Source organism: Salvia splendens, chromosome 15 (genome assembly GCF_004379255.2).
Source record: "Salvia splendens isolate huo1 chromosome 15, SspV2, whole genome shotgun sequence".
Classification (NCBI taxonomy): domain Eukaryota; kingdom Viridiplantae; phylum Streptophyta; class Magnoliopsida; order Lamiales; family Lamiaceae; genus Salvia; species Salvia splendens.
In genome coordinates, this window is record NC_056046.1 from 18909588 (window position 1) to 18980974 (window position 71387).

Below are 71387 nucleotides of genomic sequence, written 5' to 3' on the forward strand. Positions count from 1 at the left end.
AACATTAAATCATTATCGGTTACCGCATTAATCTAGCACACACGAAAATGTACGAGATTGGATACTTACATAACATAATATGATAATCAATCACAAGTAGAAGAATTCCAGTGCATGCAGAAATTCATTTCCATTCATCTACAACAAATGCACAAAACTTGAATCACATGACATCCTCTAAATTATGTGCCAATGACAAACAATCTCCTAAACTTTCTAAATTCATTAATCCATTATGTGTTCTAACAACAATCTCCTAAACCCTCGTCACGATTCTTCAAGAAATACAATTCAGAGAGCATAAATCCAACACGTTTCCCTCGTCATGATTAATCAATCAGCAAAGAAAACAGCTAAAGAGACGAATCGAAATCAGGATCGGAAAATGGGGAGAAATCGGGGGTATACCAGTAGGGAGGGAGCGGGAGAGGCCGATGCAGAGAGGATTCCTAGAATCGGATTTCAATTGCGAAGAATAATAGAGGCATCCTTTGCAAGATCTTCCCTTGTTCCCGGCATTGGCAGCGGATTCAGCTTGATTCGTTTTCTTCGGTGTGAAATCGTCCAGTTTTGGTATTCTCGGTTTGGAATTGGTAGGAGCGTCAACTGAGTCGCCGGAGTCGGGCGATTCTGGCATTTTAGGGGGCGGTAACGCCTTCTTTTCTTCGCCACTGTTAGCTCTATCTTCCGCCATAACCTCGATCTCCCTTACGCTGAACTTTTCTTTTATCAAAAACTATGTCTCTCTCCAATTTAGGTTTATTAATTTATTTCATTTGGGGATTTTGTTTCAATTCTTCTATATATATAGATGACACAAAACCCATATTACTTCATTTATAAATGTATTAAATCAAAATGAAAAAGAAGAAAAAATGACTAATTAAAAACAAAAAAAATGTGGTAGATAACTTTCCTCAAATAGAAATTGACTAATTTCAGTGAGCGAATAAAAATAGAAAAATGATACTGATAGGGATCCAATAATCTGTTTGTATAATTATTTATATATTTTATAATTTATTGTTTAGTTGTTATGATTTGATTAAGTTTCCGTAGTTAGGATTTGATTTGTTTTCTAATTTGTTAACTGTTAAGCTCATTGATTTAAGCAGGATCCAATTGGCCATTTTTAAAACTCAGGCCCTAGTCAGGCCAGGCACAAGTACTATATTTTAATTACTTTTACTATAATTTTAATCTATTTTATTCTTAATTTTTGTTCTCTCTTCGTCCCTCTGTAGTAGAAACGTTTCATTCAGCACGAGATTTAAGAAATTGTGTTAAAAGTGTGTTAAGTGAAGAGAGAATAAAGTAGTAAAGGAAAAAGGTAGAGAGATGAAAAAAGAATAAAGTAAAATAGAATTAAGTACTTAAGAAAGAAGAAATAGGTTGTTTTTTCAAAAGAAAAAAGAAAAGACTAAACTATTGTGAAAACAATCCAAAAAAGAATACTACTACGACTTAGCTACATAGGGATGCATGGAGTATTAATTTTTATTTTTTAAAATTTCAATTGTAGTTGAATGTTCTAAAAAGTAATTCCAATAACATAAATTTGAATATGCATATTAATATAAGGTTAATTATCAATAAAATCATGAAGTTGGATCAAATTCTGATTTATCTCACACTTTTTCAATTTTTTATGACAAATAAAATTTTGAAAAACCTCAATTGTCCCATTTGAACAACTTTGTGCTATTATTTTTAGTTTTTAAGCTCAATTTTAAGTTATTTCAACACATTAATATACATTTACATCATTATTCATTAACACCAAAATTTTTCACATATACAACAACTTAGCATAAAATTTTACTTTATAAAAGTTAATAAAGGACAATTAAGAAATTTTTGAAACTTCACGATTTATCATTCAAATTTTAAAAGGTTTAAGATAAAACAGAATTTGACCCGACTTCTTGATTTTATAGTCAATTATCTAGTTATATATAATAAATAAAAATTTAGTATCTCATGTCATTTTAAAATGATTCAATAGGTTATAGGAGTATGCAGGTAATGTACAACGGAAACATAAAATCTTATATGAGTAATAATTTACTCAATTCATTTCTTGTGTAAGAACTACTTGCAACTAACATAATTTGTTTGAGTTACAAATGATCTATTCCCCCACACTGAACTGCTCGACTGGGATAAAGGAATGAGCCGCGGGCACTGCAACATGGACTATGACTCTACGATTTTCCTGTTGAAAACGGGAAAGTATGTGTCAAGCTCAAGTTGTTCGAGGATATGGTGGGTTCTCCATAGGTACGACGAGTGCCCCTCAATGAGCTCAGTCACGTCCACCTGTTTGCATGACGGTTGGAAGTGAAAAATCGGAACATGTTATTCTTTGCAAAGATGGAGTATATGTCAGATCGAATGACGGGTTAAGATTCTGACAGGGTTCTAAACCAATCAGACGGTCATATCAAAGTTTTTGGGAATGAAGAGCGATGGTGTGGAGAGTTACGTACATTTTCAATGCCGGGGACATCAACCGGTTGAATTCCAGCTAATCCTTGGGTGAGAAGACTGTCAAACGCACAATGGGCAACATTAGATGAAAACCTAACCGGGAGAGGCGAAAGATGTAAGATAGAGCATAGGATTCTCGTTGAAGGAAAATGTTACTGAGTAACTAAAGGAATAAGAAGTTGCATACTTTGCACGAAAGGCAATCCCAAGCATCCAATCATTCGTAGAATAGACGTTCACGTATCTCCCAGACACCACCTGTAATGTATGGTACTTCACTTCAGAGCTCAAGGCACTAACAGAGATTGACATTAGTAGTAGGCTTTATTGTACCTTTCGCGTGGCTTCCCAGTTCATGTCCTTGATTCCGATGGGAGCTCCAAGAAGAACAACTCTCTCCACAAGTCCAGCTGACGAGGATTGGAAAAAGAGGATTAGTTTCAGCAGTTGTTGAGTAGATTAGAAGAAACCATTAGAAACGATGAAACGAGAGGTAGGAATAAAATAGAATAATTTAATAATGATAATAAGAAGTTGAATTAACAATGATGACAATTCTTATTAAATTTGGACCTATTCGGAGAAAAAGGAGTTCAACGCTCTCATTTTGATTATTCTTCAATATTTCGATCTTGATCGAAGCTATAAAACCAGAAAAATAATGCACATAAACCTACCGTGATAAGATTATACTTACCACTATTTTCACTTTCAGCCAGAGTTTGGAGGCACCTGAAAATCACCCTTGCTCCAAGGGAGAAACCAACAAGTGTCACAGGCCTGAGAAATTTTTGCACATAACTGAATTAGAATCGAAAAAAAGGAGAGAAACTGTAGGTCTGCCAAATTTCAACATTTTGGGATGGTTTATAATAACTCTTATTGCTATCGCTTCTACACGTTAGTATACCTCTGACCATGCAGCCCCTTCAGTAACACTTCAGCTAGCAACTTTCCTGCCTTGTCAGACCTGCAGATTATTGCAGCCCTTAGAATTTAGATTTGTCCAAAATAGGATCGTAATGGTAGACATTAGAATCGAGACGTTTTCCTTGACAAGCCTAAACAACATAATAGTTAGATAAAATCACTGTTACATGTTTTCACCACATGCCATCATTGTTACAACATTGATTTTCCAGAATTCAAATAAATGTCCAGCTTTCACCTATATGATAAACTATTCAGGCTGTAGAAATAGCATTAAACAGCCAAGTACGAGGGAAAACCTGTTCAGGGCAATCGTCCATTTGCTGTCAATAATATCAGTGAGATAAAGCAATGTAGCTGGCCAAGCCAGTGCTACCAAAAGAGAGCTTAGAACAGTCATCATTGCGCCGTGTTTCATCATTTCCATGGCTAATGCTGCAATATAGTGATTGTTTCTACGTCAATGACAAATACCCTAGGTATACTTAATACTAATATTTAGCTGCGAGTAAAATCCTTAACCTGAAGTAAGCCAGTCCTGAATAGCTGTGCTTACAGCAATTAGATGCTTGGACTCCCACTGCAGTACATAACTAAGGAAGAAAATAATTACTCATTATTTGTAGCAAATCAAGAAGAACAGCAAAATCAATGATGTGATTGTAGCAAAATCAAGAAGAACAGCAGAGACGTGATTGTAGCAAAATCCCAAAAGTACAAATTAGTACAATAAAGTGTCGACTACATGTGTTATTTTGAAAAATAAAAGAAAAGCGTAAATTTATACTTCTTATTATAGAAAGTGAACCAATGAGTTTAATGTATTTGTATTTTATAGAACTGATTGCTCACAAGTGACAAATATAAGGAGAATAGGGTGGTCTACCACTATACCTTTCAGAGTTGTCACATTGTCCATCCCAAGGTCTCTTGAAGTCATCTTCCTCAAAAACAAATCCAGATATTAAGATCTGAACTGCTAGTCGCTGACAAGAAAAGAGAATGAGGAAGTGCACAGTAAAGGCAACAAACAGTGTATCTTTTAAAATCTCATAAAAAAAATGAGGTGCATTTGCTACAAGAACAGTAGCCTCTATCACTTCATATCGTAGATAATGTATGATAATCCCGTTTCTTAACTTTTAATCGATGTCAAGCTAAAAATACTAACCCCTTGGTTATGGTTTCCTCCTATAGCTTTGAACTCAAATTCATCAACATCTCCGATCCTTCTGGCCATTTTGCTTCCTGTAAGTCCAGCTCCTGCAGCTATTTCAATTCAACATCAACATATGAGATGGGTAAACTAAACAAAAAATACGCAAGCATTTGCTAATGATATGAGATTAGAGGAAGCTTGTTTTCAGAACAAGCAGGTATGAATAGAGAAACATCTAAGTAACAACTGTCAACATTATCTAGTTTGCCAATATATACAGTTGCAATAGATTCACGCAATAAATATCATATGTTGCGTGTTCTACTTACCACCAAAGGAAGCTGCCACTGCAACAGAACCTGCAACAGTTCCAGCAGCACTAGCAAAAGCAGCAGCACCTGCTCCAACAAAGGGAATTATAGTCCCTAATGTAGGTGCCAAGGCACTGAATCCAGCCGCAATAGCTGGAGCAGCTAAACCTGTTCATGTATTGTCACAAGTGAATCCCAATCCAATTTGACATCTTTTGGAGAAATTCAATGACTTAAACAACATACAGAAAATCACAAGTGACAAGACAACTGACAATGAAATAACATTATCTTACCTCCAGTAACTGCCAACAATGTTCCTCCGGCTAACGCAGCACCTCCGATAATTCCTCCACGTTTCCACTTGGCCCATTTGCTTTTTGGATGAGAAACATCTTCTGTTTCCTTTTCTTTTAGAAGAGCCATTGCAGAGCAAGCAACGATAGTTTCAATTGACTCCTGCATAAAACAGTTCTTTTAACAAGTAAAGGAAATGAAAAGAAAAAGAAAAGAAGCCGGCATCATAAAAGTAGAAAAGCCTTCTGATTTAGAAAACCGATGATATGCATGCACTATGATTGGGATCAATACAATGAACTCTATTTTCATATATCAAGATCATATATGCTAGTATGTAAGATTTTAGCAGGTCGCAGAATGTACCACTGTTATCCACTTTAGATCAAACCAGGCAGATAGCAACCTCAGAGTCACGCGATGTCTAGCATCATAACCTTTTCTTTGTCTGGTAGTGGCCTTTTCGTCTTCAGGTGCATTGGCTAGACAAGCAGTAAGAAGCTCGTACAGAACTCTTACTTTCGTTGCATAACTAAGCATTGTTATCTCTTCCAATGGTTTCCGATCAGATTCAGTGACAGATTGTACATGGGCTTCCTCAGCTGTAGTGGCATCCTTTTCCTCCAGACGAGTAGTAAAGAGATCATTATCTTCAGATTCTGGCTCTGCCGTCTTCTCTGAGGTTTTAAACTTCTCCCGACAAGCATGCTCATATTCGCGTTGCTTCTCCTGCTTAGCCGCATAATCTCCATGACTACTTTCTAGACTCAAGGTCATAGCTTTTATAGCATTTGCTAAAGCCAGTTCCTTCCCAGACGATTCTCGAGATACATTGCTACTTTCCTCGGCTAGCAACCTTATAAACTGATGGAAAAAGTGATCACTTTCTCATTATCTTCATTAGGGCTACAAATTACAATAACACACATAACATTCACCAATTCACATAGCAAACCTTAAGCTTGAATTAAAATTAAAATAAATGAATAAAAAGGAGAAGAGAACTAACAGCTCCAACATGATGACTAGCAGTTGCATACGTCACAGTCTCCTGCAGCCCATCCCACGCTCTGATATCAATTTCCAAATACCTAAAATAAAAAAATCCCCAAAATTCATCTCCAGTTTTCTCACAATTCAATAGCGAGAGATAATAGAGCAGTACTTGAAGATAGGGCGAAGAAGACCGGAGGAATCGTGCGCCCAGAGCTGGGGATAATCTGCGACGGATTCGCAGCTACTGCTAGAGCTGATGCGTTCCTCCGACAAACAGGCAGAACCGTTGTCGCCGTCGTCGTCTGGATGAGAGGGGAATCCCAATGGACGGCTCTGATGGATCTGCGCCTGGTGCAGGGATAGAGCAAAAAGCGCTGCGGCGGCGTATTTCTGCGTCGCTGTCAGCGGTGACAGTGATGACGACATCAATTTTCTTCAGCTCTTAATTCTGAGCAGGAAAGGTGTAATTGCGTTTGAATTGTAAAGGAGAAGTGGATTGATTGGGGCAATTCCTCGAATATCATGCGATCACACACTACTACCTTTATATTTTCTCTCCTTTCCATTTCGGCAGTTGAAAAAAACGACGCGGTGAGAGACGACGTCGTAAAACGATTGACTACGACCCCTTTGCAAATGTCGGTTACTCTGCCTCTACGCTTTCGACTAAAAGATAAACGATTATTTTAGTCTTTTAGATGATAAGAAAATGATTTGTTATACGAAAATGATTTGTTATACTCTCTCCGTCCATAAAATATTGTCCAAATTTAACTTGGCGAGATTTAAAAAATGTGAAGAAAGTGCATTGAAAAAATTAGTATAACGAGAATCTCACATTTATATATTAGTTTTATAATAGAATATAAGTGTAAAAAATTAGTGAAAAGTAGGGTTCATTTACCAAAAATAGAAAAAAAGCAAAGTAGACAACTATTCAAGGACGGACCAAAATGACAAAACTGAACAATATTTCACGGACGTGGGGAGTAATAGCTTATTGCGATTCATATCTTAAGGGCATTTACAATAAGGGCCTTAAATCCGGTGCCTATATGGCAGTCGACCCTGTTAGGATTGGTATACTGAAAAATATATTTCGAGCATGTTGCACGGATAGAATTGTCTGTATACAATAAATTCTACAATCCATTTTTAACACAAGGCGAGAAGAAGTAATTTTATCGCATTGGTGTTTGCTTATGCATTAATAAGGTGTTTCTCAAACATTTAAAAGTATAATAAGCAAATAAGTCTAATTCTTTTATATAGTAGACTGATAGTGAACAATGTTCACTATAAGGTGACGCAGTCAACTCTTTGTAATAGAGAAAATTGAATTTCACTACCTAAATAGACTTTGACTACCTATTGTGAAAGGTTACAGTGTCAGTCTGCATGTTTCCTTACCTTAGGAAATAAATGACACTGATGTGGTATAACACTGAAGAATCTAACAGTTGAGATAAGTCTTTCTTGTTATTTACTGAAAGACGAGGTCTAGGTGATTGTTATTTCTTAATCATTGTTGACATAACATTGAGCATACGATATTGATTATGTACTACTTTGATTTATCAAATGGTGCGGATTTTTCAAAATCTAAGAATCCTGGTATCTTGGGTAGTGATGATCAATGTCTAGAGGTGCTATTATTGCAATGAATCGTTTGCTGGGCGAGTCCAGTTTAATAATATCCTCAAGAGGTGTTCGAAAAATATTTTATTATTCAGAAATCCACCTGGTTGGAATTTATTCCTTAATAATAAATAAAGATTTTGAACTAGGCAACAAATCTTGACAATCATAATCATATTGTAAATTTATGTTTGCATAGTAGTACTACTATAATTTATCCCTTTCATCATTTTGATTAGTAGAATAATATTTTTACTCCCTTCAATATTAAATATGTATGTAGTCTTTAGGCATACATTAAGTTGTGCTAAGATTTACAAATAGAAAAAGTCATTGATTCTTATATGGTTATTGAGATGTTCAAATAACATTCATTTAAGACATATGTTGTTTTAATTTCAAATTGGTTTAAATTTTTTGTATAAATTGTTACTCCCTTTGTCCCAAGATACACGAAACATTTCTTTTGGGCACAGAATTTTAGGATTGGTATTTAAAGAGTTAAAGTAGAGAGAGTAAAGTATGAGAGATGAAAAAGTTCAGAAGTAAAGAGAGAAAAAGTAGGTGAAAGTAAGAGATATACTCCCTCCGTCCCACTTTAGCTGTCCCGGTTGAGTCGGGCACATGTTTTAAAGGGTATTTAAGTGTGTAATAAATAAATGATGTAGTGGAGGTTGGGTCCCACTTTTAAACAACTTTTTTACTTTTTTACTTTTAAGTGTGTAATAAATAAATGATGTAGTGGAGTTTGGTCCCACTTTTAAATGATATAATAAATAAATTGATGTAGTGGACATCAATTTTTATGCACCGAGTTCAACCCGGACTCCTAAAGCGGGACACCCAAAATTGATCAACCGGGACTGCTAAAGCAGGACGGAGGGAGTATTATTTTTGGCTAAAAAGGAAAATGACTCACTTATAGTAGGACATCCCAAAAAGGAATATGACCCACTTATCTTGGGATGGAGGGAGTATATATATATATATATATATATATATATATATATATATATATATATATATATATAGAGAGAGAGAGAGAGAGAGAGAGAGAGAGAGGTGTGATCAAATACAAAATCTCTATAATACAAACTATACAAACTGATGTCAACGGAGTGTACAAATTCGGTCAACATGGGTTGATATCAACAGGGGTTGATGTCAACGGAGTGTACAAATTTTGTCAACGGGGGGGGGGGGGGGGGGGGGCTGATGTCAACAGAGTGTACAAATTCTGTCAACGGGGTTGATGTCAATAGGGTATACAAATTCTGTCAACGGGGGTGTACAAATTCTGATTGTTTGATGTCAATAGAGTGTACAGATTTGTAGAAAATGTTGACATTAGAAAAATCTCTTATATTAACCGTTGATTAATTGTATTAAGTGAGTAGGATTAAAGTTTATATAGTTTGTATTATAGAGGGTTTGTAATTTATCACACCCCATATAGATATATACTACTCCCTCCGTCCCGTGTTACTTGCACTTATTTCATTTCTGGGCGTCCCAAGTTATTTGCACTCTTTCCATTTTTAGTAAAAATTATCACCTACAGTCGTAATATTTGACTTTGTCTATCACTCATTCCTTAATCTCCGTGTCGAAAAGGAAACGTTCAAGTAACGCGGGACGGAGGGAGTATTTCTTAATTTGATTTTTGTGAAATGATATTATTTCTCTTTTTAACTAATTAATTGGCAATGTACATTTAGTAGTACAAGAAAAATTATTTGGGTTGCGAGTGGCCTTTAGAATAACTATATTAATATGCATATATAATCACTTTATCATATACTCAAACAATATATGTGTCTTAGTTAAAATTTATTAATGTTGTTTTATCATCATTAGTATAATATAATAAAAACAACATATTTTTATAATATTAAAGAATTTAACTTAGGTGGTACCTAGTAATATTTGTTAAAACATATTGAATTTCTAAAACTTTTCGAGTGTGTTTGTTTTGTTCGAAAAATATATACAAGTTGTTCCAATAACATATGTGTATGTGTTGCTTTAGTTCTTGAACTTATTTAATTTCACATTTGTAATGATCTTATATAAGGATATTATATACATTTTTTATATTTAAAGTGCACAAGATAATAGTATTATTTTCATTATTTCTCATTTATGTTGATTTATTTAGAATGGGTAACCAGTACGTGAATATTATTTGGCATGTGCATAGCACGAGGGATAACACTAGTTAAAGCTCAATATCACACGTGCCACACACTCAATTTCATTTATATAACAAATTCTTCAATTAAAACGAAAGAGAACACTTTTGTTAAAAGAGATCAAATAGTTTCTGGAATGGAATTCATTGTATTAGGTTATCTTTTGGAGAATGAATTACACGCCTCTTTATAGGCTAGAAGACCACCCAATATGGTAAGCTCTAATTATGCTACCCTAATATTCTATACAAGCTATTTCAATCAATTACTAATTACAATATAAATCCTTTATTGCAGGAGATCAATTTTGATTTGTGAAGATCTTCCAACACTCCCCCTCAAGTTAAGTAACGGGATTGCCGATGCTTAACTTGTCCAATATTCCTCGAAAAGATTGAGATTTCACCGCCTTTATCAAGATGTCTGTAAGTTGATCTTCAGACTTGACATAGGGTAACTCCACAATTTTTGCCTCAATTGTGTCATTTATGAAATGTCGATCCACATCCACGTGCTTGGTTCGATCATGTTGAACTGGGTTCTCAGAGATGCTGATAGACGCTTTATTATCACACAAGAGCCTACATGGCTGAGATGATTTGAGATCTAGTTCTGTCATGAGTTTCTTAAGCCATAACACTTCTATCAGTCCACTCTTTATCCCTCGAAATTCTGCTTCAGCACTTGAAAGTGCCACCACCTTTTGCTTCTTACTTCTCCATGATACAAGATTACCTCATACAAAGGTAAAATATCCTGCAGTGGATTTTCTGTCATTTGGGTTTCCTGCCCAGTCTGCATCAGTGTATTCATGTATCTCCAAGTGCTCATGTTTCTTGAATAAGACCCATGTCCTACTGTCCCCTTCAAGTACCGCACTACTCTCAGAACTGCTTCCCAGTGATCTTCTTGAGATGCGTGCATGAATTGACTCGCTACTCCCATGGCATAGGCTAGATCTGGCTAGTATGGGATAGATAAATAAATTTTCCCACTAATCGTTGGTATCTCCCTCGATCAGCACGTTTAGCTCCTTCTCGGATTTGTAGTGATTCTCAATCTCAGAATATTGTAAACAATAATAGTTTTTTGAGAATGACAAAATCACATAACCACAAAATCAAAATAAATTGTTTAAATTATCTCAACCTTGATTTAAATTAAGATCAACTTGAGAGATCAATTCAATTCAAGAGCACTCAGCAATAAGAGAAGCAGAGTGTCGAATTTTAGATATTACGTGGTAGATATATCTAAATATTATCTAAATTTAAATATTTAATATTTCTATAGAATTAAATATTAGAATATCTAATTATTCTTAGAAGAATAATTATCTATATATAAAATTCTCTAGAATATAGATATTATCTAACTAAATATCTAGATTTTTATAGAGAAAAATTTAAATGCATAGAATATAAGAAAAATAGAGTAAAGAATTCTAGACTAATGAATGTCTATAAATATTGGCCAGTTATATCATTTCACTACTATCAAAGATATATATCTTGTATACCAACAACATAAAAACCTTACTTTTTACACTATCTTAGCTTATCATCACTTCGGCCCGAAAATTTTATCTCATTATAATTATCTTGTTGTATCTCATCTGTAAAACCAAACGGGTCCTTAATGAGAAAAATGCTAAGAAATAAGGTTGTACACTTAAGCATAATCTTTCTCTAAACCTGCTTAGTTTTAGTAGCAACAACATTTAATGAGAAAAATGCTAAGAAATAAGCATGTATGGACCAGTTCTTGGGGTATTCAATTTACGCAATACCGCCTACCTCCATTTCTTGGGGGTACTGAACTTCAGCAACCGCCAATTCCAAATTGTCGTGGTCGACGTATATCCCAGGGACCCTGAACACGTCCAAGTCGGAATCTGATTCTGATTCCGACGATGACGATGTCGTTTGCGGAGAATCCGACGCCATCTCGTAATCAAGAAACTACTCTTCGACGGGATGGCGACGGTATTCATCTTGATCCCAAGATTGGTCGCTTTCTTCCGATGAAGACTGCACGGATTCACTGTCGTCATTCAGCCATAGCTCTCCGAGCCTAACTGTAAGCTCGGTGATATCGTCGCAGTAAATTCTTAGCCCTTCGAACTTCGCAGCTAATTCATCAACTTCGCTCCTATTCATGACCGCAAGCCTTTGGAAGGCATTTCCACCGACAACGAGATTTTCTTTCGCGAAACCCACATGAGGTGTGATGGTGAGCCTAGCAAAGTTCCGATCCAATTCTTCCATGGCCGCTGATTTCTTGATTGAATGAGAGGGTAGGCGGGTGGTGGGACGCGCAGAGTTGATTTGGATTGATCAAGCTATATGGAAGATAACCGATCGGGTGGATCAGTTAGTAATGTCGTTGCTACTTGATCAAGGCGTTCTCGCTCTCGCTCGCCACCAATATAATTTATAACTCCCAAATTCGCACTACTTTAACAGTAAAGCGGCAAGTACGGGGTCGATCCGACAGAGAAACCGGTGTATCGAGTGTGTGAGTAGTGAACAGTGTTCGACTGCTACCACGCTTTAAGTTGGGAGTTTTTACGCCACTAGATTTATGGTAGGCAGAATGTAAACTAACTACTTGATCAAGCTACTCATCTTGCTGATACAATTAATGGATCAAGTAAGCAACAGGCGGAAATAAGAACTTAATTACCTAGGCAAGCTACGAAAAACACAAACACTTTGTCATTCATCATGATTAAACACTGAATCAAAGACGAAAAACACAAACACTATGAGATGTTTAGTATTGTTCTTGAGAGTTGTGTCATTTTTGGGTATATGTTAACACCAAAAGTAATTTTACTTCAATCATTTACACCAAATTCAAACTCAAAAGAATAATATATATCCACCTACTTTTTATACCTTTTCATTTACACCTACATACTTATTCAAATTACACATTAAGCCTATGACATCATATAAAAATTTTAATTAAATTAAATAATAAAATAAATTTTCTTATTATATATATTAAATATACTTTATTAAAAAATACATTTGCTTGAAAATTAATATACACTTCACGTGCTATGATAAAATTAAAACATAAATAAAATTGTATTTAAATATCACAATTACAAAAAAATAAAAAAAACATACCACAATATGGATATAAAATTGGAAAAATTGTGTTTGTTCCCACAAATGATCAACTAGTGCAAATCCAGAGGAGCATTTTATTTCTTTTTGCGTTGTATAAAGACAAATACTTTTAAAATCAAGCATCTTCATTTGTTATTGCAAAATTTTCCGTGTTTCAGTTGACATATTTATATAATAATGGACCAATTTGCAATATCTCATAAATTTTTTGCAGCAACACCATATTTGGTGTAAATATGTAGAAAACACCAAAAATAGGTTTAAGTTTGATGTATGGTTGGAGATGATTTTTACACCAAAAATGGGTTTAGGTGTATGGTTAGAGTTGGTCTAAATAATTGAACATAAGTCCTAGCTCTTGTTACGCCAAAAATGGGTTTTGGTGTATGGGTTGGAGTTGGCATGTTCTTCAGATCTCAGACGAAATGAAGTCCCCCCGTTAAGTTGTGATAAATGTCAATATGTCATAGTTAACCTACGTCGGAATTTAAAATAAGAGTACTAGCATATTGTGAAATAATCATACCTAATTAAAAATTAGGTGTCGACTAGTTGAAAACAAGTTAAAATAGATGGTTTTACGTGGATAAATATAAGATAAAGTTAAGAAGTGATTTTAAACTTTTAATTAGTTCAGTGTATCGTAAAGTTTTGAGTATGTTACTAAACTTTTAATCAGGAAAAAAATGAATTAGTGATTTAAAATATGCAGGGCACAACATCTATCAATAATCAAGCAAGCTTTTGATTTTTGAATTTGCATGGATTAATATGTGTGTGTGTGTGAGAATCAGTTGACTAAAGTTTTGGGGATAAATAAATGATAATGACGATACCATGGCTTAAAAACGTCACATATTTATAGAAATAAAAAACATTTGTGAAATCAATTTTACAAAGTTTTCATATTTTAGGGTTTAGAAATGTGCCATCTGTTTTAAGCATTTCTTTCTTTTACTCAATAATTGAAGCAAACTTTTACCCCACAAATAATCGCATGGATGTGGCGGTTGTGTTGCGCCAACAACATTTTCCAATAATATAATATTGGCAATGCAATAGAATCGTAAATAATAGAGTACATATGTATCAAACTATTGGAATCAATGGCGGATCCAGGATCCGAAAATGGCGGGGGCGGAATTTAAATATTAAATATTAATAAATTTAATATTTAAATATTTCATATTATTTTTAATAATAAAATAAATAATAGTATATTAATATTTATGTAGCACTAGCTTCGTTAATAAAATATAAACATGTACTATAGCTTGCAAATATGTATTATTCATTTTAAAATATAAAATTATTGTAATTATTATATACATTCAAAACCATTGTAAATATTATATACAAAAGTGATATAAGTAGAGTAGTAGATATTTAGATTTCAAAAAGATTTAAAATGTTTATTTTGTTACATAGAGAATAAGATGCATGGATCACAAATTATAAATACATTAGGACAAAAAAAACTTTAACACAAGATTAAAAATGATTTTAACTAAGGAATAAATATAACAACATAATAATATATACAAATTAGAAAAAGTTTAGATTTCATAAAATATTTAAAAGTATTATTTTGATAATAAGAAGAAATATGAATTGGTAAAATAAAAAAGCAAAGAATGGAAAACATATGTTCTTGTTGAGGATCGAACGAGGATTGAACCGTAGACCTCTAGGTTAAAAAACCAACAACCAAACCATTGAACTACTACACTTTATATGACATTTAATGAAAGAAAATAGATTTTTACACTTCACGGAGGGGGCGGATATGCTATTTTTGACTCGATTCAAGGGAAAGTTTAGGCTCTCCTAACGGCCGGGAGGGGGCGACCGCCCCCTAGATCCGTCATTGATTGCAATAGATTCGTTAAATAGTTGGATACATATATCAAACTATTTAATTATATAATGAATCATTGATTTTGTATTTCATTACTATTGTTAATTTTTTTTTATCTTTTATTATTATTATTATTGTTGCTGCTGCTGCTCGTTGATTTAAGTATCCGGTCGAAGAAGACCTTCTATATTATAGACTGATCGGTATATTCATGACTATCTTTTAGTTGTTTCCTTATAAAAATAAATTACCATATTCACAAATCACAAGATATGAAAAATGTATTATGAACTATTGTAATATCGATTCTAATGTTAGTTCATATCTTGAATGACTAATAACACTGAGTGTGATAAAACTCTAAATTGGACCATGTACGTAGAGACTACTTCTATATTAGTTAAATCAAGTACGAGGTCTTAGTGATTACTATCTCCATCTGCGAATAGGAGTCCTGTTTTTCTATTTTAGTCCGTCCATTAATAGGAAGTTAAGAGTTCACTTTTACCATAAATGGTAATAGGGTCTCACCTTCCACTAACTCATTCCACTCACATTTCATTTAAAACTAATATATACAAGTGGGACCCCTATTCCACTAACTTTTTTTCATCCATTTTTTTTAACATTTCTTAAAACTCGTGCCGTCAAGAAATGAGACTCCAAATGTCGGACAGATGGAGTATTTATTTATATAAATCTATAGATGGAAAAATGAGCTAAGAGCATCTGTATCGGTGCTCTTGCCGACGGCAAGATCACGTCCGTGCTCGCTGCTGTGGTCTGCTGTGCTCTTGCCGACGGCACAGCCCTACTCGATAGCAAGAGCACCGCCGTGCCGAAGAGCAAGCCAACGTGGCGCCTCCTGATTGGCTCGTTTTTATTTCGTTAAAATTTTTTTAATTCATAAAAAAACAAAAATAATACGGAAAAAAGAAAATAAAAATTCAGATTCCTAAAAATATAGCCGTTTTTACTGTATTTTTCAAAAAAAATCTATTTTTAAAAAAAAATTTATTCCAAAATAATCTATAAATACCCACGTTCATCATCCATTCTTTACATCAAATTATCTCTCATTTATACTTCAAATATTTTTTTATTATGAATTTAATTATGTAATTTTTATTTTTTTAAATTTTAAGTAATTTGTAAAAGTATTTCGGATATTTTTAATGCATTTTAATATTGTGGAAATGTTTTTAGTAATTGAAGTATTTAAATTGAATAATAGAATGGTGAGACCCTTGGCCTTGAGCATTGTAACACCCCGAAATTTTTGCGACTTATTTATTTTTAATTAATGTGGATGTTGAATAAAAATTTCTTTTGTGGAAATTGAGTCTCTATGTGTTTGAGTTAATTATGTGAAATTAGTTGTTGTGAGTTATGTGAGTTAATGTGATTAAGTTTCCAATGTATAAATTAAGTGGGATCATGCATAATCATTCTAGACATTTTATTTAAAATTTTCGGCCCTCATATTTATTGGAAATAATACTTTCTTTCTTGGATTTAATTAATTGCTTTGGGATATTTATCCAAATTAAATCCAATTCAAATCTTTCCTTATGGAACTTTCCATAAATTTCGAACCCTAGCCTTTTTCCTTGTGAAATTTTCGAAACCCTTCTAATTATTAGGAGATGGATTTGTTTTGTGGATTTAATTAATTCTTTGTGTTAATCTTTCTTAATTAAATCCAACCATATCTTACCATATCTTGCCAAATCTCTCCATATGCTATTTTTATTAGGATTTGATTCTTTCTATAAATTAAAAGAACCCTAACCCCAGTCCTCATATTTTCGCCTCCCTCTTTTCCTCCCTCTCCTTCCAAACATTTTTTCCCTCTCTTTATCCTCTCCAAAAATCCTCCATTCATCCTTGTTCTTGCATCCGTTGGAGTTGATTTTCAAGAGTTTCCGACGAATCGCATCAATTCTTGTTTCTACCGATTCGTTTTTATCAAGAAAGGTATATTTGATTCACTTTCCCTCAATCTTTCTATTTAATCCTTGTTCCTGAATCCTACATGCACATAGATCGCAAAATTAATCGGTGGAAATTTGTGTTTGCATGAGAACTTTGATGAATATGCGATTTTGGATGAGTGTATGTGAAGTTTGATTTGAATCCTTGGTGAATGATGTGAGTTTATGTGCAAACATGATTATGAGAATCTTTTTAAGCATGATTGTGTGTTATAAACATGAAAAATTTGTATTTGGATGAATGAAGAAGAAACCCTAAATTCGAATTTGTGAGCCTGAAATATGTGACATTCAAACAGCGGGTTCTGATGTGTAATTGGCCTATCAAACGATCGAATTTTGACATGCAATTTTTACTGAGTAAACTTCAAGGTGTGTTCTATGTTGTGTGTAAATTTCAGCCCCTTTTGATGAAAAATGAATTTTTAATAAATTTTTGAAGTTGACTGCGCAATTCTGCCAGAAACTTGTATTCTCGCCCAGAAGATTTCGTATTCTGTTTGACCAACCAAATGACCTCCGTTTTATGTGATTCTTGAACTAGATGAAAATTTGAAGTGTCTTCTGTGTTTTGTGAAAATTTCAGCCTCATTGAACATCGGATGAACTTTTGGTAAATATTTTTATTGAACTGCGCAGTACTACCAGAATTTTTATGTTCCGATCAAAGAGTTTCATAAATGTTTTGACTGATCAAACGACATGATTTAAGTGTGAAATTTTAACTGGATGAACTTGAATGTGTCTACTGTGTTGTGACCAAATTTTAACTTCATATGAGGTCGGGGCGATGTTTGGTGATTTTTACAAATCAACCGCGCAGTTCTGCCAGTTTTGTTGTTAGGTGAAGATATCACTTGTTGCTAAGTTTTAATGAATTATATGATACATGTATGATTTAGGAATGTATCTTATGAAGTGATTATGTGTGATACGTTGATAAATATTATGGCATGTTCTTTCTTATGTTGATGAATGTTGGGATGAGTGAATAAAGAGAACGATGAAAGGAACGTTAGGGCATGCATGATAATTGTTGTGATGAAAGGCTGATTGTGTTGTGATGTTGGCAAGGGTTATTGTGTGTACGTGAGCACAAGGAACGAAGGTTGCTTTTGAGTTGTGATTGTATGATATAAGCAAGCGAGGTGGGCTTTTCTACCCTACATTATTTGTGGGCTTTCTTTAACTAAACTCTTTTATTTTTCCAAAGTATGATTGTGGAGCTATAAGGGTGGTTTAAAGTGTTATGTCATGCTATGATTGTTTTGATGTTGAGATTGTTGCCTGATGCCTAGTTCGTTTGAGCTTGCTCCGTTAGGCTATAGGGCTATACTGAGATTGTGCTTGATGCCTAGTTCGTTTGAGCTTGCTCCGTTAGGCTATAGAGCTATGTTGAGATTGTGCTTGATGCCTAGTTTGTGAGTTCGCTCCATTAGGCTATAGGGCTATGATAAACGAATTCGGGTCTGAGTAGGGCCGCAAACCCTATCAGGCTGTGTACACAGGAAAGATCGGGAGCCGTCCTTGCAAGTCGGCCAGTCTCGTGGGCGAATAGTGTGGCCACACTTTCGTCGCACTATGGTAAGAGGATGTGAATGATTGATTGTTGAGAAAGTGGGGAGATTGTTTTGCCTGGCCAGGCTATGAAACTGTTTTGGTGATTCTCGTGATATTTTCTTTCAAATAAACATAAAACTCGAGTTCACTATGGTATGGATGACATAACTTTTATCAAATATTTTGGCGTGTGTCCACTGAGTATATCAAGTACTCAGCCTTGCATATGTTTTCTTTATGTGCAGGTTGAGCGGGATGTTGCGGCGGATGTTGAGTTGAGCCTTAAGAAATTTAGGATGCGTCGTGTCTTCATACATAGGCGTCTCCCTTTGACTCTCTTGAATACTTGTTTTTCCGCTGCCGTGTTTGAAATTACTTTCTTTTTGAAGTTAATTGGGTTTTCCATATTTGCGTCCCCTTTTCTTCCCCGCTCCTTAGTCCCTCCCCTCGTCACGTTTTCCCCGTCTTCACTATCCTTAGTAAGGGCGGTCGTGACAAGCATGCTCTTGCGAAAGAACATGGGTGTGGATATTGTGCTTTTGGGGAAGAGCATGTAGTAAAAAAAGTGAACAGATATGGGTCCGGACCCACATCTGATAGAAATCCATGGGAATAATTGATTGATATCAAATAATATTATTTCCTAGAATAAGTTGATACAATTTCCATATATAGTGACCAATTATTCCTATATAATTGAGGATGTAAATCATTGTAAAGTATCAAGCAATATACGAACCTTTCTACTCCCTATTCTCTGTGTTCCCAATGTCGATCAATACGAGTTCAGCCTCTCTCGATTACCATCTCTAAGATGGTATCAGAGCGGGTCGCTGATTGTGGGTCATATTTAACTGACCCAACAGTATATCTGGGCTGAAACCGAAAAAAATGACGGACCTAGCAGTATAACTGGACTGAAAATTTGGGCCAGTGGTCCAACTGATCGAAAAAAAGATTGGGCCGATTGTCCAATCGATCATAAAAAAGTCCAACCCCTCCAAGATTCACCTTGAATGGTTTGAGGGAGGGTGTTGGCAATTGAAACATAAAAATGAATATAATAATATCCCACATCGGTGTATACAAAAAGCTTAATCCATTATATAAGTCTCATGGGTCTCTCCTCTTATCACCAATTGATTTTAAGATGGAATCCATAGATTTCTATCAACATCCATGTTGTTGCGGAAAAGTATGGACGTGGATGTTCTTATAGTAGTTGCTTTTCTCTACTTCGACTTATTACAATGTACAGGATTAGTTTTTGCAACCGATATATTTATGATATTTTAGGTACTAGTAATCGGTATACAAGAAAAACAGTATTGTTATTTTATGCTAGCATCTAATCTTGATGCGCCAAAAACGATATTACCCCACAAGAGATTTTCTGAACAAGGAAATTTCAAAATTATAACAGTGGGATTTGCAAAAATACGTGAAAATCATAAGTATGGTACATTATATTATTATAAAGTTAAATAATTAAACAATTCAAGATTTATCAAACGTCATTATTATTCATTTATTCTATGTCATATTTTTATATTATTACTCCCTCCATTCAGGTTAAGATGACACATTTGTTGGTTGATACTAGATTTTAGGAGTTTAATTAATGCAATTAATTAGAGAGAAAGAGTGGAGATATGTATAAAGAGATAAGAGAATTAAATATTTATTTGAAAAGAGAAAAAAAGTGATTGGGTGTACTAATTTGAGATAGAAAATTATCAAAAATAGAAATATGTTATCTAGTTTGAAATAAACTAAAAAAGAAAATATGTATCTTAGTTGAGACTATCAAATAATGAAGTTTGTGTAAAACGAAAACTATATCATTTGTTTAATTTACTTTATCCACTATATTAGAAAAAAATGGATTGTATTTAAAATTAGTTCGAAATTAAATACTGCTAGTATTTATTAATTGAAATTTGAACTTTCCGAAAATTTGTAATTGGGTCAAAATTTAAAGGGATATTGAACCCTAATATCATGCAACTTTCAAAAAATTAATTTTTCCCATGAACTTTGAAATTGACAAATAATATCACAAACTTTACACCTTTACACTGAGTTTGTTATTTTCCATCAATGAAAAAAATCCGCCTAAAGTTCGTGATAATAAACTCAGGGTAAAGTTCGTGATATTATTTGCCAATTTCAAAGTTCGTGGGAAAAAATAACTCTTTGAAAGTTAGATGATGGAGTATTAATATTTAGGTACCAATATCCAAAATTTAAATTAGATCAAACTCCAATTAGAAGAAGGTGTTGGATAAATATTAAATTCGGCACGATGAATATCCACTTCTACAAGCAAAGCCTTCTTCTCCCGCAATTCAGCAAAAGGGGGCAAATTGAAAGACGTTTCAGTTCACAGAATCGCGGATTTCAATCATCGCAATCATCATTGAAGCCGAAAAATCAGGTGAATTTGAAGCAATTGCCATTACGCAGATTAAAGGGGGAATATGCAGAGAAACAGACGGAGGTGTGAGAGCACTGCAATGGTTTCTATCATCCTCGATCTCCGGCCCGGCGGCGGACTTGGTCCGTTCACTCTCGGTAAGTTTCGATTTTGCGATTTCTTGGAGGATATTTGTGTTGAAATCGTGTCTTCAATTGAAAGGGAATGATGCTAGGGTTTTTTTAGAGGGAAATTTGACTACTGTGGGGTATAACTGAAATTTGACTGATTATTTGTTTGATGGTGTGAGGTGATTCATGATTGGAGGTTCTTATTGAACTGTAGTTGCCATATGGTTAAAATTGATTATGAGAGATTACTGTTGATTTGTTAGTTGCTAATTAGGTTTGTGGTGAGGCTTTTCTTGGTTACAAGTGACGATATTGTATTTGATTTTATATGTTTTTGTAGGGATGCCGATATGCGAAGCTTTTGCTCAGATAGAACAACAGCCTAATATCTACGATGTTGTTCATGTCAAGTACTATGATGAGGTTCGTCTTTGTATGTTTTTGTTTAGATAGGTGGATGCTAAATTTCTGTTTCTGGTTATGGCAATTGTGGATACAGTTCTGGTGATCATTTTGTTTTTGTTTATTTTGTTTTCATTATTTTCTGTGTGCTTACACTCTCTAATCAAAGTGGGTTTTCACATCTAATGTGGTAGCATAGTTGAGTGACTAGAGTGTATCCATATCTTGTCTCGCGTGAAATCAATTAAAAGGTTCTCTGCTGTAAAATAGGATGATATTGCATTACAAGCTAAATGAGACATGATTTGGAAAACTCCAAATGACTGACAATACGAAATGTATTGTTGGAATATCAATTGTATTGTTGGAATATCAATAGGCGTATAAGACATTTCATCTAGTAGTACTTTTTTTCGAAAAGACATTCATCTACTTTTATTATTTCTATTTGTGTGCAGGAGCCGCTAAAACTTGACATTGTTATTAGCTTTCCTGACCATGGGTTTCATCTTAGGTTCGATCCTTGGTCTCAGGTATTTTCTCCTTAAGATCACATGGTTATATCTCTACAAGCTGATTCGCTTAATGAAGTCGAATCCCTTGCTCAAATAGAAAAGTTATTTGTGCTTTTGAAGGAAGTACGTAAATAAAAACATGAAATATATGTCTGCTGATGTTCTATGAAGCTTATATTTATTTCTGCCTTCCTGTATTACAGCGCCTGCGTCTTATTGAAATCTTTGATATCAAGCGGCTGCAAATGCGGTATGCCACTTCATTAATTGGGTAAGTTCGTATGCTTCCAATTTTGAAGTTTTGTTTCATCTGCAATTGCAGTTCTGATGTGTGTCTTCACTTGTAGAGGAACATCTACTCTAGCAACTTTTGTTGCCGTGTATGCTCTTTTCGGGCCAACATATCCTGGAATTTATGACAAAGACCGGGGCGTGTACACTCTATTTTACCCAGTATGGTTGTGTAACATATGTTACTATTTCTAAACCTTTTTGTCTGCAAATTATATGACTAAGTGGTCTTTGCTGGCATTTTGCAGGGATTATCCTTTGCGTTTCCAATTCCATCACAGTATGCACAGTGCTGTAATGACCGAGAAGGTTATTCTTATTAATATCTGATTTTTGTATTAATTTTTTTTTCATTGCGTCGAGCTTAGTACACCTTTCTTTTGTCTTTAACAGCTGAGCTCCCACTGGAGTTTCCTGATGGAACAACCCCGGTTACTTGCCGTGTCTCAGTTTATGACTCTTCCACAGACCGTAAAGTTGGTGTTGGATCTTCAATGATGAAGGCCTGCGTTCCTCCATTAGCAGCTGGCAGCCTCTACATGGAAGAAGTTGTAGTGAAGGTAGTATTTTTTTCTTATAATCAATGTGAAGTTGTGAATGAAGTTGCAAAACTGTAACTATATTTTTCACTTATTATGATGGACAACATTATTTCTCCCGAAGGTCATTTAATTGGCATGCTTTAATTATTCACACTAATATATTGTTCTATTAGCATTCTAGGAGCATGGGTTGGGTCATGAGACCTTGCTTATAGACTATATTTTACTTCATGGTGATGTCAGGTGTTTTGTCATTAAAACTGTAAATAATGTATTGCTTCTTGTAATCTTCTCCCAAAATTTGGTAATGGTTGGTCTCCAACTGCTTGTATAGTTAAATTGATTGCTACTAATATGCTATTCATGATGCTGTAATCAAAAGGACAAAACGTATACCTAAATGGCAGAATGCAGTATTAATTAGCTGCTAATGTGGATGAAAATGTTGATTTCCCCGGCCTTGTTATTTCAATTGATAGATGGTGGATTTAGTATTTATCACTATGCTGCTTTCTATATTTATATTTTACAGGCCATGTTTGTTCTCCCACCATGTAAATGGTGCCTAGAACCTTAATGTCGATGTTCTTTGGCTGATATTACATGTGAAAAATCACTAAACCTTGCATTTCTCTGTAGTGCTATTTGTTTAATTGAGCCATGTACTAAACTACAAATCCACTCATTGAGTCATTGTCATATCTTTACTATATTGACATCTTAAATAGTGGTGTCAGACTACGAGCATCCTCATGCAATTAGAATTGGAATAAGTAATACATGCTATTACATTATTGACCTTTTCTGTCATCTTAATTTTTGGTAAACAGTTAGGGGAAGAACTGTGGTTTACAGTTGGTGGTCAACATATATCTTTTGGTGCATCACCACAGGTACTGAAACTCGACATGGAATTTGCTTCATGCTGCTATTGTTCGAATCTGCTGTATTATTTTGCTGCTACTATATTTGTTCCTCTCTTGCTTTATTACTAGCTTTTAAAGAAAAACTTTGCATTTTCCAAAGTTTTCTGGTACTTTGATGATAAACTTAATTGTCACCTAGTTGAGGGATGTGTTGAATTTAAATAAGTGCAAAGGTAAGATGGTATTGCTAGTTATATGAACTTGCTTGGTTCAGTTGATTGCTTCACATTTTTATCTTAAATTTTCATTATACTTGGTGATCAGGGTATACTTCTGGTTAATAAATAAATAGTGATATTTCATGTATGGTCAGTTAATGATTATTTCATATACAGGATGTCTGGACTGAATTGGGCTGCCCCTGTGGGATTCATCAGAAACAGGTATTGCCTAGTGTATGGTCTCTCTTTCCGGTACATGAGTGTGTGTTAATTGCCAATACCTAATTTTGTTGGCTTTCTGGTTCTTGTAACATGGGATTGATGATTTTGAGCAACATAGGTGGACCAAATGGTAATCCATTCTGCTTCTGATCCGAAGCCAAGAACCACCCTCTGTGGTGATTACTTCTACAATTATTTTACACGTGGCTTGGACATTTTATTTGATGGACAGGTCTTGTCTTATTTCTTACAATAAAACCAGTCACTCTGATTGTTCTTGAGTTCATTAATAGGATGATAAATTGATTTTGATGTACCTGCAGACTCATAAAATTAAAAAGTTTGTTCTGCATACCAACTATCCCGGGCATTCCGATTTTAACTCATACATGAAGTGCAACTTTGTGATATATGGTTCTGACTGTAAGTATTCCAAATTTTCTCTTGATATCAACCTGCAGTAGCAGTAACACGTAGACTGAGTATTTTTTATTTGTTTTTATATAGCAGATGATGGGTCATTTCATCAGGATGTGAATAACACCTCTAAATGTGTCATTACGCCTAGCACAAAGTGGGAGCAAGTTAAGGTGTTATGCTTTCTGAGTATTTATTTATACATGAACTTCTATTTTTCTAAACAAGTCGTCTTTTAGGTTTTAATTCAGATGTCTAGATTGAGCAATCCGTATTCTTGTATTTCCACCATAGTTTCAAAGGAATAACAGACATCTTTTTGCAGGAAATTCTTGGAGACAGCGGGCGAGCTGCCATCCAAACACAAGGGTCCACCAGCAATCCTTTTGGATCTACATTTGTGTATGGATACCCAAATATCGCCTTCGAGGTTCTGCATTTTTGCGCTCATTTGTATCATTCATAACTCTTTATCTTCTGGCGACTCCTATTTTTTCTAATCACAGCATAACCCAATGTTCACAGGTCATGAAAAATGGCTACATTGCAACTGTAACTCTCTTCCAGTCTTAGTTTCGTCAGGCTGGTGTACGTCCTATGAGCTCTCTCTCAGTGCCTAATATTTATAAAACTTTATTTTTTCTCAAACAAAAATGCAGATCATCATGATTATTGAATCCTACAGAGCAAATCAACACATATAATTTTAACCTTCTGGTCGCATCAATGCTTTCGCTTTGCCGCTGGTGCTGTTTCTCAACTCACAGTCGAAACTTGTGGTGGTGTTTCTGCAGGAACATGTTGCTGTATAGTGGAATGGTGATCGGGTGCGTCGGTCTTCTCCTGTACATAAATTTCAATGCTCGGATATATCCTCAACATGTATATCATGGAGTAGTTGGTAAAATGTGTCTGGTATATTAACCTCTCATATGAACCAATTGTTTGTATTGAATGTTTTTACAAATTGGCAAAAATAGAGGTTGCTGTTATGCTGAAAATGATATAGGTGTTATATTCCAGTTGATATTTTGGAAAGTGGTGGCTCTTACAAAAGCAAGTTATATTTAATGAATAGAAATCCCTGAACTAACTTAACAAGATTTTTTTCCTAAATGCTTTGACGTTTTAACTATATATGATTATTGTCCTTGTTGAGGGCAATCAATCAACGGTTCCTATCTTTTTGGCACCTTTATTGCTTGAAAAATTATATGGAGAGGGACAAGAAATGTTGTCATGTTGCTTTGATTTTTAGGCAGACTTATCACCAACACACATTTCTAAACTGTGTGGAGAGTTTGGTGAGATGATGCGTGCTATTGCTACCCCTCATCACTGTAATGGAGTATCATTTTATTTTTGACGTCACATGTTACAGTATTTTAATTACATTCATTTTAAACTACTTATTACTACATTTGTGATGTTATGGTTATTTTGGGATTAAATAACTTCATTGTCATATTCATCTTTGTCCATGAAAAATAATCTTGATAGTAGATAACACGAATTTTAACGTAAAATTAGTAAAATAAGAGAGATAGAAAAAGTGAATAAAATATTTGTAAATAGAAAATGTCATATGAGACAGAGTCTCACTTTGTTAGAAAGAAATTTAGAACATGACAATTTGGAGGTATATTTTAGATTTCCGACAACACGTATGGATGACGAATAGCCTTTTAATCTATAGCAATTTCGACAATCATACATTCATTATTTCCTAAAGAAGAGAAAATTGGTTTTCAAATGATGAGGTCAAAATTGCTTATTGAAACATTTAATGAGTTTTACCAATATTGAAAAGTGGATCAAATTTACTTTGAGATAATTTTGATGCATCATTTTGTTCGTACTTGATTAATTATATGCTAATTAAACCATCCGTATTTAATAAAACAAAACACCATTTTTCAATCAATCAATCAAACCAAACAAAGCATAGCCTCAAATGACAAAATTACCGAAATTGTTTTTGGGTCACACATTGAATAATCCAAGTTATAGTAAAATCTCAAATAACTTGTGGTGCACTTGTCTAGATATCACAAATTAATTTATTTTTTGAAACACTAAATAGTTCTTGCTCGAAACAATCTAAAAACCACAAATTAATTTAATTTTTGAAACACAAAAATGTTTTGAATTTCCACGTCAGAAAGTTATCACTCCACGTGTCAGGAGACAAGTGGCCACTGCATGATGGCCTCAAAACTGATATCTCCCAAGAACTATATATATGGTGCATTTGTCTTAAAATCAGTGCAGTGTTAGAAAATTTGTGGGAGGGAGTGAGCTTCAAAGGGATAATATTATCATCATAGTAATCTCAAGAGAGAAACAATGGCTTCTGCTTCCCTCCTCAAGTCATCTCCGGTTCTCGACAAATCGGAGTTTGTGAAGGGGCAGACTCTCCTCCGCCAGCACTCCGTCTCCGTCCGCTGCCACCCCTCCGCCCTCTCCGTCTGCGCCTCCTACGCCGATGAGCTTGTTAAAACTGCAGTATGTTTATGTTTTCATCATTTCTTAGATATTGTCACGTTATAATAAAACTAATTTCCGGTCCTGAATACATAACTTTCAGTTCTGTATATTAAAATAACACAAAGATGTAAGTATATTATCAGTCTTGCGTTGATATACTTATATCTTTGTGTTGATAATATTAACGTACAAAATTTAAAAAAGTTCTGGGTTCTGAATTGAAAATTAATTAGTATTTGATCATAACTCTATACCATGCCACCTAAACCATTGTCTCACTTATACTACTATAACTCTCCTTTTTTTTCTAGTTTCCATCATATAATTATGGTTCCTCATTAATTAAGGTTAATCTGAGTATCAATTCTTTTTTATTAATGTTTATCATGAATATGAGAGAATTTAGTATAGTTAAACGTGGAGAATTTCTATGTTAACTAATTTAACTGTCACTGATGATATATAGAAAACTGTTGCCTCTCCGGGGCGTGGAATCCTAGCGATGGACGAGTCGAACGCTACCTGCGGGAAGCGTCTGGCTTCGATTGGCCTGGAAAACACCGAGGCCAACCGCCAAGCCTACCGAACGCTGCTTGTCACAGCTCCGGGGCTTGGACAGTACATCTCCGGTGCTATCTTGTTCGAGGAGACTTTGTACCAATCCACCGTTGAAGGGAAAAAGATCGTCGACATCCTAGTCGAGCAGAACATCGTGCCCGGGATCAAAGTCGACAAGGTCAATTTGGTCATTTTACAAACTTTATGATCTTATTGACTATGTTTTGTTGACTAGAATTGTTGTTCCTATTTTCATGGTGTAGGGTCTTGTTCCCCTTGCGGGCTCGAACAACGAGTCATGGTGCCAGGGATTGGACGGTCTAGCCTCCCGCTCAGCGGCTTACTACGAGCAGGGAGCCAGATTTGCCAAATGGTGAGTTTGAAGTCTTTTCTTGCACAATGTGACTTTTCTAAGGGAGGGAGAGGCATGTTGAGTTAGTTAGTTAGTAAGTTTGACATGTGTCTTATCTGCAGGAGGACCGTTGTGAGCATTCCTAACGGCCCTTCTGCACTGGCAGTGAAGGAGGCCGCGTGGGGCCTTGCTAGATATGCTGCTATCTCGCAGGTACAGTCAACTATCTCGTATATTTTTCTTGTGTTGTTGAGACCAATTTTTTAAGTTAGTCCCTCATTAGTTGCTCGTTTCTCGATGTTTTAGGACAACGGTTTGGTCCCAATTGTGGAGCCAGAGATCTTGCTTGATGGTGAACATTCAATTGAAAGAACATTCGAGGTTGCTCAACAAGTGTGGGCTGAGGTTTTCTTCTACTTAGCCGAAAACAATGTCTTATTCGAGGGAATCCTGTTGAAACCTAGCATGGTCACCCCCGGAGCTGAAAGCAAAGACAAGGCCAAACCGGAGAAGGTTGCAGACCTCACTCTCACGCTCCTCAAGAGGAGAATCCCTCCATCCGTCCCCGGAATCATGGTAAACCGAGCCTTCTAATTTACGAACATCTATTGTTATGGTAAAAAAAAGGCAGGAGAAGCTCTAACCTTAGTTTGTTCTTGATTTCATTAGTTCTTGTCTGGAGGACAATCTGAGGTCGAGGCCACGCTCAACTTGAACGCAATGAACCAAGCCCCGAACCCATGGCACGTGTCCTTCTCTTATGCACGAGCCCTTCAGAACACATGCCTGAAGACATGGGGAGGAAGGCCCGAGAACGTGAAGGCAGCTCAAGACGCTCTCCTCCTCAGAGCAAAGTCGAACTCACTTGCCCAGCTTGGAAAGTACACCGGAGAGGGCGAGTCCGAGGAGGCCAAGAAGGAATTGTTCGTTAAAGGATACAGTTACTAAGCTGTCCAGTTGAATGCTTGATCAAAACAATGGGGAAAGTATCACCAAATGTTTGATTCTAGCTTATGATGTTTGGCCATAGCCCTAGTACAATACTTTCTGTTGTTTGTAATTTTGATTTGTATGATCACACTCTGGATTTGTGGGAGCTTTTTCAGTTAATTAATCATGTTTCAATAGCTCGAATTTAATGAATATCAAAACTGCTTCATTATCAAATTTGAATTTAATCGGACATATTCAAGATCCTCAAGACTACTATTGCATAACATATTCAACTGCAACCTAAATATAATAAGATTCGAAAAACTCCCAAATAGCTCGATAATACACGAAGAATTAATACGAGGTATGAGAAATAATAAAACATGCAATGAGTGCCCTTTATTTATTTCTACATGTTTCAATGTCTCTTGCAAGAAAGGGACAACTGCACACGTTAAATATACATACAGAATTAGATGATAGTTCATACAAGAGAAATAACTCACACATCTGCTGAAATTTCAAGAAAAATCTGATTTCCAGTAGAACCTGACGGGTTAAGTTCTCGTTTTCTGCACTCCGTTTATACTTTACATGGCACTTACCCCTGAAAACTGGCATTCAGATAGCCACTGATCGATGTAGGTGATGATATTCTGCCTTACTTTGTTGACCGCGTCCGGGGAGGAGCAGTTCTTTGCATCACCTGAAACACAGGATGGGACAGGAAGAACTTCCAAATGTAAAAAGACGCGATTTGTGATTCAGCATCAGCTTGGATATAGTGTAGAGCGTGTGCAGACTTGGAAGACGGTGAACAAACTAGTGGAATGGAAGTTAATGATCACGAGCAAATACTAGAACTTAAAGCATACAACATACCCTTGGGAACCAAACGAGACTGAGGACAGCCACGCATGTCCGAGCCATGGCCACAGTTATGACACTTGATGATGTATGCAGGCACTGAAAAATGAAGAGGAATGGGTTATGATAAAGTAGATAACAATTGTGAACGACATCTTCCTATTAGAGCATTCATTAAATAAAAGAAAAGATCTATAGAGGCAACAGATACAAGTGGTGTTTGGACTCACTGTCGCGTGAAGATGTCTGTTTAGATGCATGTCGCCAAGGGTCCTGTGAACCATTGGTGAAGATAATTTTTGAACCTGAGCATGTACATTTGATAAGGAAGACAATGAATCAGAACACGATGAACTAGCTATTATATACTGGAGAGGAAGAGCTTTGAGAAACTAAGAAATACATATTTTTGGATAACAGAAGCAGGATAAAAACTTTAAAATTATTTAGAAAGAGAAATAGTTAAATAATGTTACCAGCAATATCTTTGCCTCCATAATACAAATTTGTTGCATTAACATCCGGGCCAGGCATATCATCCCCAAAGACCTTTTTACAGAGATCCAAATGGTATCTGACACTCAATTTATTTCATTATAACTTGTTAGTTGGATGCACAAGGACAGCAGTAACGAGACATCAGGAGGAAAGGAAGACTCTTGGAAGTTGGCACGTAATATATGTATACTTGCCTAGTGTCAATTTTTGACGAGCGGATACTATCATTCGCAGGTGCAACTTGAAAATATGCAACTTCTGTGCACACTTGGAACCACCACAATCGAGCAGAGCTGCTGCTGCTGCTTATTTTGTCTTTCTTCAACTGCTGTTGGTCATAAGTCTCAACATCGACACCAAAATAGTCTATGTAATACTCCTTTACATATTTGGCATATGCTTCCTGAATAAGAATATATCTCAAACAGTGCTTTCATGAAATAGTTCCAAGAGAACCAAACACAACCATGCAAATTTTTGAGCTTGCTAGGAAATACAATCAGTTGTAGGTTTAAAAAATGGCTTACTACTAAATCATCTCCAGCTTTCTTTGCTTCAGTAAGAGGGTTGCATAGTTCATCTGGATCTCCATATTGAATCTGCAAACAGAAAAGCAAGCTTAAACTGTCTAGATAACAATAATAAGTTTCTATTCAACAAGAAGTCGCCATCATTTGGTAGCTGTAAGAAAATGTACCGCTGTGACTGCTGCGTCTGCTAGAAAATACAAGAAGTCGCCGTCTTTTGATAGCTGTAAGAGAAATCAATTCATCATTGAATTCAGTACTAAAATCCAAGATTCCACACAAATGAAACTGAATGGAAACTAGAAAGCAGGAATTTTAAAAGAAGAATTCAAGTTTAGAAGAATATCATTAAAACTTGACATGAGTCACAAAATGTCATAATCTAGAAGAAAGGAATAATTTCAATGTATTAAAAAAACTTACAAATCTTTCCTGGAAAAGTATTTGTGAAAAAGTAAAAACTATCAAATATAGGGAACTTAATATTTTGGTTAATATTTCAAAGTTAGTTTCTAAATAGTCTATGTGGCATAACGAGTAAGACCAATAAGGAGAAAAGGATAAACATGTTTTTCTACCTTAGACGCGTTAAATAATTTCTTTAGCTCTTTCTGATTCGATTCAAGCCTCTGCTCAACAAGACTGGTAATCTCCTGCAAGACAGCTTTACATTCTGGACCAGCAGATTCACCAACCTGCATAAGAGAAATCATATCAAGAAACGGAACCTAAACCATTTTAAAGCAAAGTCGGGAGATAACAAATCATATCAAAAGTGAAATGTGGATCAACTGGAAAAATGACTATAATTCTTAAGAAGTTAATGAATCAATAGAGTGTTTCTTCACCTGCTCATCAAATTTTGTAAAGTTGTAGACAGCAAGAACAACACCTGAGCTAGCAAGACTTCCGCAAGTAAGATGTGGGAACTTCAAGCGGAACCACGCACTCATTGCTCCAGCATATGAAATACCAAAGACAAACCATGGATTGTCCATTGATTTGTTGAGCTTTGCATTTAACGATTCCTGAGAAATGAAAACAGAAGGACCAGATACTAAAGTTATTTAAAGAGGAAGATCAGTGGAAAAGGTGAGTAGCTTCTTGTAAGAGGAACAAGACTATTCAACTTCAGCTAATTACCTGATAATACTGTCTGAAAACAGCCAAATCAAACAGTGCTTGTTTTGACGAAAGATACCTCAGATTCTCCGTGCTGAATGAATCAAAAGGAGAACTCTTTCCATAGTAACGATGCTCAAGGGAAACCACAGCCGCTCCAAACTTCTTTGCTAAAACCTGTTAAATTTTCAAGGTTCAGAACTTGTTTTCACAAGTGCGGAACTGAAGATAAGTATCATAGCAGAAACTAAAGCAGACCCAGTAATTTGTGCCACTCTCCAGATTGCACATTTCTACTTTGTATTATACGTCTAACTAAATGTGCCATTTAAGATGTCATGAATAGAGCCCATTTCACCTAGTTCCAGTTATATATGATGAGGCACAACTACTGAAATATATTCCCAGATGTTTTCATGGACTGCAGACTTACCCCTAAATAATCATTACTAATCCCACTGCACACAGATTCTCCACATATCTTAACAAATATTGGACCATCAGGAGATCGGAACTCATCAAGATATTCATAATAACGTTGAGGAAATTGTCTGCGGTCCTGCAAAGAGAAAAACCAATGGGCTTAGTACATGTAACAAATTTTGACATATTTCTCCAGAAATATAGACTTGCTTGTTTATCCATTCCATAAAAAATGTACAGATAGAGATATCCCAGAAAACATAACACATGTAAACTAGCAAGTTTCCAGATATACCCACCCAACTTGAGTCAATAGCTGCTTCTATGCATAAAGATCCCAAAAAATTTGTGCATAAGATAGAGCCTCTAATATGTTTAAATTGAACAAAAAAACAAAAACAGTTCACATCCCGTTTTCCCTGTTAGGACACTACCAAATTATATAGCTGCATAATCACTTTCGCATAGACCAGGTAAAAACCATACCCTTTCATGATGCTAAGCTATATAAATATCACATCTCAATGGTTATTTTCAATGCTAACAACTTCATTTATGCAACCTATACCCCATTATTAGCCTCACTCTGTCATCCAACACACACGCGCGCGCACGCACACGCACACACACAGAGAATGAACACTTTTTGGCATTTTGCCCTAATTGCGCATGAATGCATACGCGGGACCTATAGTTTAACTGTAACAATAGTCTTCAATTACGTGAAATTGAAGCTAAAATGGGCTGAATCTTCTCAAACCACATCACTTTTCAACTACGAAAAACCAAATCGAGCACAAATTGAGCTTCAATACTGAACTAGAACCAAAATTGAGGTGAATTTCCATCTCAAGCACCAACAGCTGCAGCGATTAAACAATTCGGATTGAGAGATAGGGAGAAAACGAAGTTACGTAAGGGGAGAAGTGATCAATAGTTTGATTCATCCAGTGCTCTTCCTTGGTCAAATAGCTGCTGCTGCTGCTGCTGGTCTCCCGCACCCGAAAATGCAACTGCGCCGAGGCAACCGCAAAAATCAACGCTGAAATAGCAAGTGAAATAGCCGCCGCCGGAAACCTCATCGTGGCTTTTTAGCTTCTCCGGTGGAAAGAAATCTCGGAGTTGGTCACACCGATAACGATAAGACTCCACTGTTTGATGCTCTAATTTTTTTTACTAAACTTTTTAACTTATTTACGTTGATTGCTTTATAATTCAACAATTAATTTGAAAATGAAAATACTTTGTTTGTCGTAGCGAAGACAGAAGCAATAATAGAAAAATGAAAATACTTTGTTTGTTGTAGCGAACACTTAAGCAATAGAGTAAACTACAAAAATATCCTTACACTATAGGTTTATCTCGTCCATAATCTCTAGACTTTAAAAATATCACCGAGTTAATTTCAAAATTGGTCATTTTGACTATTTTTTTTATCCGAAAATGCCCTTTTGAGCATTAGGGTAATTTCGTCTTTTCACATTTTAACTGTTTCAATATGATATTATTTCAATGATGTACTAAATATGATATTATTTCAAAATTATCTTCTTCTTCCCTAAGTCATCCTTTACTTTATTTTTTTATTTCAATATTAGATTTAATTTTATAAAATTAAATCTTATATTGAAATAAAAAAAACAAAGTGAAGGATGGTAAATGGAAGAAGAAGTAAATTTGAAATAATATTAGATTTAGTACATCATTGAAATAATATCATATTGAAACAGTTAAAATGTGAAAAAACGAAATTGCCCAAATGCTTAAAAGGGCATTTTCAGATAAAAAATAACCAAAAGGACCAATTTCGAAATAAACTCTTAGTCCAGAGACTAGTGGTGATACTTTTAAAGTCCATGGACTATGGGTGAGATAAACCCATAGTCCAGGGACCATTTAATTAGTTCACTCTAATTGTACATAACTAGTTGACCACCTGTGCACATAGTATATATATATACTATTCATTCCGTGCGTCATTTAAAGTTCTATTTTGATTCGACATAAATTCCAACAAATTCTTTGACTTTGTGAATTAGAGATGGAAATGAATTAGTAGAATATAGATATCACTTTTATATATTATTGATTTAGTTGAAAGATGAGATGAACTTATTTATGGGCTATGAATGGGGAAAAAAATGGAACTTTAAACCGTGGACATGCCGAAATCGCATGGAACATTTTTTCAAGGACGGAAAGAGTAAATTAAATATTATTGAATTAAATTAAATAAAATACTTAAGTAATGCACACGTCTTATAATAAAACAATAGATATATAAATGAGTGGAACTATAAACACATAAAAAAGATTATCAAATGTGTTTAAGACAAACGTGAATCTATACCAACAAAATAATAGGTATTTATAGAAAAATCAAATAAGATTAAAACCTCTTACAACATCTCTTGTTTCCACAAATGAACTAACAATAAAAAAATAGAAAATATCAATAAATACAACATAAAAGGGAGGAAATATATAATTTTACTATTCATATTTACAACATGTATAAAAATTAAAACATCATTTAGTGCTAAATTTTTCATAGAACAAACGATTGAGAAGTCCAATTATAAAATATTAAATAGGAAATTAAATAGCAATAGACAATATGAACTATTGAGAAGTCCAGTTAAAAAATATATCAAATTGAGAATTAAATAACAATATTCAATATTCAATAGTAAAATATCATTTTACTATTTATATTACAACATGTATAAAAATTACTGCACATGCATAATTCACACAATACTGAAATCTACAATCAAATTGTTTAGAAATAAAAAGTTTATAGCAAAGTATATTGCTACACTAAACACACATGATAAAATTATACATACAAAACAGAAATAGATTAAAAAAATAAAACGAATAACAACATATCAAAATATATTTAAATTGAATTAGAAAGAAACTAAGAACCAATTTATTAGTCCATTGATATCAGTACCTGAAGCTCTAACGAAGTACTTCATTACTTAGTACTACTATTCAAAGTGATTTCTAAAGAAGTTCTACTGGTATCCAAATATAATTTGCAACAGATATATAAAATACAATTTTGTGACACTTAATATATCTGCAACTAAATTGGATGTACTAATACGTGCAATAATAAAATAGTCTATGAATTGGAAATAAATGGCCAACATAACTTAACCTTGATACAAATATTTATTAGGCTCCGTTCAGTATCACGGAATTGGGCATGCCGAGTTGGAATTGGAGCTTCCAATTCCAAATCCAATGTTCAGTACCACAAAATATTTAAATTTGGAATTGAATTACAATTCCAATTCCTCCCAATTCCACATTTGAATTCCAAATGAAAAGTAGATAATTGAAATTTCAAGTAATAATAAAATTGCAATTTCACACACACACACACACAGTATACACACACCACAGTCACACAGACACACCTGAAATTTGGAAGAAATTTTGTGGAAGTGTATCACTAATAATTCATGATTTTTATTTCTATAAATTAATTTAATTTATGTAGTGATTGATTGGGAAATGGTAAAGTCTTATACGGTGAAATGTGCACAATCTTCTGCCATACTTTAAAGCTTTTAGAAGATACCATAAGAAAATTAAAAGAAACGGAAGAAGGGGAAGGGACTAATAAAGGCAAAGAGTTCATTCTAATTAAAGAGCCGTTGTGCGTCAATCCGCTGTAATTGCCCCTTTGATTTTCAATTCTGATTAAATTAGTAAAATTTTGTCATTTCCAAGAGCTGCCATATAAACCCTAATTTGTAAAAGAGCCCATTCATGAAAGGTGCGGCGCCTTCCTTTAATTTCGTTAGGGTTTCTATCCAACAACCTATATAAGTACCTCTTATTTCTTCTTCCAAAACATCATGCGGCCGGGTGGTTTGAAGGAGTTAGAAATGGTCGAAGAACTCATACCCAACCGGGTGAATTTCACACTCAATAATACCACTCGGCCGGGTGGTATGCTAAAGCTTGGCGAAGTCCAGAAACTCATACCCGGCCGGGTGATTTTCCGGTGGATTAATTCCACCCGGCCGGGTCCGTCGCTCTGGCGTTTTTCTGAGTGCAAACGCGATTTTTAGAAGATGGGAATAAGAAGGAAGAATTAGGTCAATTCTAGGCATTCTATTCCTCCGCCAAACACACACTCTGTCTCTCTGAAGAACTCTTGGAAGAAGATTGAAGATTCAAGCTTCAATTCCTCCGCTAATTATAATTTGTATCATGTTTCCCATTGTTTTTCCTAGTTTTGATTTGTTTTCTACCATGAACATGAGTAGCTAAACTTTTCATGTAGAATTCTTGGTGATGATGCATTGATTCATAGTTTTAATCCAATTGATTTCGTTTTATCTTGCTCTTGCAATTGTTTGAATTATTCTTGTACTTTTTCCTATCAATTGGGTGATCACCAATTGAGAGTGTTAGGGTTTTTAGAGTAATCGGGAGATGAAATATTTAATCTTGAAGGAGGAATAATTCACACATTAATTCAATAGAACTCGGGAGAGTTGAGATTCTGAGTGGGATCTTTAATCTAATCAAACTGTTGGAAGTTAGGTTTAAGAATTAGAAGGGGACTTCAATTATTACACCTAATCTACGGATTTCTCACCTCGGGAGGGGGGTTTAATCTACAATTGTGATAGATTCAACTATTTTGGAGACTATAAATGGTAAATCGGTTTCAATTAGGTTAGACTATGAGTTGTGCATCAGATCCTTGAATTCTGCATATTTCTCTATCATTTTCTACAACTTGCTTAATTGCTCTCTTGTTTAAGTGCTTTATTTTAATTTATGAAGTTATATGCTTTCAGTAGTTGTTAGTTTTAAAAACCAAAAATTCCTGATCTTCTGGATAGTAGTTGAAATTTGTTCGTGGTACTTAGGTTTACACTTAATTGTATCTGTGGGATACGATATACTCTTGCTTGCTATTTGCTACGATAACCCCGTACACTTGCGGGTATTATTTGGGTAAAATAAAGTTGAGTCAAGTTTTTGGCTCAAGAACACCCGAAATCGTATACCTTACGATTTGATGTGACTAGTGAGTACCGGGTAGTAGAGCAAGTGGTAGTGTCGTTTTCAATGGGATGGTTAGGGGTGTCAAAACGGGTAGCGGGTAACGGGTAATTCCGAACCCGACCCGTTACCCGCCGGGTATCGGGTACCCGTTACCCGACAGAATCGGGAAACGGGGCGGGGTCGGGTATAATAATTTTGGGTTTTGCGGGTATCGGGTATCCTGATACCCAACCGGGTAATCCCGATAGTCCCGAAAATACCCGATATATATTGATATTTTATAATTTTTTATTTTTTATTTTAATACTTGCTCTTCATAATGTAATTTTTTAAGATTTTAATATTTTAAAAATCATAATGTAATTTTTTATTAGTAATATATTATAAAATGATATTTCATAATTTTTTATTAGTAATATATTGATATTTTGATTTGTGCCGGAGATTGGTTGAAGACTTGATCTCAATTCTCAACAAAATTAAATAATAATAATAAAAAGTTTCAAGTGAGACTATTACATTCATCAAGTAGTATTTTTAAAAAAACATCTAAAATATACAAATAATATTTAAAAAAAGAAGATTTCAAAAAAAAAATGTTTCGGGTCGGGTGCCCGCGGTGTCGGGTGCGGGATACCCGACTCGGGTATCGGGTAATACCCGACTAACTGCGGGACGGGTATCGGGACTAACTTTTTGGCCAAAATCGGGTGCGGGTACCCGTGGGTACCCGTTTCGACACCCCTAGGGATGGTATACTGATGTGATTCACTGTGACGTGGTCCCTATGGATTTAAGCGATTTGTTACTTGGGAGGCCATGGCAGTACGATAGAAGAACCATTCACGACGGATTTAACAACACATACACGTTCCAAATTTTCGATAAGATGGTAACTTTGCTTCCCTTATTCCCTAGGCAAAACCTAGAAGCAAAAATATTAGAAGATTTGATACCCATGGAGAAGGCCACAATATTGGGTGACCCACCAATACAAGATACAAATGATGGATTATGTTAAGATGACAACCCTTTTAAAGTGACAACGTACCACCAATCTCGTGCTGCCACGTGGCACGTTATCTAACAATATTAGAGGCATATCCAACAATATTAATTTAGTATGCGTTTATAGATTGCATGATAGTAATAGGTGTATTGTTGTGTAGATTGTTGAGTATTGCTGTATAGGCATAGAATGTTTCAGTTGCAGTATATATATAGACATATTATTTTTTTATAAGTTATTTTGCTGAATAGCTAATACAGCAATACTCAGCACTCCACACAACAAGTCACGTAGTACTATCATGCAATCTATAGAAATCCATCTAAAACCCTTACTATGATATTGCTGGATACGCCCTTAATATTGCTGGATAACGTGCCACGTGGCGGCACGAGGTTGGTGGCACATTGTCACTCTAACTATGGTGGCATCCTAATGCTCCAGTACTAATGATTCCTCTAATGTTGTTGTTGCTTCCAAAGAAGAAAAGGAATTTCAAAGGGACTTCTTTTTCTTGACGAGCGCAAACGTCCACAACAAGTCTTGTTTTATTGATATTAGTAGCGGAAGTTGCAATAACTTTGCTAGCACACAATTGGTTCGACAAACAGGGCTACCAACTCAAAAACACCCACGACCTTATAACTTGCTATGTACTTGAGTCATGCGGTCATAACGGTGGAGGAACAAGTGTTGGTGCCAATTTCAATGGAATGTGTAATCCAGCCTTAGACAGCCTTGAACTTCCGCCGCCCCTCTTTTCCTTCCAAGTCAGTACATCTGCTCGTCAAGATCACCCAAACTCGCGGCAAAATACCAAATTCTCCCAGTCACTCATTCCTCACCGGGGATGTTAGGACTGTTTTCTCTCAAAATGCTGAACCACGGATGCTTCGGACTTAGTTTTCACGTGCAACTCCTGAAGGGATTAAGGCTTGTAACGGGGTTATTGGGCTGTAGTGTTTGGGGTGGATGTTCCTAAGGCTCTAAGGTTAAAAAACTATTACTTTATTTTGATGCGGGGGAACTGTGTGCATTTGAGCTTTTGGCTGTTACTTCTCTTTGGCTGGATATTTTCTGATATTGGTCTCCAACTGGTCAGTAGCGTCTTGTGGCTTCGCCACCCTTATTCCTTCTTTTTTTTTGTGGTCAAGTGTTTTTGACCATTTTCTTCAACATTCTTTATGTGGCTTCGCCACCCTTATTCATTCTTATCTTTTTGGGACCTGAAATCTCTTCCTGGTCGGGTTCTCCTTCCAGTTGACTTCTTTTTGCATGTCTTCCTGGCCACACGCGGTCACCTTACCCTAGGCATCATGTGGCAGCCACTCTTTTCTTTTCTGAACTGGTGAAAAGTGGTTCCACTTTAGGCTTTTAACTCACCATTTTAAGAGGGCTTTTGTGTTTGGCTCTAAGGATGGGCTTTTCTCTCATACTCGCACCATTTATACTGACTAGGAGATACTAAGGGGGGTGATTTCCGTTGTCCAGAGTGTCTTACCTCCCTCAATTCCCCTCACCGCCAGTTCGAGGCAGTTGAGTTTTAAGCCCAATCAACACATATAAAAAAAACTAGACAAAAACTAACACAAACCACACCTATTTACATGTCATACTGGCCATTGCATCCCCCCTCCCACTTCACAAGTGTCTGCCCTCAGAGAAGGCTGTGAAGTGGAAAAAAGAAATGGCTAGTATGACTGACTCACAGACACATTAACAACAAAAACACATACTTAGGCTAAAAACTTCTCACACTTAGACTATTCAATAGGCTAAGTAGGAGAGTTTAAACCCTAAACTGAACTCAACAAAATAACACATATATACACAAAACTCCTCACACTTAGACTATGAAATAGGCTAAGTGTGAGTTTACAATCTCACGAAAGAAAGCAACATAAACACATGCGTCAAAGTAGTAAACCCCATACTTCTCAGACTTAGACTATTGAATAGTCTAAGTGTTATGAATAGGGTTTACACACATATACTTCACAAATTTACTCTACCTAAAAACAATAGAATAACAAATAAAAAAAACTGAAATTAAAAAGAAAAAAGAAAACATACTGGTCAGTGGGGTGGTCATATATTTCCCCTGCTTCTCCGTGGGGCAGGGGTTGGTGCAGGTGGTTTTTCTGACTCCTCTTCCCCGGATTCGGATTCACTTCCCTTAGATTCTGCCGGTTCCTCGGCACCTTCCTCCTCTGTTTCTTCTACTTCTGTCTCGGCTATCCTTGGTTCATTAGTTTGGCCTCCGTGGCCACTCGGTCCAGCTCCTCGGATTGTCTTCCCTTGCGCTAACTCTTTCAGAATACTTTCCATCACATTTGTCAAGCGGGTCAACTCCGCTCTGGCCTGCCTATTCTCCTCTGCTAGCTCTGCCACCGCTCTCTCTAAACTCTCCTGCCTCTGCGCTTGAGCTTGCGTGCCATGGCTTGCTGCAACTCTCCCAGTCGGGATCGCATCTTCACCCATCGCGTAAAAATGTGGGGCTCCTTCTCAGATATAAACAGTGTTGGTTCGGACGAAAAAGGGCCTATCAAACTGACCACGGTGATATTGTTTCTCACAAAAGCTCCCAGCAGGTGACACATGGAAAGATTTCTAGCAGGATGTGTAGCTATGAGATGGCACTGATAGGCGGTCCAAAATCCCAGATGGACTCTTCTCTTGCGCTTGGTGCACCAAAGGAGGTAAAGTTCTGTCATCGACGTCCGGACGACCGAATTCGACTGCCCTAGCAGGTTGAAATCAAGATAAAGCTGAACCAGGATCAGGATCGGGTTGTTGAAGTGGATGGAGCGGGATATGGTGGATGTGACTTGCCCGGCATCTGGGTGAGTTAGTTTCACTCAAGCCTCCTGAGGTTTAAAGTCGATATGGCGTCTAGGAATTCCCCTTTCTCTATTCATCCAATCCGGCCCTATGGCATCTTCCAAACTACACATCCTCAATCTGACAGTCCACTCAATCAAACTCATGCTCGCCTCTGCTCCGAACAACCTAAAGCTTATTGACACCTCGTCTAAATCGGTAGTAACCTTGAATCTGAAAGTTGTGAAGAATTTCTTTGCTAGCCTAACAGGGATATTCGGATATCTATTCTCCAATAACCAATCAAATCCCAACGCATGCACATAAGATAGAAAAGGTTCACGGGCATCCAATTCATCGAGGGAAGGAAAATGGATTACCTTTCCACACTTAACTTGCTTGCTTCCGTCATCCTTATTATCGAAAGCATCTTGGAGCTTTTTGGAGTCGAACAACTTCATTTCTTCCACGAGCTCATCTGTAAGTTCCACTGCCCAGCGTCGGTACTTCAATCTCTCTACCGGAGGATGTATTAGCTCCCGATTGTTTTGTGGAAGCTGCTGCTCACCATACTCTTCGTTCTCTAGAGATATATCACTGTCAGAGTCCGTCTCTTCACTGGCAGTATATTTGCTGTCACTCGTCTCCATTTGGTGCGGTGGGGCTCTCTGATCTGATTCCGTGATGACGACGCCGGTGTTGACCGTGCGCTGCTTCTCGCTGCTTGGTTTCTTTGTAACAGGGGCTTTCCCCTTCCTTTTTCTTTCCTTGCAGTACCTTTCTTCATCTCTGTCTTCATCATCTTTAGTCTCTTCTCTGATTGTGTTGAAGGCTTGTCCTGGGCAGTAGGGTGGGTCTCCACGCGGATATTGGTACTTTCATCTCTAGGCTCGACGTGACCTACTGACTTAGATGCGAGGTCCAGACCCTCAGCCATCTGCTCAGTCTCCTCTCTCTGGTCACTCGGCGTTGGGGAGACCACTTCAGTTGCCGTCGATGCATCCTCCAAGTTAGTAGCTGGAAAGGATTTCTCCCCAGGTTTTGTGGGAGTCACCCTTTCTTCGCCACTTAAAACCTCAACTGGATCCGCTGCTGTGTTCGCCTTCGCCTTGCTGGATGTCCATTTTCCTAGGCATCTCTGCGATACTCTCTTCGGCTTTGACCGTTCTGTCTTTGGATCGCTCTTCAACACCAATTTCCTTCGAATTGGTTTTGGTTTTGACACTTGAGGTGCCACTGATCCTGGTACCTCTGTTCTTGCTACTCTCTCCTCCTGATCAAAGTGTGCATCACTCTCCCCTGCGTCTGGCTGGGGAGTCACTGACTGTGGTACTCGTTCTCCGGTTTGCATCTCGTCCACCTCGTCTACTAGCTGGTGGGCCTGGTCTTCTGAGTTGTTCCCTGTACTAGCTACTTCACCCTCTCCTACTGCCATTGATGCGAGGTCCAGACCCTCAGCCATCGTGGCAGTGCCATCTTCCGTCCGGCTTACTTCATCCAGAAGAGCCTCAAATTCTTCATCAGTCATGAGGCCTTGCTTTCTGTCCGTTTCATTCAGATCTATCTCTTCCCTCGCCATTTCTCGAGGAATGGGCTCCGCTGCCGGCGTTCTCTCTGGTTCATCTCCTCCCTCCTAGCTCTTCTGCTCCTCGCTCCTTTTCCCTTCACCTTTCCCTGGGTCAGAGTCGTAATAGGCGGAGAGGGGGTCAACATCCATTGGTTCGGTTTCTTGGCGAGTCGGGGAGGGTTTCGAGGGTTCTGATGGTGCGGTCGTCGAGGGAGATTCCCTATCTTGTTGGGTTGCTGCGGAAGTCGGAATGGAAGTGGGCGGTTGTACTTTGGGTTTCACAATCGGTTCTGATGCAGGTACTGCCGAGACTTCTCCGGCCATGCTCCATTTGCCTCTAATTCGGCTAAAACCAGCCAACTCGGCCGCCCAATCTCAATTCGGGTCCTGCTGTCTGAGAAACTCCGTCATTACATCCAAAGAAACCATCGCCAGAGCCTGAGGAATCGGCTCTTGCGGTCGTGGTTGTGGGCTCGGCGGCCGCTCTGCCGTTGGTGGTTGCAATTCTGGAGTTTCTTCCCGTCGGGTTGAAGGGGGTTTTTCACCGGTTTGTTTTCTTGCCATTTTCTTCTTCCCCATGGCTTGGATTGGTAGTAATGTGGGTGTTGGTTTCTGGGGAATGTTGGGAATTTTCGGAAGAGAGAAATTGCAGGTTTGTGAGGTGAAGGGGAGAGGCGGTTTGGATATGAGAGTGGAATGGGCAGTTGAGGGTTTGTAACCGGCTATGAGCGGTTTCCAGGTTGGCGCCGATTCGTGTGGGATACGGTTAGGAGTGCTGCCCCCTGATTGGACGTCGCATGTCCTTTCTCTACACATGCGCCCTCCCAGTTACTGTCCTCCTGCAAAGCTGCACCAAACCCTAATTCAAATTTCGTCCCTTATTAATTCACCCCCTTTATTTTCCAGATTAGTAACAAAGTAAAAAGGACACTTAAATAAAATTGGGAGTTTCACCAAAAAGGCATTCTGGTGGTCAGTACGTACTCCAAATTAATATTTGAGGTTCGAAAAAATAATTTTTAGATTTTAAAATTTAACTAGCATGAAAAGATTAAATTAACTACCACGTATTTACAATATTTACATTTTCCTTGGGCAATTTGGAATTCTACTTGGCCAGTAAGTGCAAACTTCACTAAAAGAAAAATAGCCTAGTGGAACTCCAAATTCCTATCCTACTGGTCAGTATGCAACCTTAGTATGTGGTTGCAGTGGAATCTCATCCGCTACATCCACCTCACTATTATCCCTAAACACCGTCAGCCTATGTCCATTTACGATAAAAGGTTCAGAGTTAGAGAGACTCCCTGAAATCTCCACTGCTCCATTAGAACAGAGTGCGGTTATGACATAAGGTCCTGTCCACTTCGACTTGAGCTTCCCAGGCATTAGCTTCAATCTCGACTAGAAGAGTAGTACTTTCTGGCCAACATAGAGGTCTTTGGTCCTTTGATTTCAGTCGTGCCACAATTTAGTTCTCTCCTTGTACCACATGGCGGAATCAAACGATTCCAATCTAAGTTCCTCTAACTCCTGTAGCTGCAGCTTCCTTTCCTTCTCACAGGCCTTAGCATCCATATTAACTTGCTGTACTGCCCAGTATGCTCGGTGCTCGATCCCCACTGGTAAGTGGCACATCTTTCCAAAAATGATTCGGTACGGAGACATTCCTATGGGAGTTTTGTAGGCTGTACGATATGCCCATAGAGAATCCTCTAACCTCATACTCCAGTCCTTCCTGGAAGGATTGACGGTTTTCTCCAGAATATTCTTTATCTCTCGGTTAGAGATCTCCGCTTGACCATTCGCTTGCGGGTGGTAAGGGCTAGATATTCTGTGGTGCACACCGTACTTCTTCATCAAGGCCTCGATTGTGCGGTTACAGAAGTGGGTTCCCTGATCTGATATGATGGCCCTTGGTACTCCGAACCGACTGAAAATATTGTTTTTGAGAAACTTAGCCACCTCCTTCACCTCACACGTGCTCGTGGCCTTGGCTTCCGCCCACTTAGAGACGTAGTCAACCGCGGCTAAGATATACAAGTTCCCATAAGACGAAGGAAAAGGACCCATGAAGTCCATCCCCCATATGTCGAGCAGCTCACAAACAATGACCGGGACTTGTGGCATTTCATCTCGTGCAGAGATCCCACCGGTCAGTTGACAACGCTCACAACTTCTACAGAATTCATAGGCATCTTTGTTGAGGGTAGGCCAATAAAATCCGCTATCCAGAATCTTTCTTGCCGTTTTCTTGGGACCAAAATGTCCCCCACAGGCCAAGGAGTGGTAATGTGTCAATACGTCCCTCTGCTCCCAGTCAGGAACGCATCTTCTTATCACTTGATCTGCTCATACTCTCCAAAGGATGGGTCGTCCCAGAAGTAGTATTTTACTTCACTTTTGATCTTCATTCTTTGAGCTTTGGTGACGTTTAACACTTTTGGAAGCTCTCCTGAAACTAAGTAGTTGGCCAGGTCCGCATACCATGGCTGCTGCCCTACTTTTTCCTTTCCTTTTTCCGTGACATACTGGCTAGTAAGCTTCATCACTTTTTCCCAATCAATTTTTCTAGAAGAAAAAATCACTTCACACACGTGTTCCTCCGGAAATCGGTCGTATACCTCCTCACTGCTCCCATTTTGCACTATCCTGCTCAAATGATCCGCGACTTTATTCTCGACCCCTTTCTTGTCTTCAACCTCCCAATCGAACTCTTGTAAGAGGAGTACCCATTGGATCAAGCAGGGTTTTGATTCTTTCTTGGCAACCAGGTACTTAATGGCCGTATGGTCAGTATAGACGATGACCTTGGATCCCAATAAGTACTGCCGAAACTTCTCGAATGAGTACACTACGGCTAGCATCTATTTCTCAGTGGTGTCATAATTCCTTTGAGCTTGATTCAACGTTTTAGATGCGTAGAAGATCACATACCTTTTTTCCTTCAATCTTCTGACCCAGAACAGCTCCCACTGCGTAGTCACTAGCATCACACATCACTTCGAAAGGATGCTCCCAGTCAGGAGCCCGGATAATCGGTGCGGATATTAGTTTCTCCTTGAGCAAGTTGAAAGCAGCCTTGTACTGTTCATAAAAAATGAACTCCACTTCGTTTTCAAAGAGTCTGGTAAGGGGTTGGGCGATTTTGGGGAAGTCCTTAATAAATCGTCGATAAAATCCTGCATGCCCCAGAAAACCCCTTATTTCCTTCTGGTCAGTAGGGAATGGCAGTTTGGAAATGACCTCCACTTTGGCTTGATCCACCTGTATACCTCTCTCTGACACCACGTGTCCTAGGACGATCCCTTCCGTGACCATGAAGTGGCACTTCTCAAAATTCAAGACTAGGTTCTTTGCTTGACATCTCTCCAGAACTACGTCTAAATGACGAAGGCACAAGTCAAAAGAGTCTCCGTAGACTGTGAAGTCATCCATGAATATCTCTATGCACTCCTCAATCAGATCGGAAAATATGCTCATCATGCATCGCTGGAATGTTCCCGGAGTTTTTGCGTCTGTACGCATAGGTTCCAAATGGGCAGGTGAAGGTGGTTTTATCCTGGTCTTCAGGGTCCACATAGATTTGAAAATACCCGCTGTACCCATCTAAAAAACAAAAGTACTTCTTCCCAGCCAGTCGCTCCAACATCCGATCGATGAACGGTAGGGGGAAGTGGTCTTTCCTGGTTGCGGCGTTCAGTTTGCGGTAATCTATGCACATTCGCCAACCAGTGACTAGCCTTGTTGGTATCAGCTCATTTTTCTCATTTTGAACCACTTGGATCCCTGACTTCTTGGAAACCATGTGGACAGGGCTGACCAACTCGCTATCGGGCACCGAATAGATAATTCCCAATGACAGCAACTTCAAGATTTCTTTCAATATTTCTTCCCGCATGTTGGGATTCACCTTCCTCTTCGAGTCTCGATGTGCTTTCGCTCCTTCTTGTAGCCTGATATGATGCATGCAGACGTCAGGGCTTATTCCCACCAAATCTGTAAGGCTCCATCCAATTGCTTTTTTGTTCTTGCCTAGAACGGTCAGTAGCCTTGCCTCTTGTTCTTTCGTCATGCTGCTACTGATAATCACTGGGTATGATTTTTCCTTCCCTAAAAAAGCATACTTCAGGGTTGCTGGTAGTTTCTTCAATTCAACTTGTGGAGGAAGTGTGTCTGCGGGTAGAAGGTTCCTTGCAGCATCTCCCTCCTTCTCTAACTCTCCATCTGAAAATTCATCTGTACTGGCTGGTAGCTGAGCCCCTGCGGCTCCAATAAATTCTGATTTATGGCAGAAGCTTTTACATCAGTCTGCTCATACACATCCAACGCTTGAAGTTTTTCCTGCAATAATTCGGTCTCAAGAAAATCTTGGGCTAGGGGGTCAATAACATCAACATAGCATAGATTTTCAGAATCGATAGGCTTTTTCATGGCCTCATTGATATCAAATGTGAATTTCTCTCCATGAAAATCGATGCAAATTGTACCTTCAGCCATGTCCATGATTGTCTTAGCTGTTCTAAAAAACGGTCTCCCTAACAATATACTACTAGACTCCCTAGCTTCAGACTCACTCATCTTGATCACATAGAAGTCAGCAGGATAAGTAAAATCATGCACTCTCACCAACACATTTTCTAACACACCCTCAGGATTTATGCATGACCTATCAGCCAGTTGGATTAATACCCTAGTGCTGGATAACGTTACTTCCCTCAGCCGATTATAAACTGACAATGTCATAACATTTATAGAAGCTCCCAGGTCACACATTGCATGCTCGATTTTTACATCCCCTATAGTTATAGGCAAGGTGAACATACCTGGATCGGCTCTTTTGGGCGGTAGCTTTTCCTGCACAATTGCTGACGCTATCCCTTCCACCATGATCATTCCATCCTCTTGGGCTTTCCCGGCTATGAATTCTTTTATGAATTTCCCAAGTGGGGGTAGCTTCACGACCTGGAGGAATGTTATGGTAACATCCAGCTTCCCAAAGATCGTCATGTAATCCACTGGGTTCTCCTTCTTCCTTTTGGTCACGAAACGGTAAGGGAATGTTTTTTTTCCTTTCGCCTCGTCCACCAGTCCTTCAACAGCCTTTCCAGAGTCTTCCTTGGGCACATTTTGGGCTGGAATCTCCTTCGTTGGTCTTGTTTCCTTAGGCAAGTCTTCATTGGTTGCATGCCCTTGGTTTCGCCTTTTCCCCGATGGTTCCTCATCAAAAAAACCGGATCCTGCATTTGAGGTAGAGGTCTGTTGAGCTCCCCTTCCGAGACAACGTCTCTCAGTAACTTTGTCTCACTAGGCTCTCCACCAGGTTTCCTCGGTTGGGGTCTCTCGTAGGCAGTACCGGACCGCAATGTGACCTTGCTCACGTTTGCCTTTTCAGGTACATGGACTGTAGACGGGAGTCTCCCTGAATTCCCTTTCAATTCACCATCGAATTTGCCAGCTGGGCCAATTGCCTATTCATCATATCGATGTTCGCCTTATGCTCCTTTTGGGCATTCTGCATCCCCTGCACTACTTCATTATTGGACTGCAACTCACCCTTGATACTCTGCTTCGAGGCGAGCAACTCTCCCATCATGTCCTCCATGGATCTCCTTGTCCTGTTAGGATAATGAGACTGATTTGGCCCTTGGTGTTGGTTATACTGGGGGCTTTGGTTGGGCTGGAAATTTTGGAAGTTTTGCTGGTTCTGGTTAGGTGGGTATTGGTTATACTGACCAGGAAGGTTGTACTGGTCTTGGTGATATTGATTCTGGTTCTGGCTTTGGAACTGGTTCTGGTTCTGCTGATGTTGGGGAACTTGGTTATGCTGATTCTGGTAATTTTGGAAGTTTCTTTGGTGGGGCGGTACATAAACAAGGTTCGAGTTCTGGTTTTGTGGGTTTTGGTTTTGATGTTGGTTGTGGGGTTGTTGGTTCCTTCCTGACCAGTTGAATTGGTGGTCGGGATTTGCTGGGCCACGGTTGGGATTCTGGTTCGGGTGGGGGTTGTAATGGTTCTGACCTTGACCTTAGTTTTGATTTTGGCTCCCATCTCCCCATCGAAAGTTCAGATGGTCCCAACATGGCACGTCCCGCTGTCTCCCATAGATCCAATTCCCACTAGAGTTATAGTATCCTGCAGCATTGACTTGCTCCATATTGACGAAGTCATTCGACTGATCGTAGGTTGGCCTTGGACTTCCCTGCTCTGCATCTTGTAGCTCCCAGTTGGGGAAGGTGGTGGTGTGTTCTTCTCGATCGTGCACAAGAGTGTCTTCTTCAGCTCTTCCATCTTCAAGTCCATTTTCTGCTCTATCTTCTGCTCCTGATCATTAAATGAGGCACTCGCAATCCTTTCTCTGCTGTAACCATCCCTTGAGTTGTCGTACTCCTTCTTTGCGCTCAACAGTTTCCCTAGGACCCTTTCGCTTCACTGACCCTTAATTGCGTGAAGCTTCCTCCTGACGAGGAGTTTGCCAGATCCTTTGTTGCCTTATTCATCCCCCCATAGAAGGTGCGATGTACTTTTATATCGGCCATGCGATGGTTTGGACATGCATCCAAAAGGCTCATATACTTCGCTCAATAATCACTCAAGGGTTCATCGTACCCTTGCTTCACACTAGTTATCTCTCTCTTCAATGCACTCGTCTTCGATGACGGGAAAAATTTTCCTAAGAATGCTGACTTGAAATCGGCCCAACTCTCAATGCAGTTGGGGGGCAGGAGCATGAACCAGGTGTTGGCCTCCCCTTTTAGGACAAACGGCAAAGACTTCAATCTGTAGTCATCCTCGGTTGCCCCTGTTGGCCTTCTCCGTGCCCTACAAATCTTACAGAACTCATGAAGGAATTCGTAGGGGCCTTCAAAGCTCTTCCCACAGTAGGTAGGCAAAATTGCAATAATATGGGGCTTCACATCACAGGCTGACTGTCCCGGGATGACAACTATAGCCTGCGGGGGTTCTCCTTCGGTATGCGCATTCAGCATTCCGATCTCCGGGTCATCATCTATCTGGGCAGCCATCCTCCTTGGGTTACGCTCCAATTGTAGCACTTGTTCTGGTATTCCTCCTTCTATGGTGTCTTGCTCTTCATCACTACTCGAACCTAAGTCAGACAAGGCTGTCGACAGGCCAGAACGAGTGGTTATGAGTATAGTCCCTCGTTGGAGTATCTTCGGTCTCCAATGGTCAGGAGTCGAACTGCTTCTTATAAACTGAAAGAAAAAGAAAGAAAAAAATTATACACAATATATACGCCAAAGTATCTCACACAATAACAGTTAATAATGCCATTCCTCCCCGGCAACGGCCCCATTTGAAAGAACAGGTTTGTGCAGGTGTCGCGTCAAGCAAAGGATGTATCCTACTGATCAAGATGGAAGTACGAGCTAAGTCTGAACCTGGTATCAATAATTCCTCAACCCACTTCTACTGACTAGTATAGTGGATGTAAGGGTCGAATCCCACAGAGATGAATGCGCTTTGGTAATTGTGGTGATATTCTGGAAAGGTTGGTTAGCTACCACGCTTTGGGTTAAGATTCTATCTAGACAGGAATTTAAGGTGGTACTTTACTGACTAGGAGGTGTGAAAGATGATAGACAAACAGCTGTGTACGTGAGAGTGAGGGAACATGGTGTTTCAGAAATATGTGGAAGGTACTGGGTTACTATAAAATGCTAAACGGAATATCAGAGAATAAGTGGTAGTTAGGTGACTAGGCTGACAGATCTGTAGAGTACCAGCAGAAAAAGTAGAGAAAAGTAAAGGACAAAAGCAAAAAGTAACTAAAAAACAAAAGTGGTCCCAAACTTAGATGTGGATGTTATCTTCTTCACCATGAATAAACTCAGATCAACAAACCCAGAATTCATAAACGAGAATTTCATATTAACAACTCACGAGACAGATCCACAATTAAAACTCCAAATCAAAAGATTAAACTAGAGAAACTGAAAATACGCTTACTAGGTAACATGCAAGGTGGCAGAAATCTCGTAACTAGGCTTTCACACTTAACCATTTCGGATCTAAATCTAGCATCAAACTCAATTCACAAACTCATAACGATCAACTCAGAAATGAAAACATGCATTCAACACTTGGAAATTACCGTAGCAACTAGATCTAAGCTATCTAGGCAGAAAGAAACTGAATCAAACAGAAAACGATGCACAAAAACAACTTCATAGCATTAAAACGTTTGGATCTCACCCAAAGTACTTCAAAGTTAGCAAGTATTGAAAATGCAACAGATCCAACGTATGAAAAACAAGTAAGATTAACTACGAAAGCAAATAAAGATTGTTTTGCCACTCCGGGCGATGAAACTATTATCACTATGCAACAACTGGCTGGAACGAGAGAAAGCGGAAATCCGGCAGACGGATGGAACTCAGGTGACCATGCTTTGGCGAGGAATGAGAAGATGTAGGACAATACTGAAGGGACTGATCTACCGAGAGAGAATTCTAACTAAGTGTAAGGGGTGATGATCCTTTCTCTCTTCAAGTGGCTTCCTTTTATATGGAGGCCTGCCCTTGATTTTTAGGGTAGACTCTCTTCGTGAAATGACTCTTTTGCCCTTGCTTGCGGCTGATCTTCCCAACAATCCTTCTTCTCCATCTCGAGCCTTTTTGGCCTGCATACTGGTCAGTATAGCAACATTCTGATGCTCTTTTCACCTAAGTTGTCCGACCCTTTTCATACCGACTAGAACCCTTTTCCTGCACACTTTAGCAACTGTTTTGCAGATATAATCCAATTTATGCACGTTATATTGATCAGTAACCAAGGCCTAGAATACGACTTGTCAGTTGTCAATGTCCTTTGGTTGACCACACTTCAATATGCAGCCGAACCCCATCTCGTCTATTACTGCCAAAACACGCGGATGTATGGGAACATCCAAAATGATTCCTTCATATCTTATGCAGCGTACGTCTTCTGATTCAACTCCTGCCCATATATTATTAGAGACGTGTTGTCTCTGAAGATATAATACGGAAGGGCCCTCAGGACCACATAAGAGTCTTCGACGAGAACTTGAAGATGATGCCATAATTCACCTACACAACATCCACAATTCAAATTAAACAATACACAAACCTAAACAATTTCAATAATTGGATACTATTTAAGCCAATATCACAAAATGGAACACCAATATCAAATAATGCACAATACACAAATGCACAAATTCACCTACACAACATTAACAATTCAAACTAAACAATATAAATCAATCTAAACAATTTCAATAATTTCTCACTATTGAACCAAATATCAAATAATGTAACACCTAAACCCAAATAATGCAACACCAATTTAAAACCCACATAAACCAAATCAAGTTGCCCAATTTTTAAGCTAGAACAACACTACCTAGTGTAAACCCAATTTTAATAATATTTATACCCTAACTAAACACTAATATCTCAAGCATTAATCAACAATAATGCATTCAAACAAGCCACCGCACAATATAATAACACAACACAAATTATCAACTCAAATATGCGGAAGAATGACACCGATTAACTCCTTGTTGATGCAATTGCAAGAGATTGGCGTTCTTGGAGAAGAATGCGTTGTTGCTGCTGTGCGTTGGGTGTGGTTTGACGATTTGGGGAAGAAATCCCGATATATTCCTCTATTCTGTGAAAAAACGCCATTGAGGTTGGCGTTTGTTTTTCAAAGTAATCTTTATTTTTTTTCAAAAATTCAATCGTAACACGTCAATCAGACTGGCGTGTTCTAAACCGCAGACGCCATCACTATTGGAGTTTTTAACCGAAACATGCCAACTAGGTTGGCGTGTTTAAATAAGTACCGTATTTTTTAATTCACAAATGAAACGTAAAACGACAGCATGGCTGACGTTTTTACTTAATAAAACGCCAGCTCGGTTGTCGTTTTTCCCATATATGGAACAATTAACAAAGTGGGTACATTTTTGTTATTGTAATAGTAGACTGTCCCGTACATCCGATTTTCTCCTAGAATCGGCTCTCCACCCTTTTTTTCCCCAAAATTTTTAGCAGCAACCTCCCTTCTCTATGTTCAAAATCAGTTTGAATCCCCAAATCAGCAACTCCACTCTCACTTCTCAGCTCTCCAAATCAACAACCCAATTTAAATTCCCAACTCGCGATTTCCCTTATATTCTGCTCTCCCTTTCGGCCACGTTACCACGCCGTCACGACAGAAATCACAGCGGCGAGTACGCCGTTGCCGACAACTCTCTTCTGCTCCTGGTAGCACCGCCCCTTTCTCGTTGTCACCTCTTCTCTTTCTTATTTCCCAGCGCCACCGTCTCTCCGTCTGGTAAGCAAGTTCGCTGTTGTCGCTGCCGAATCGCGCCGCCATAAGAAATAACTCGGCCAATTTTGATTTATATTACTCCCTCTATACCCTAAATATTGTCCCACATCTGACACGAGTTTTAAGAAATGTAATAAAAAATGAGTTTGAAAAAGTTAATGGAGCCATGGACTATTTTGTTTATGCAATAGGGCAGGTGGAAACTCAATTTATAAGGCACAACAATTCTATGGCGACAAGCCGACAATGAAAGAAATAATTCCAGAAAACGCTTTCTTTCAAGCATGATATATATGCTTCATTAAGCTAAAAGCCTAAAATCGTTCAAGGAGAACAACAAAAACATAAACAAAATAGTCCATGGCTCCATGAGAAATAACCAAAAAGTCAAGCATTAGCTAACGTTTTAATGACATTCTTCCAAGTCAGATAATCTTTGACACTTTTTGCTTGATCTTTAGCTTCCTCCTCATCATCTTCAGAATCTTCATAGTCTATTAACAAAATTACAAATATTAACATATAATATAGTTAGATAATCTAGAATTTTATAAAATAAAATAAGTTCTTACCATTAGAACATCCATGCAACCAATTACGCGTGCAAATAAGAGCTTGCACTTTTTCGGGAAGGAGTCTATTTCTATATTTGTTTAAGACATGTGCTCCAATGCTAAAGGAAGATTCGGATGCTACCGTTGTTATAGGAATACTAAGCACGTCACACGCCATCCTAGCAAGTACTCCAAAATTGCCGGATAAATGATCTTTCCAATACTTAAGCAAATCGATTTCAGCATTTTCATCCATCGGAATATCTTCCAAATATACATCCAATGCTGACTTTGCGTCGGAAGTTAGACCTCTGTGCCTCTTATATCCCTAAAACAATAATATTAAAGTGTAAGTAAAAATGATAAATAGAATTAATTAGATACAAATATAAATACAAAGAAATATTAAAGAAAAACAGATTACTTACCGCCAGTACATTTGGATTCATTTTCATTTTCCTTACTTCTCCCCCACCTATGAATTTAGGCTCTCCGACTTCGTGATTAGAACTCGCACTAGATTGAGGACCTTTAGACACAGATGCATCAACCATTTTTTTCTTGTACTCATCGTATAGAGTATACAATTTCATCTTCAACCTATTGACTTTGTCCTGACTTGAAAGAGGATCACGTGTTGACTAACAATACTCCACAAGTTTCAACTTCATTCTTGGATCAAACACGGCTCCCATAGAGAGAATGTCGCTATAATCTTCCCAATATTTCTCGAACTTTGATTTCATCAAAAGAGACATCGACCTTACCACTTCATCGTGACTTCTATAGTTCATCTCCAACAATCGAGCAATATTCCACACTTCCATAAAATACAGATTGGAAGTAGGATATGATGAACCAGAAATTAAAGTAGTAATTTAAATAAAATGGTTCCAAGAATTCACACACTACTTTTCCTCTTTCCCAATCTTCTTCTGTCAGACAATGCTTATAAGCTAAATCATCACATTCAAGCATAGAAAAAACCCGTCGATATTTAATTCCACTGGCAAGCATCAAATACGTGGAATTCCAACGTGTAGGCACATCCATGCACAATGAAGTAGTAAATTCAATATCAACTTTTCGTGCACATTTCTTAAACTTGATCATTCTCGCTTCTAATGCTTTTGCATATTTGATACTAGCTCTAATTTTATCTAAAGCATCACTAGCTACTTTCAATCCTTCTTGTACAATAAAATTCAAAATATGTGCACAACATCTCACATGAAAATATTCCTCATTGCACAATAATGAGTTTTGCAACTGAAGCCATGTTTTCAATAATTTCACCATGGCATTATTAGCAGAAGCATTATCCAAAGTCAATGAAAAGATTTTCCTATCTATTTCCCAATCCACCAAAATGTCAGAAATCTTTTGAGCTAACTCAGGTGCAGAATGTGGAGGAGGCATTGAACGAAATGCAAGTAGTTTGCTATCCAATTTACATTTTTCATCCACATAATGTGCAGTCAAACACATATACCCCGAATTAGTGCAAGCAGTCCAAATATCAGATGTTAAGCACAACATTCCAGGAACACTATTCAATCTTATCCTCAATTTTTCCTTTTCAGATTCATACATATTCATGACATCCAAAGCATGAGTATTTCTACAGATAAATCTTACACTAGGGTTCAAATACTTCAAAAGAACTCGCATTTCTTTAAATTCAACCCACTTTAATGGAAGATTATGTGCAACTGATACCTTAATAAACAAATCCCGAACTATTTTTGGGTCTATCACATTACATTTATCCCTTAACTTCTCATCGTGATTAAGAAGCATAGCACCCACATCTCCAAAATTTGGTTTCTTCTTACAAACCAACATATGCCGACTAAAAGTGGAAGTTCCCATTTTCGTACCTTCATATTTCCATCTTTTAAGACACTGATTGCACTTGACATTCTTTCCATCTTTGTCGGGTTCTTCATTTGTGAAGTTATTCCAAACATCGGAAGTTTTTCGTCTCGTCTTAGGCTTGGAATCACCTTGAATCTCCGCGTTATCAATATTAATTGTTGAAGAAGAATCTTCCATTCTTAACAATTCCAAATCTGCAACATAAATATAAATATAATTAGCATGAATTAATCACTAGTCAAATAATCATGCATAACCAATTCATAAACTAACTAAAATGCCCAGTTTAGCATCTACTCTATTCACACTAATCACTTATACATGTTTATTTGTTTAGTATAGATAACTCAAACATGGAAGTGGTGGAGTATACAGTACTTTGTTGAACTTTCTGAAGACTTTTTTTTCAATCCATCAATTCTGCTGGGATTCAATTAATATTCAGAATTCAGATTATATAGTTTTTTGGGCGAAATATATACCTTTCCTCGCATCTCCCTCTCACTCGTCAATTAAATTTCATAATCAATTAATCACCAACTCAACAGATGAAATGCAAAACTAGATTTAAATACAGAAAAGCAGAACAATATCATACGTATGACACTTTTAGGTCATAGTTAGTTAATTTTAGGTCATGCTAACAAAGCATGACCTAAAATGATCTTTGCATGACATTAAACCCAAATATTATAATATGACCTAAAATTGCTTAATTATGACCTTCCGTGTTTTTGGTTAAATATTGACCATTCGATCAAAACAAAATTGAAGTGAAAAAGATGAAGAGTCACTGCAGGCATTTAATTATTAGGTTTTTTTTCTATAACCCGTTGGGCTGACCCGACAACCCGCCGGGCCAGCCCGAAAAAACCCGACAGCTCAATAGGGCCAGCCCGATAATCCCGATTCATTAACGGGCTGTGATTTTTCGGGCCTAACCCTGTAATTTTAGTGGGTTTTTCGGGCCACACTGACATCCATAAGATATCTTAAATGAAACAACTCTGAAGGGATTGAAATAGAATTTTCACTCACGGCATCAAATATCCTAAGCAATCTATAACATCGTAAAAAGGATGTCGTTTTCCTTTTTATTGATTTTATCCTAAGCAATCAAATAATTTTTCACTCACGGCATCAAATAGAAGTTAGCAATCTATAATATCCTAAGCAATCTATAACAACTCACGTCATCGTTTTCTACCCCCGCACCTCTATTATTGATTCCCTTCTTCAGTTCTCCTCAGACTACTTCTCTCTTCAAGACTTCAAGCATTTGATCAGCTCACACCAACTATGGCAGCTTATGCTGCACTTGCTTCCCTTGCTCAAATTACAGATCTGAATAGAATTCAAAACAAATTTCTCTTTTCTATCGACGCAAAACAAAAAGTCAGATCTATCCATGAGTATGTCACTTCCTTGCTATCGTTCCTTGAAGATTGTCCCCAGAAAGACTCCCAACGGGATGGCAAGATGAGAGATGTAGCTTATAAAACAGAAGATATCATTGAATCTCTCATGTATCTGCCGATAGGAAATCGTCATTCGACAGATGTATTGGAGGAGCAGCTGAGATGTGTGACAGAGGAGTTTGGTTTAATGGCTGGACAAGTCATGGAAGATCGACCTGCTGCTGCTTCATCATCTTCATCATCGTCATCAAGACTTGCACCTTTTGGCAACGATCCAGTGATTGGTTTGGAAGACGATTTGATAGCAATGAAGTATCGGTTATGTTCTCAGCCATCTGATCTTCAGATTATCCCCATTGTGGGTATGGGGGGAATTGGTAAGACCACTCTCGCTCGAACTCTTTACAATGATCGTTCAATTGTGGAACATTTTGATGTTCGTGCTTGGCTCACGGTTTCGCAAGATTATAGTCCTCATAGGTCTGTGAAAATGCTCTTCGATTCATTGAATTTGTCTAGAGAGATTGATGAATCTGAAAACCTCAGTCTATATATATATCAACACTTGAAGTGGAGGAGGTATCTCATTGTACTGGATGATGTTTGGGAAACAAGGGTTTGGGATGATTTAAGGAATATATTCCCAGCTAGTGATTGTAATGGCAGTCGAATCATGTTAACTGCTAGGGAATTGGATATGGCTCCCAATAGCCCTCCTCATAAGATGCGGCCAATGGATGATTATCAAAGTTGGGAGTTGATTAAGCAAAAGGTGTTCCCAAACAGCGATTGCCCTCCTAACTTAGAAGATGTAGGGAAAAAGATTGCTCAAAGTTGTACAGGACTACCCCTTGCTGTTGTTCTGGTTGCTGGATTGTTGTCTTCAGTCAATGTGACTCCATCTTCTTGGGAGGAAATTGCTGAAAATGTAAGACAAGTTGTTTGTCGGGGTTCAGAGGATGTACTCTCTTTGAGTTACACACACTTGCCTCATCATTTAAGGCCGTGTTTTCTCATTCTTGGAGGTTTTCCAGAAGATAGGAGTATCGTTGCTTCAAGACTCATTAAATTATGGGTAGCTGAGGGCTTCTTGAAACATGAAGATGGGTGTTGTAAAAGTTTGGAGGAGAAGGCAGAGGAGTATTTGGAGGATCTTATCAAGAGAAATCTTGTAGATGTGACTAGCAAGAAGAGTGATGGGAAAATCAAGAGGTGCAGCCTACATGATATGATAGAGACATGTGCATAAGGATAGCCCACGAAGAGAAGTTTCTTCTAACTGTTGATCGGAATTTTCTTCCACAAGGCTTGATGAAAGAGCGACGCATCAGCTTCAGGCAGTCTGATACAGATCAAAATTGGGGTCAAACGATCCGTACCATTTTATGCTTCCGACCCAAGGTTGTAATTTATACTAGCCTAGTTTTTTTGGGAAGCTTTAAATTGCTTAGGGTATTGGAAGCATTTGACATAACCCTCTGGGAACCCCATACCGAAATTTTTGAGTTGTATCATTTAAGATATCTTGCTCTGAAGCAATACATGGGCGATATTCCATCAGCCATATCTAATCTTGTGAATCTTCAAACATTGATCATTTCTAAACAATACAGTTCAGGATTCAAAACCCGTGACCATTTTCGGTTGCCAATTGAAATTTGGGAAATGTTACAACTGAGGCATGTTTTCTTGGGTGATAGTCATATAATGCCTCATCCCCCAAACTTTTTAGTATCAAATCTTCCTCTAGAAAATCTCCAAACGCTATTTCCCTTGGAAGATCTTGTATGGTATGAAAAGCTCCTGCAGATTATTCCAATTGTCAAAAAACTGGGACTTGTTTATTTCACCGATCAGGATTATCGCCTACATCATCTTAAGTTTCTGCATCAGCTTGAAAAGTTGCACATATATGGACATTCTGGATTTTCTTGGCGGAGACAAAATCCTTGTTTTCCTCATAAACTGAAGAAGTTGACCCTACTGGGTGGGGGATATCCTTGGAAATATATGTCCGTTATTGGTTCGTTGCCTAATCTTAAGGTGCTCAAACTACTTGGAAACGCTTGCTGTGGTGACACATGGAAAACTACTGATGAAGAATTTCCTCAACTGATTTATTTGCTAATTGAGGAATCAAGTCTGCTTCACTGGTTAACTGAGAGCAGCCCCTTCCCAATGCTCAAGTTCCTCGTGCTTCGTTCTTGCGAGGGTCGGCTGAAGATTCCAGAAGCTATTGGGGAAATCGCAACACTTGAACTCATTCAAGTGCATGACTGCAGTTCGTCTATTTTGGAGTCGGCCAAGCAAATAAAAAAGGATCAAGAGAATTGCGGAAATGATACTCTTCAAGTTCGTTGTAACATAACGAGGTTAGAGTTCTATAATTGATTCTTGAATACAGAGTAGCATTTAAGCCATAAAATTCTGTTTTGAAACTAAGATATCTGAAGTACTTGATTTGTTTCATTACACCGAAAGCAGAAATAGATGCTTTCGTGTAATAGTTGCTTCGGGTAATAGTATTTCATTTCGAACTGAATGCTCTACCAAATAATTTGACAGGAGTAAAGGCAAGATGGCTGCAAGTAACACTTGAGGAGAAATGTAAAATAGAGATAATTTCAGGACGCGAATAGAGTGCTAAGATATTGAACAACCTCTAAACCCACTATGGCCTTGCCAATTACAATTCAAGTGAAACACATGCTAAAGACCATCCCCACCACTACCTATAAATAGTCACGTTTACATCTTCCACCACAGCCACGTCATCCTCGCCTTTCGCATTCCAGCCCACCACACCGCGATGGCCTCGTTTGTAAACTTTCCATGCCCCATAGCTATCATAATTCTTCCTTTTCCTTTTTTCTAGCATTCTATGCGTCAGTTGACGAAACAACAAGTAGCTGAAGAGATGGAAAGGTACGTGGTTACTCTTCCATACTCAAGTAAGTTTTGGTGCAATTTTCTCATGTTAATCCCATGGTAAAAACAGGATAATTCCACGCTCTAATGCGGCTAAGGAAACTGACGAAACGCCGGATGTAGTCAGAGACGAAAATGAGGGTGTGTATTGTATGCCGTAGGTAGGCAAATTTCTTGCGAATCTTTTTCGGAGGAATTGAGGAAGTGGCTATTCTTATGAGATAGGCATGTATGGTTTTTTTTTAATGCAAGGAACTCTTGTTTTTGTATTTAGTACTAGTACTATTTATCCTGGCTTCGACGTTTATTAAAGAGTGGATGTCTTATTTGTGACATGCCTTTTGCCTATAGTTTCATTTTGAATCTATTAGGTAAGTGATGATTTCAGTATTTAATTCAGAGAAAAATGGAGGCAAAAATATAAATTTAGAATCAAGTGTAGCTGTAGAGTATAATCATGAACGATTATCATCTCTGCCTGCCTCTGTATTTTCATCAGATATATTCATTCCCCTTTATCATGCTTTTCTAATCTCATTAAATCACATGTGGTTTCTTAGCTTTGAGCCGTGTGTTGGTGCTACCTCTGTCCGCTATTAGAAGTCTTGGTTTACCATTTTAGTTCGTTTGCCACTAGGAGTTCCGGTTCATTTTTGGTAATTCCTACTTTTCACTAATTCATTCTACTCACATTTTATTATAAACTAATATAAAAAATGGCTCTCACATTCTACTATCTTTTCTTACTCACCCTCTTTTATACTATTTCTTAAAATCCGAGTTGAGCTCAAATAGGATTCCAAACGCCGGATGGAGGAGGGAGCAGTAATTTCCATGGTGGGCTTATTGGGATGGGTGTGATTTTGGGGCCAATATCTAATTATTATTTGATTTATTCCGTCAGTAAGTGTAGTAATTTGGTTCTGTTCGGTTAGGGTTTTGTGAACCAAAATATGAATACTCAACCTATTAAGATAAAAGGTTGAATGGATGATGTAACAACCTTAATTTATAGGTGGAAATTGTTGAGCTTGCTGTGGTAGGCACTCTGAATGCGTTGTGCGCGTGTAGTCATATGCTGCAGTTGTGGTGAACCTTAGTGCCCCAGAGGGTATGGTGTTGGATGATGCTGGCTGGTCAGAGTCAGACAAGTAATTCTGCAGGAACACTAATGTGAGAGAGAAGTCTGTTTCTATAGTTTCTCTTACAATTGGGCTGCAGATTTCTATAGTTTCTTGTCGACAAGGAATCCCATTTCAGTTTTCACTTTTCGCATACTGTTTAATTACTATGGTCTGTTGGAGTGTAGTGTATATTACTCCCAAGTCTCCAATATACTAATGCATCAATTATTGAGAACTTAAAGATAAATTATACTAGTAGTCATTTAAAAAACATGAGTAATCTGACTCTGTATCCTACTTTGACTCTGTCCCCTTAACTAAGCCATTGGCATTAATTAATTGTAACGTTCAAGAGAGAGAGAATCAGCTCCTGTTGTTCAAAAACTCAGAAAAGTCACCGATTTCCTCCCTCTCTCTCTGAAATCGCTGAGTATGGCAGCTCTTGCTCAAACTACAAATCTTAATACCAATCATGCCATATCAAACTTTTCTACCAATGCAAAAGAAAACATTATATCCATCCACGAGTATGCTATAATCTTTCCTCGAAGGTTATCCAGAGAGATCCAACCGTTGGGAAGCCAAGCTGAGGGACGTTGCTCATAAAATTGAAGATATCATCGAAGAATTTATGTGGAGGCAGTCATTTTATGGAGGGGAGGAAATGCCAGCCATCAAGCTTTAATTTTGAAGAGGACCTAAAAAATGTAATGGAAAAATTCTGTTTAGTTGCTGGAGATGTGATGGGCGAGGGACGTGCTTACTCATCTCCTTCTCTCTCATCATCAGCAGCAAGAGTAGCACCTACTGGCAACGGTGTGGCGATTGGTTTAAATGAAAATGTGATCTCAATAAAGGATCGGCTTTGCGGGCTCTCATCCAAACTCCCAAGTCATACCCATTTTGGGCATTGGTAAGACCACACTGGCTACAACTATTTATAATGATTCAGTAATCATGTATCATTTTGATATTCGTGTTTGGCTTACAATATCGCAAGATTACAATGTACGCAAAGTTCTTTTAAGTCTTGTAGATTCCATGAAACTGATGGAAGTACATATGTCCAGATTAGAGATGGATGATGTTTCAATATGGCAGAGAAAGTGTATAAAAACACGGTATCTCGTGGTAATGGATGATGTGTCGAGCACAAATGTTTGGGATAATGTGTTTCCAGATGATGATAATGGAAGTCGAATCATGTTAACCACAAGGCTAGCGGGTCTAGCCGTTTATCCTGATTCGAGTAGTGCTCCTCATGAGATGGGCTTCTTGAATGATTCTCAAAGTTGGAATTTGCTTAAGGGAAAGGTGTTTGCAGACAACAATTGTCCACCTGAATTGGAGGATGTTGGGAAAAAGATTGCAAGAAGTTGTGGGGGACTACCCCTTGTTGCTGGATTCCTTTCTGAAGTTAATAAGAATCCATCTTCTTGGGAGGGAGTGAGTTAAGATAATAGAAAAAAAAATCGTTTGAATATTAATTCTCTAAGTTAATGTAATTATTTATTGTACCCCAATCTAAAATTTCTGGATCTGTCACTAGAGGGAGGGAGTACATGAAGATTTGATTCTATCTTCATTAATAAATTTATCACTATTCAATATTCATAATAGAATTTGGACTCTCTCCCAATTAAAAAAAAGATTTTTGTGCTTTTTTGGTGGGCTGGAAGAAAGTAAGAACGAAGAGGGTAATGGATGGTCATCAACAATCATCATAATAAGACGCAAGTTAACTGCTGCAATCATAATTTATTACCGTATATGTAATCAAATTTGAATTTATCTTTTCGAATGAGTCGAATTGTTGTTGGCTTTTTATTACTAAATTATCGAGTATTAGAGACAATCTTGGTTTTGCAAATTTTGTGAATCTAAATAGGCCCAATTTCAGAGACCTGAACAATATTTACATTATTAAACCTTTAAACTAGCTATCTTTTAAAATTTTCATATTATTTTTTTGGAATTATCTTGGAATATTTATTTGCATTTGTTCTCCCAAATTTTTTATAGAGACCTGGAAAATAATATTCATACGCATATATGGGCTCGAGTTATACGTGATTTTTGGTTGATTTAGTGGATATACTTGGGTTTTGTGAACTATCTTTAGTTATGATCTATCTTATAATCAAAACTTAATAAAATTACTAATATTATATACTCCATCGTAATATTTAATTAGAGATATAAAAATAATAAACAAAACATAAAACGGGTATAAATTGTTCGAAGAGTGATTATCTTTTAAGTTACTACCGAATAAACGAGGTCACAAATTCTGATATGATACATTTTCACCCCAAATTCAATTTTGTCTCATGCATATTTGGGCTATTTTGATTTATTCGTGATTTTGTGCTGATTTAGTGGGTAAACTTGGGTTTTGTGATCCCTTTACAAATACTTAGGAAATATACACATTAATGAAGGAAATTTTTTTATTCTTCTAATTTTAATAGTTTATTCGTTTTTCCTTGAATCTTTTCTTTTACAGTGACACGAGTTTCGCGTTAAATGAATTTTGGTTTTCAAATCATATGATACAAATAATTGAGAAAAAAGCCAAAGATATATAGTGATCTAAATAACAAATAATGAAATTCGTACGTGAGGATTTGATAGTATATTTATTAGGGTAGTGAAAAAATGCAAATTTATATATTGTACAAACTTCAAACTATGATCTGGACCGTTAGAAAATGTCAACAAATGATTAAAATAATCAACAGAAAATGTAACACATTTTCAACACAGCATCAACCGTTGACATTGTGTTGACAGTTTCTGTTGATATAATTTTGTCATCTGTTGACATTTTCTAACGGTTCAGATCTTAGTTTGGAGTTTGTACAATATTTAGAGTTTGCATTTGATTATATCCAACATTTATTAATTGCAATCTTTACTATTTTTATTAATTGTAATCTATAAAACATCACAGTAATATGGAAAGAAGAGAATATGGAATTGAATAAAAACCAAAAATAGAGAATGTCATACATATCCTTGTAGAATGTGTGTTGGTAATGTATTTTAGAATTTTTTAGAAAAAGAGAATCTCACATAAAAAGAAAGACCGGAGAGGAAATATTTAAATTTATTTGTGGGGATCAAATCAGAAAGGAAAGGGAGAGAAGTATTTTAGAAGTTAGTAAAAAAAAAAGTATTTTAGAAGTTAGTAGAGAAGAGAATTTCACATAAAAAGATCGGAGAGGAAATATTTAAATTTATTTGTGGGAATCATATCAGAAAGAAAGGGAGAGAGGGGATGACAAATTATTCAGGAAATAAAGTACTCTATAACTAAAAAAGTTAGAAGAAGACATTGAATCAAATCTCAGCTCCTCTTAGTATATATAAGTCGACGGGTTGATACAAATTCAGATTTGGCACCATCATTTCCAAATAGGTTCAATTGTTAAGGGTGAAGTTCCCTTAACACGATAAAAGGCAGTCGTCGGAGCTTTGCCGGTCGATCAAACCAAGATTTACGATTGCAAAAAGATAAAATACGATAAAAGCTAAAAAGATAATTTCATTTTTCTTGATTGAAATAGAAGAATACAATATCTCCTATTTATAAGACTACTCTGACTTAGGAAATAAGAAATAAAGATACTAAGAACATATGGAAAGATATGCTAAATCAATAAGTAATAGGGTAGATGGAATATTCATAGAGATATCTCGTATCAACTCCCCCGCGGTTAAAATCCACCTTGTCCTCAAGGTGGGAACCACGACACAATGAAGAGCTTCACGAACAAAAGCTTTGGCGAGCTATTCCCTCCTGGATCAAACGCACACCGAATAGGGAAGCGTCTCCCTTCCTCATCCCTATCAAAAATCATCAAAGGAGGACCAATGTGATTATTAAAATTCAGCGCTAAAATGGATAGCTTGTCAACACGTCCAAGAACACCCAAATATAGCGTGTCAATGCGCGGCGGGATCAACCGTGCATCACCGTCGAGCAATGTTGGTCGATGATTCATTCCTGCAACATCACCACCATGCAAATCCCGCATAACTTGCCACTCGCCCTCTCTGTCCAGCTCGCGGAACAATTGTTTTCCTTCACTCTTAGTGTATTTGAAGAAATTTTTCACATTTGAGTGATCATCCTTTGCATCCTCAATACACTCATCTGTGTCCTCGTTCAACAAAACACAAGTCTCATTCGCAGAAAGTATGCTCTGGCTTCCACTTTCTAATTGCTTTTGAATGCCTTCAATAACAACATTACCAGGGATGTAGTTCTCAGAAGGCAAGGTATTTTCTCCCAAACCAGAAGATTGTATATCCCTTGTTGGCTTCATCTCACGAGCCATAGCACCCTCGCCGAACCATCAATTCTAGTTGACTTGGGTATCTCCACAATCTGTTTCAAAAGTGGTTCGGGGTTGAACTCGTTTTCGTGCTGAGGTTCAATAACGTCCTCTACATCCATCGGTGGCTGGTACGGGGCCGGTGTGGACTGGTATTCAGGCAGCTCTGAGTGATATCCCGCGTAAGGATTCTGCAGAGGCATGTCTGAAGAGTAGAGCGACTGCCCAAAAGTCGAGGTTGTGTACTGCGTCGGCGGCCCGTTTAAAGATTCCGTATTGTTAAAAGGGTGGTTGTCCATACTGTGCGAACCCCAGATGTACGCGATTTCCCGGCGACTCCCACCAAGAGGTTTGGTGAGCAGGGTGCTGATCGTTGGGTGGATATCCCTGCGGTGGCTGGTAATTCGGCAGGTCCCAGCACGATGGCTGACACTTAGGCTCGTGTTGTGGCTGCTGAAACTGATGCGGCGGAAACCCTCCAAAATTAGGGTTATGATTTGGTTGCCCATGTAAGAGAGCTGAACGATTGTACCAATCAATTATATTGCAGGAGGTGTGTGGCTGGGTATATTCGTTGAGGTGGGTCTGCTGGTCGGTGAGCGAAGTGCATGGCGGCGCCACAGTCACCGGGATAGTGTAGGTCTCTGCACTGAAAACGGCAGCCACCGTGTGGCCGTGCGCGACGAGGTCTGTGGCTCCAAAATCATGGGAACCATAGGGCTGCCGCTGTGTGTTGCGTTGCCAATCCGGCGGATCGGGTGGTTGCTGCCAAGGTTGTGTTCTGGCCTGGGGGCTGGCTGTGCAGCGTCGGTTCCTCCCACGAGGGCACGCCAAATTGGTACGTCTGCTGCCATGGCTGGTCGGCGCTGTGGAAGATGTGTCGCTGCGCTGGCAGGTAGGGAAGAAATGGCTGCACGGGCTGAGTGATTTCGCATTGATGATGGGTGTGATGCTGTTCATCAAGCTTGTCCAATCACTTGGTTAATTTGTTGCAGAAAGCCATTACCTGGTCACATACGGAAGACAAAAGGAATTCCTCGTTGGTATGAGCCATGAGTTGTGAAGATGAAAGCACCAATTGTTAAGGGTGAAGTTCTCTTAACACGATAAAAGGCAGTCGCCGGAGCTTTGCCGGTCGATCAAACCAAGATTTAGGATTGCAAAAAGATAAAATACGATAAAAGCTAAAAAGATAATTTCATTTTTCTTGATTGAAATAGAAGAATACAATATCTCCTATTTATAAGACTACTCTGACTTAGGGAATAAGAAATAAAGATACTAAGAATATATGGAAAGATATGCTAAATCAATACTAAACTAAGTAATAGGGTAGAGGGAATATTCATAGAGATATCTCGTATCAACCCCTCTTGTCATTCAAACAACGCCTCTTGTCATTCAAGAAGCAAACGTGGTACTTGACACATAGTGATCCATAAATCAGAGTACATATACCGATTATCAGACAGTGAGAGAAAATCTTAATCAAAATAGATCTACCGATAAATATAACATTAGGTTTCTCACACTTCAAGATCAAGTTTCTAAACATATGTACATATCTATAGCATGATAAAGTCAACAAATAGCATACAATAGCACAAAATCAACATTATCATGTCGCTTCTTCAAAACAACAGATCGGCGGAGCCGGCAAAGCTTCACCCCAAGCCTAGCCACGAATTTTTAACACCCTAAGGCATTCCCCTAAATAATGAGTACAATCGTGGCCACCAATTGAATCATGTTCCAAGATAACAAAAAAAAAAGAGAGATTTACCTTTAGAGCTAAAATCTTCACTTCAACTCTAAGATTTGTCTCCTAACTTTGCTCCTCAAATAAGAGTGAATGTCCTGTATTCAAATTAATGAACTCGTATTATCTCAAGTATTCAATTATCAGTAACTAATATTGAATCCAAATGTATGATTCACCAATGAAACAATAAGGGCTGAAATACAATATTTCAAACTTTTTGCATTAGCTACCCATTTTTGGTGTTTACCCTAAATATGGTGTAATTTAATGAAAAACCCCAAAAATGGGTTTGGGTATAGTGTATGGTTGGAGAAGCTTTTTGCACCAAAAATGAGAAATCAGATTTGGTGTATGGTTGAGATGGTCTGAATCATATACCTTTCCTTATACTACGTAGTATACTATTTCTTCTTCTATTAATTGAAGATATTCACATACTCCTATGCTAAAACTCTTTTAATTAGGTCTTTCTTTTCTCGAAATTGATGGATGGAAGCTACTCAAACCCCTGCAATAAGAGGACAAAGAGTGAGGTTAGATTTTTATTGCTCAATATATATATTGATGATTACTATTCTAAATTGTGCGTTGTTGACTTGGTTTTATTTTATAATATAGTGTAACTGATACGAGAATATTTCTACAAATATCTTCCATATCTTTATTATTATATTATCATATCTTTTCCATATATTTGTTATCTTATTCACCAAGTTAGGTTATTCATAGGAGTATTATAAATATGACCTATTGTTATTCTCATTATTGAATCAATGAAATAATCGTTTATCGTCTTTCTTGTTTTCTTTATCGTTTTTTTGCAAACCCTAGTTGTCGACAGGATTTCGCCTCCCGGGACTTCTAATCTATCTTCCGGCATCACGTTAAGGAGATTATCCTTAACAATTGGTGCTTTCATTCTCGAACTCATGGCCGAAGTCAATCTTCCTTCATGGTCGGAGATATCGCAAGCATCCGAAGGCTTGCAATTGAATTCAACAGCAACGTTGGAGCATATTCTCGCTAGGTTCGCCCGACTCGAGACCCGATTGGTTGAGCATGAGCGCAGGGTGGCAGCAACGCTCCCTCCGTTGCAACCCGAACCTGATCCACCCGACCAACCCCGACTGTACACCGCCGCACAGCCTCCTCACGCGCCCTACCAGCCGTCGTTGCCTCCGTATCAGCTTGACAGTTACCCGCCGCACAACCGCCATTGGTCCACAACCATATCCAACCCGGGATTCCCTCACGCTGCACCGAAACCCTTGGAGCATGCCTCACGTTGTTGATGTTTCTACCAATCCAGCACCACCAACGCCCCATGTGTCGATGCCAGAGTCATACCACTGCTATCCCTCGCCTGCTGTAGCTGTTGTCTGGCAACCACCACAGCTCCGTGAGCCTTCTTCTTGGTTTAATATGCCGCAACATCAGGTCCTAAGCTCAACCCCGACATATATAGCCTCGACAATTTCCCCGACAGCGACAACTCAAAGCCGCTCCTGCCACGGACAACCCATTGCTGTGTTGCAGCCGCTGCTCAGTCCACCAAGTTACTGCCGTTCAGCAGCGACGCTTCCCGCTGCAGCCCCACCGCCACCTCTGCCGCGCTACACGGTAATGGGAAAGCCCTATGGCGATCAGTTGCCTGTAAATGGTTCGCCTGAAATAAACGCCGATGGTAGTCAAAGTAATGTAGTTGATTCTGATGGAAACCAAATTGAGCCATCTGAAAATGATGGAAAAGTTCATACAATACAAACATGGACCAATCTTGCTGCTAAGAAGCCACTTCATTCCATTGATGAGACTAGACCTGGAAACGGAGCACCCGAAAAAGCTTCCGACGAAGAGTTCTATGATGTGAAGAAGGATCCACCTAAAGATTCTCAGGAGAAGGTCGTATGGTTAAAGGTTGAGCAGTATATGCTGATTGAAGAAAAACAGTCAGCTGAGGTCAGGGCAGAAGAGCTCGAAATAGCACCGATGCTGCGAGAGTTGTATGGGCTTCGGAGCGCCCTAGTTGAAAAGCATCAACAAGAGAACACCAGGACTCGTATCCAACACGGTCTTCCCTCGATGAATTTTTATGGGAATAATGAAGGGGGTCGTTCAACTATTCGGTGTGCATTTGATCCCGGAGGGGTTAGCTCGCCAAAGTTTTTGTTCGTGACTCTCTTCATTGTTTCGTGGTTTCCACCTTGAGGACAAGGTGGATTTTAACCGAGGGGGAGTTGATACGAGAATATTTCTACAAATATCTTCCATATCTTTATGATTATATTATCATATCTTTTCCATATATTTGTTATCTTATTCACCAAGTTAGGTTATTCATAGGAGTATTATAAATATGACCTACTGTTATTCTCATTATTGAATCAATGAAATAATCGTTTATCGTCTTTCTTGTTTTCTTTATCGTTTTTCTGCAAACCCTAGTTGTCGACAGGATTTCGCCTCCCGGGACTTCTATTCTATCTTCCGGCATCACGTTAAGGAGATTATCCTTAACAGTAACAGAAATAAGTGAGTTACCTTAGATCATATACCTCATACTCCCTCCGTCCCTGAAAATTTGTCACCTATTTCCTTTTTCGTCCGTCCCTAAAAATTTGTCACCTTTCACTTGTAGAAATCATGGTGTACAATATGCCCGGTCAATGATTTTGACCAAATAATAAATGTGACTAGACATTTAAGTTTGTGAAATTAAATGACATGGCGTCGATCTACATTTTACGTAGATAAATGTAGTATATTCACTTTCTCTAATCCGATTTCCGGTGAGTGAGAAATAGTGGATTAAAGTTGGACATAATTAGCTTTTAATTAAAGCTTTAAGTGTGAGCTTAGGGAATAATTAACTAAGTATTAATTATCCCACATTGGAGAAGTAACACATCTTTTAATGTGTTTAAATTAAGTGACTTTATGTTACTTAATAATTATAGTGGATTAAGATGGGTGAAAAAGCCCACACGCGCGCACACGCGCGCGCGCCGCCGCCGCCCGCCCGCTCGTGGACGTGGGCCCGGGCCCGGGCCCGAGCCCGAGCCCGATCCCGATCCCGATCTCGATCTTGATCTTGGACTTGGACTTGGACTTGGACTTGGACTTGGACTTGGATCTTGGCAATTGGTCTTTGGGTGGTCTTTGGGATTGGCCCAAACTATTCTTTTTGGACCACCGCCGAGTCAGCAATCCAAGTGGCTTGACACGTCGTCAAGCGAGGCACAGTCACGGCTGCCACGTGAGAAATCCACACGCTCCACACACGGATGGCACACTCCTGCCACACGCCTGTAACCGACGTCGGTTACGAATCTGCCATGATGAGCCTTCATGGCTCGGTTGACCCTGCATGGTGGCTTGGCCTATAAATAGGCTAGCCATACCACTGCATTAGGACACAACACATTCCAAAGCATTCTGCATCATAAGCTCTCTCACTCTCTGCATTGTCCTTCTGTCGAAGCTCTGCCCTCTCCTCCATCCAGTTCGCCGGAGCTCTACTGATTGCGGTGCTGCATCAATAGAGACGTAGCCGTTTTACCTTTGGGGACGACACGCCAAACCGAAGAGCACTACCGGGGCGTATCTCGTCTTGCGGGAAGAGGCCTCCTCGACTCGGCTAAACTTAGTTCACGGTTCTTTGTTTCGAATTCTTACGTTGTAATTTCATTTAGTTCAGTTTCTCCTTTTCTTTCTTTTGGGTTGTATTACACCCGGTGGTTATCTTTGTAATCCCAGAGACCAACAATCGCAAGACGAGATAACTTGCCTTTGACGGAATTTGGACTCTAAACTGAACCTAAGAACTTTCGAAACTTAACACCTATTGCTAGAGATGTCGACTGAATCCAACACTGCTGCTGCCAACGCCACCGCCGCCATTCCCTCAACCATGGCGACCACTGGACCGGTCAACACGTCGTCGATTCCGACGATGATGCCTACTCCCGGGCACTATCCCTCTTCATCAACAACCCCTTGGGAGTTCGTTAACCCCCTTGGGCCCACTGGTGGTTCCACCTTTGGTGGTTCGGTTGGTTCCACTTTTAGTGGTTCCTTCGGGTCCTTTAATGGATCGAGTGCTGGGGCCTTCGGGTCTCACACGAATGCTGGGGCCTTCGGGTCTCATGCGGGTGCTAGTCCCTTCGGGGCTGGTACGACCATGGCGGGCTCTATGCCCAACATGAATGGTGGGGGCCCTATGCCCAACCATGTTGTTGGCTCCTTCGGGGGCAACGGAATTGGTTC

The 71387-nt window shown here is 38.1% G+C and overlaps 6 protein-coding genes across 11 annotated transcripts in view; 3 read left to right on the forward strand and 3 right to left on the reverse strand.

Moving 5' to 3' along the window:
• LOC121767622 overlaps positions 1-783 on the reverse strand; it is a 2361-nt gene extending 1578 nt beyond the window's left edge. The window contains exon 1 of the mRNA XM_042163947.1: positions 409-783. Within this exon, the coding sequence (XP_042019881.1) occupies positions 409-694 (286 nt within the window). The 5' untranslated portion in view covers positions 695-783. The remainder of the gene's footprint in view (positions 1-408) is intronic.
• Positions 784-1986: 1203 nt separating this feature from the next.
• On the reverse strand, positions 1987-6806 carry LOC121767620 (transmembrane and coiled-coil domain-containing protein 4-like). 5 transcript variants are annotated; one of them, XM_042163943.1, is made up of 15 exons: positions 6353-6806; positions 6197-6278; positions 5557-6051; positions 5187-5349; positions 4909-5058; positions 4592-4689; positions 4315-4406; positions 3943-4013; positions 3720-3855; positions 3401-3460; positions 3188-3270; positions 2824-2900; positions 2678-2748; positions 2490-2583; positions 1987-2319 (listed from the first exon to the last, which is right to left on the reverse strand). In XM_042163943.1, the coding sequence occupies exons 1-15, from the start codon at positions 6607-6609 to the stop codon at positions 2197-2199; spliced, it is 2052 nt and encodes a 683-aa protein (XP_042019877.1). In that variant the 5' UTR covers positions 6610-6806; the 3' UTR covers positions 1987-2196. The 5 variants fall into 5 exon arrangements, with proteins under 5 accessions (XP_042019877.1, XP_042019878.1, XP_042019876.1 ...); XM_042163944.1 differs by having other exon boundaries at positions 4592-4683; positions 5554-6051; XM_042163942.1 differs by having other exon boundaries at positions 5554-6051; positions 6353-6803.
• Positions 6807-20848: 14042 nt separating this feature from the next.
• Positions 20849-25589, forward strand: LOC121768891 (PHAF1 protein At3g51130-like). 2 transcript variants are annotated; one of them, XM_042165496.1, is made up of 15 exons: positions 20849-21139; positions 21453-21535; positions 21973-22047; positions 22233-22300; positions 22377-22482; positions 22569-22629; positions 22714-22880; positions 23693-23755; positions 24124-24171; positions 24290-24403; positions 24495-24594; positions 24679-24761; positions 24914-25018; positions 25114-25176; positions 25383-25589. In XM_042165496.1, the coding sequence occupies exons 1-14, from the start codon at positions 21046-21048 to the stop codon at positions 25159-25161; spliced, it is 1215 nt and encodes a 404-aa protein (XP_042021430.1). In that variant the 5' UTR covers positions 20849-21045; the 3' UTR covers positions 25162-25176; positions 25383-25589. The 2 variants fall into 2 exon arrangements, with proteins under 2 accessions (XP_042021430.1, XP_042021431.1); XM_042165497.1 differs by having other exon boundaries at positions 24682-24761.
• A 1257-nt stretch (positions 25590-26846) lies between these two features.
• Positions 26847-29112, forward strand: LOC121767195 (fructose-bisphosphate aldolase 1, chloroplastic-like). The gene is made up of 6 exons (XM_042163410.1): positions 26847-27093; positions 27542-27811; positions 27897-28006; positions 28108-28198; positions 28292-28561; positions 28655-29112. Exons 1-6 carry the CDS (start codon positions 26935-26937, stop codon positions 28931-28933), a joined length of 1179 nt encoding a protein of 392 aa, XP_042019344.1. The 5' UTR covers positions 26847-26934; the 3' UTR covers positions 28934-29112.
• Positions 29113-29292: 180 nt separating this feature from the next.
• On the reverse strand, positions 29293-33573 carry LOC121768729 (probable serine protease EDA2). The gene is made up of 12 exons (XM_042165268.1): positions 33270-33573; positions 32366-32491; positions 31954-32109; positions 31659-31838; positions 31389-31505; positions 30981-31034; positions 30811-30882; positions 30478-30686; positions 30262-30359; positions 30016-30090; positions 29801-29884; positions 29293-29624 (listed from the first exon to the last, which is right to left on the reverse strand). Exons 1-12 carry the CDS (start codon positions 33435-33437, stop codon positions 29509-29511), a joined length of 1455 nt encoding a protein of 484 aa, XP_042021202.1. The 5' UTR covers positions 33438-33573; the 3' UTR covers positions 29293-29508.
• Positions 33574-56718: 23145 nt separating this feature from the next.
• Positions 56719-60230, forward strand: LOC121769121 (late blight resistance protein R1-A-like). Its single transcript, XM_042165820.1, has 3 exons — positions 56719-59339; positions 59533-59892; positions 59966-60230. Exon 1 carries the CDS (start codon positions 56849-56851, stop codon positions 58214-58216), a length of 1368 nt encoding a protein of 455 aa, XP_042021754.1. The 5' UTR covers positions 56719-56848; the 3' UTR covers positions 58217-59339; positions 59533-59892; positions 59966-60230.
• Positions 60231-71387: the final 11157 nt, after the last annotated feature.

Coding starts and splice junctions, on each gene's coding strand:
- LOC121767620 (XM_042163942.1), bottom strand. CDS start 6,609: ATGTCGTCATCACTGTCACCGCTGACAGCGACGCAGAAATACGCCGCC. Junction 4,014..4,314: donor CAATGTGACAACTCTGAAAG/GTATAGTGGTAG, acceptor TTTCTTCCTTAG/TTATGTACTGCAGTGGGAGT. Junction 3,461..3,719: donor TGGACGATTGCCCTGAACAG/GTTTTCCCTCGT, acceptor AATAATCTGCAG/GTCTGACAAGGCAGGAAAGT.
- LOC121768891 (XM_042165496.1), top strand. CDS start 21,046: ATGCAGAGAAACAGACGGAGGTGTGAGAGCACTGCAATGGTTTCTATC. Junction 22,630..22,713: donor GTGCTGTAATGACCGAGAAG/GTTATTCTTATT, acceptor TGTCTTTAACAG/CTGAGCTCCCACTGGAGTTT. Junction 24,762..24,913: donor CAAAGTGGGAGCAAGTTAAG/GTGTTATGCTTT, acceptor ATCTTTTTGCAG/GAAATTCTTGGAGACAGCGG.
- LOC121767195 (XM_042163410.1), top strand. CDS start 26,935: ATGGCTTCTGCTTCCCTCCTCAAGTCATCTCCGGTTCTCGACAAATCG. Junction 28,007..28,107: donor GGAGCCAGATTTGCCAAATG/GTGAGTTTGAAG, acceptor TCTTATCTGCAG/GAGGACCGTTGTGAGCATTC. Junction 28,199..28,291: donor GATATGCTGCTATCTCGCAG/GTACAGTCAACT, acceptor TCGATGTTTTAG/GACAACGGTTTGGTCCCAAT.
- LOC121768729 (XM_042165268.1), bottom strand. CDS start 33,437: ATGAGGTTTCCGGCGGCGGCTATTTCACTTGCTATTTCAGCGTTGATT. Junction 31,839..31,953: donor TTTTCAGACAGTATTATCAG/GTAATTAGCTGA, acceptor TTCATTTCTCAG/GAATCGTTAAATGCAAAGCT. Junction 30,091..30,261: donor TGGAGGCAAAGATATTGCTG/GTAACATTATTT, acceptor GTACATGCTCAG/GTTCAAAAATTATCTTCACC.
- LOC121769121 (XM_042165820.1), top strand. CDS start 56,849: ATGGCAGCTTATGCTGCACTTGCTTCCCTTGCTCAAATTACAGATCTG.